General features: G+C 36.9%; 4 protein-coding genes across 4 annotated transcripts; 3 read left to right on the top strand and 1 right to left on the bottom strand.

Moving 5' to 3' along the window:
- Positions 1–20746: 20746 nt before the first annotated feature.
- Positions 20747–22177, bottom strand: LOC133031493 (uncharacterized). The gene is made up of 2 exons (XM_061105004.1): positions 21406–22177; positions 20747–21324 (listed from the first exon to the last, which is right to left on the bottom strand). The coding sequence occupies exons 1-2, from the start codon at positions 22175–22177 to the stop codon at positions 20747–20749; spliced, it is 1350 nt and encodes a 449-aa protein (XP_060960987.1).
- A 2599-nt stretch (positions 22178–24776) lies between these two features.
- LOC115723388 (E3 ubiquitin-protein ligase SIRP1-like) lies at positions 24777–25151 on the top strand. The gene has a single exon (XM_061105003.1). It carries the CDS (start codon positions 24777–24779, stop codon positions 25149–25151), a length of 375 nt encoding a protein of 124 aa, XP_060960986.1.
- A 1679-nt stretch (positions 25152–26830) lies between these two features.
- LOC133030996 (uncharacterized) lies at positions 26831–30915 on the top strand. Its single transcript, XM_061104172.1, has 3 exons — positions 26831–27921; positions 28374–28967; positions 29503–30915. Exons 1-2 carry the CDS (start codon positions 27787–27789, stop codon positions 28830–28832), a joined length of 594 nt encoding a protein of 197 aa, XP_060960155.1. The 5' UTR covers positions 26831–27786; the 3' UTR covers positions 28833–28967; positions 29503–30915.
- A 4955-nt stretch (positions 30916–35870) lies between these two features.
- Positions 35871–37496, top strand: LOC133031492 (uncharacterized). The gene has a single exon (XM_061105002.1). It carries the CDS (start codon positions 36522–36524, stop codon positions 37494–37496), a length of 975 nt encoding a protein of 324 aa, XP_060960985.1. The 5' UTR covers positions 35871–36521.
- The last annotated feature ends 23452 nt before the right edge of the window (positions 37497–60948 follow it).

The following is a 60948-nucleotide window of genomic DNA, read 5'->3' as shown; positions in this document are numbered from 1 at the left end:
ACTTGCTAAAGCCTTACTTCGGGAGGAAGTAAGCACTCACACTTCAAAGACGAAGGGAGTTCGGGCTTGAAGGTGTTTCAAGAAGTCAGATTCATAAAGTGGATTACAAAGGATTGCGGCAATACTTTAGAGGGAGTCTAAACTTGTTTAAGTCAATTGTCTTTGTAATTTTGATACTTTATTAATTGATTTCATTCTCTGGGCGTGGCCCCGTGGACTAGGAGTGTTCGTGAGAACACTGATACCACGTATAAATCTCTTGTGTCAAGTTATTTATTTTTTCTGCAAATATTTTATATTCTCGCCCGTTCGGTTTTCTGTAGCAATTACTTTCTCGCCGCAAACGCTTACGCTTTTATATTTTCGTATATACAACTGACATTTGCAAAAACTCGGTTTTTCAATTGGTATCAGAGCGGGACACTAAACTCTTAGTGTGGTCCTATAACGTTTTTGTTAGAATGTCATTTTTTGCAGAAGGAAGTTCTATTTCTAGACCACCATTGCTTAATGACTCTAACTATCCTTACTGGAAAGTTAGAATGAGAGCCTTCATCAAATCTCAAGATGAGAAGGCGTGGAGAATGGTTCTATCGGGTTGGTCTCCTCCGGTTGAGACGATTCTTCGGGTAATACTATTATAAAATCTGAACCGGAATGGTCTATTGAAGATGATAAACTATCCGCCTACAATAGCAAAGCCTTGCATGCTATCTTTAATGGTGTAGGTGAGGGTTACATTAAACTTATATCATCTTGTGTTTCGCTAAGGAAGCTTGGGAGATTCTTCAAACTCGGTTTGAAGGAACTTCGATGTGAAAAGATCTAGATTTATCATGCTTCAAACTAAATTTGATGAGCTTAGAATGTCCGATAATGAAACTTTAACTCGAATTCTATGAAAAATTATCTGACATTGCTAATGAATATTTTGCTCTTGGAGAAAAGCTTCGATGACTCGTTCTTGTGAGAAAAATTGTTAGAGTTCTTCCGCAGAGGTTTGATACGAAACTTTTGGCAATGGAGGAAGCTAAAGATTTTAGCACTAGGAACGTGGAAGAATTGATGGGTTCCTTACGTACTTTTGAATTAAATCAACGGATTAAACAAAAGGACAAACCCAAATCCATTGCCGATAAAGGTAAAAGTATTGCTTTGAAAGTTGCCGATAATGAAAATTCGATAGTGAATGTGATGATGAGATTGCTTTATTAACTAAGAATTTTCAGAAATATATGAAAAAGATGGGAAATAAAAAGAATATTTCGAAAGGTTCAAAAGGTAATACTTTCATTAAACCATCTGTCTCTAACAAAAAGGGAATTCAGTGCAGGGAATGTGAAGGTTTTGGGCATATTCAATCTGAGTGTGCAAACACTTTGAAAAAGAATAAGAAAAGTTTCAATGTCACTTGGAGTGATGATGAAACCGAAAGTGATGAAGATATTACTGAAAATGTTGCCCTAACCTCTGTTATGACTAATGTGTTGTGTGATTCACGGGTGAAAGATAGATTGGTATGTCCGAATAATACCACCAAACAAGAGGAATCGATTCGATGAGTCCGAAATCCGTGAAGAATCTCTTGCCGAATCATACAAAGTCATGTATGAAAAATGGATTCAAAGTTGCTTCTGAAAATAGAGAGTTGAATAAATTGAATAAAAAATTGTCTCATCAGATAGAAATGTGTGAGTTGAAAATAAAAGAATATGAGACAAGTGTTTGTGATAAAGATGAAAAAATCTCTCTATTGAAGAAGGAACTTGAAAACTTTAAGAAAAATGTTCAAATGCTTAATCTTGGATCTTCTATTTTTGAAAAAGCTCAGAATGCAGGTCAGAGAGGTTTTGCAGGCCTTGGTTCTAATGGAATGGAAAGTTAAGAGTCACGAAGTTTGTAAAATCAAGTGTTCCAACGAATCACCATGAGGCTACAAACTCGCCGTATCAATTTCACGGCTGTGGCAAGAACAATTTTCGATGCCGCAAAATCTCCAGGATTTTCGAAAAAGGTAAGATCTCGGTGTAAAAAGATTTGTTCCCATTTGTCATTTCGTGGTAGAAAAGGACATATCAGACCTAAATGTTTCACATTAAATAACCTTTTTAAAACAAATTATTTTGATAATTTGAAAAAATCTCAAAAGAATTATAAAGGTTTGAAACAAGTATGGGTGAAAAAGAAGTGTCTAGCTGGTTTTTCTGATAAAACTGCTGCATCTCAAATGTGGTATTTTGACAGTGGTTGCTCTAGACACATGACAGGTGACAAGGATTTTTTGACTAACATACGGCCTATGCAATGTGGAGAAGTCACTTTTGGTAATGGCTTATCAGGAAAAGTTGTTGGTATGGGAACTCTAAATTTTGAAGGGTTACCTAGACTGAAAAATGTGATGTTAGTTGAAGGACTGAGGGCTAATTTACTTTAGCATCAGTCAAATCTGTGATCAAGGGTTTATCGTTTCTTTTGATAGTGATCATTGTTATGTTATGAATGATGACAATGAATGTATCTTGCAAGGATTTCGATCCAATGATAAGCTGTTACACTCTAACCCCCGTGTTTACTTGTCACTCGGCTATCAACAACACCACGGATACGTGGCATGCCAAGCTTGGGCATATTAATTTTAAAAACCCGAAAAACCGTCAAATGCAGGTATTGTTCGAGGTCTTCCCAAGCTTGGTAAGGAAAGTGAAGGTAAGTGTGAACCGTGTCAACTTGGGAAGCAATTAAAAATCACTCACGAAGCTCGTGTTCGATATCAATACCTCGAAAGGTATTGGAATTGCTTCACATGGATCTTATGGGTCCAATCCAAGTTGAAAGTTTGAATGGTAAACTATATATCTTTGTGTGTGTTGATGATTTCTCTCGTTTTACTTGGGTAGATTTCTTAAGAGAAAAATCGACACTTTTGATGCCTTTAAAACTACGTGTCCGAGATTAAGAGTTGAGAAAGGTTGTAATATTGGGAAAATGGTTCGAATTCGAAGTGATCATGGTAAGGAGTTTGAAAATTTCGTGTATGATGATTTTTGCAAGTCTACAGTATAACTCATGAATTTTCAGCTCCCAAAACTCCTCAACAAAATGGAGTTGTTGAGAGGAAGAATCGAACTTTGCAGAAATGGCAAGAGTGATGTTAAATAGCAAGAAGTTGACAAAGCGATTATGGGCCGAAGCTATTAACACGACTTGCTACATAATAAACAGAGTGTTTATTCGTCCGTGTACCTCAAAAACATCTTATGAAATCTGGAAAGGTAAGCGCCCCAATGTAAGTCATTTTCATGTTTTTGGATGTGTGTGTTATGTCTATAGAGATCGTGAGCATATTGGTAAATTTGATGCTAAAAGTGATGTTGGTGTGTTTATTGGATATTCCTTAAACAGTAGAGCTTATCGTGTTTATAACATGAGAACTCAAATTGTTTTGGAATCAGCTAATGTGGTTGTTGATGATTTTAGAGATTTTTCAGAGTTTTCCACAGAAGCCAAGATAGATAGTCTCATGGATATTCCTCCAAAAGTTGTAACAACAGATCCTGATGCAGCAGAACCCATTGCCGATGCCGCAAATGACGAATCTGTCGTCGCAACCGAAACTCGGAGAACCGTAACCGTCTATCTTGACTCATCCAAACATCATCACTGACTCTATTCAGAAAGAACCAAGCACCAGAGTCAAACTGAATCATCCAAAAGATCTCATCCTTGGAAATCCTGAAGAAAGCATGGTAACTCGCAGAAGGTACATTAATTTAATCAGCTTTCTTTGCTTTGTTTCTCAATATGAACCGAAAAATGTGAAGGAAGCCATGACCTTTGAGGAATGGCTTAATGCAATGCAAGAGGAACTCAACCAATTTGTTCGCAACAAGGTATGGATTTTGGTCCGAAGACCAAAAGGTATAAATGTTATTGGAACAAAGTGGTTATTTAAAAATAAAAGTGATGAGTTCGGTACAATTGTGAGAAACAAGGCTCGTTTGGTGGCACAAGGGTACACTCAGGTAGAAGGTATTGATTTTGATGAAACTTTTGCTCCTGTTGCAAGATTAGAATCAATACGTTTACTTTTATGTATTGCTTGTATTCTCAATATTAAATTGTTTCAAATGGATGTGAAATCTGCCTTCCTTAATGGTATTTTGAATGAGGAAGTTTATGTTGAGCAACCAAAAGGATTCGAAGATCCTCAATTTCCAGACCATGTATACAAACTTGAAAAAGCATTGTATGGACTGAAACAAGCTCCTCGAGCTTGGTATGAAAGGTTGACTCAATTTTTACTTTCTCATGGCTATCACAGAGGTAGTGTGGATAAAACTCTTTTCATCAAACATATAAAATCTGATTTTATCATTGCTCAAATTTATGTTGATGATATAGTTTTTGGGTCTACATCTAACCATGAAGTGCAGGTATTTGTTGATCAAATGAAAAGTGAATTTGAAATGAGCATGGTTGGTGAGCTTAATTTCTTTCTTGGTCTTCAAGTGAGACAAATGGAAGGAGGTACATTTGTATCTCAAAGCAAGTATGCTAAGAACCTTGTCAAGAAATTTGGCCTTGAATCGGCCAAACAGGTAAGTACTCCTATGAGCACCACTCTGAAATTAACAAAAGATGAGAATGGAGTAAAGGTAGACACTACACTCTATCGTAGCATGATTGGAAGTCTCTTGTATTTAACTGCTAGTCGTCCTGATATATGTTACAGTGTGGGAGTGTGTGCTAGATATCAAAGTAATCCTATGGAATCTCATGTATCGACGTAAAAAGGATTATTAGATATGTTAATAGCACTCCTGATTATGGAATTTGGTACTCGAAAGATACCAATTCAAATCTTGCTTGTTTTAGTGATGCAGATTGGGCAGGAAATGCTGATGATCGAAAGAGCACAAGTGGAGGGTGCTTCTTTCTTGGGAATAACCTAGTTTCGTGGCATAGCAAGAAACAGAATTCCATCTCCTTATCCACTGCCGAAGCTGAGTACATAGTCGGCCGGTTATTGCTTGCACTCAACTATTGTGGTTGAAACAAATGTTGATTGATTATGGGTTTGATTTGGGTGTTTTGACTATTTTTTGTGACAATACTAGTGCCATAAATATTTCCAAAAATCCTGTTCAACACTCTAGAACAAAGCACATTGATATAAGACACCACTTTATTAGGGAACTTGTTGAAAATAAATCATTGCAATTAGAATATGTTGATACTGAAAAACAATTAGCTGATATTTTCACAAAGGCCCTAGATGCAAGTCGCTTTGACTCCCTCAGAAAGTCTTTGGGAGTTTGCATTGTTTAATTTTATCTGTTCATCATTCGTGTACAGTAGTGTTGTGTGATTCTTCTCTAGCTCTAAATCTTCTATCATTGTTTTTGACAAATCATGTTTATGCTTTTGGAATATAATTAGTTAGGATCTCTGTCTGATCATACTTTGTGATGTTGTGTTAAAAGATTCATGTTACTCTTTATTTGTGTCTGGGATTAAATAATGTTCTTATACAGAGTTGAGCAATTTTTGTTTCATGCTTGTCAGGCCCCTTGCTGGAATAGAGCTACCCATACTGAAGTGTGAAAGCCATCTGATGAGTAAGCTGGAACATTGTAATTAGCAACTATGATGAGGATGCACTACCATAGAAAAGGGCTACCTTCAGTATGGTGTGAAAGCATCCAGTTGCGGGATCAATTTGAAAAAGGCGAAAATGAAAAATCATGCCAAGGACAATGATCCTATTTTCACTGCACACACTTATGTCTGACAAGTGTGTTCAACTCTGTAAGTCTCCTCTATTAAAATTAAATTAATAATCCTGGCTCACAATTCTCAGTAACATGCATATCTTTTTCCTCAACATCAATTAAGTATGATCATCTCATGAGATTCTAATTAGTTATTTTCCTTGAAAGCATAACATGTAATCTACTTTGTCAATTGTCAATGATATTTGATTTCTCTGCTTGATTCGAATCACATATACTCACTGTACACATTATTTTTTTAGTTTCGGTTTTATGTTAAAAAAAAATTAAATAAATAAAAAAAAAAAAGGAGGCGTGTGACTTGCTTCATGGGTCAAGGAAAATCTTGTGCATAAATGGTAAGTATCAACATTCATTCTTTCTTTGATTTATTATGATATTTTTCCAAGTAAAGATTAATCTTTATATGGTAATGTGTCTTTATTCTTGAAAGATTGCTTTATTTTTGGAAAAATTTGTTGGCATTTCTAGTTTCCTTTTATTTTTTTTAAAAAAAAAAGGAAAGGGGAAAGGAGTTGAGAAGTGGGCGGTTTCCTCTTTTGGTTCATGGGCTGGCGGTTATCATTTGAATTTTCAAAATTGGTTTCCTTTTTCTTGTTTTGATTCCAAGGTTATATAAACCAAATTTTGTCACTTATTTCACCACCTACCCGAACCTCCTTCTTGTTTCTTTGTCAGACACTATTCATCTTCTCTTTCAGTTTCAAAATGGTGAGAACCAAGAATCTAGGGCACTCTAAAAAATTAGAAGAAACCGTCCCAACTCCTTCTAGTGCACCCCCTGCTGCCTCAGTTCCTCCTCCTGCTATTGCAAAGCCTGGAGATTCATCGCTTCCCCAGCGTGAATCTCAAGCCGAGAAGCCAAAACGTCCACCCAAGCAAGTTGCTCGCAAATCTGTAAGGCCCTATCGCACCTGGACGTCGTCGTCTGAATCCTCGAAGGAATCTCCTCCTCCATTGGCTGTTCCTCCTCCTGCTGCATCAATGGCTGGCACCACTCCAACAGGCCCTTCCACTCGAACTCGAGCCCAGCAAGCCTCGGCTGAGAAAGAACTTCAAGCCTCTCAATCTCGAGAGAAGTCTGCTCCTCCAGCCAAGAAGAAACTCAAGACCAATCCTCCCTCGGCCTCCTCGAGTTCCAGCTCAGAAGAAGAGGATCCAATGGAAGTCTCTTCAGACAAATCAGTTTCTCTGCATACTGAGAAGGACAGTGAGGACACAGAACTCGAGCCAGAGCCTCCTCGTTCAAAACCGCTTCGCAAAGAAGGCCTCTGTCGTCGCCAAAGGCAAGCAGCCCATGGAAGATCCTCCATCTGGTAATATCCCTTCCTCTATCTCTGGCTGTCCAACTTTTTACTACCGAGACAATGAGCGTGACTGGAATCTTTATGCAACTCGTAAGTTTGAAAGTGAGAGGAATTATGATTTGCATGCCCATCGTGTTTATGGTATTGTAAAGTTCATCCAATTTCATCAATGGGAACACACTCTTACTGGTTTTATTGGATTCATTGCTAACATTATTAAAGAATTTTATGCTAATCTTACTGATGATTTCCTTGATGAGAACTCTAGACTGTATAGAAGAGTGTATGTTAGGGGTCATTGGTTCTCATTTTCTGAAAAGGACATTGCTCAGGCCCTGCAATTGCCTGAGAATGTTTCCAATGCTGTGATGTCCATGGATCGTGACTTGATGCACTCTGAACTCACTGGTGCACGTTCAGAATTGAAACCAGGGGAGAGTCTTCGAATTACTCACCTCACCTTTGCTCATGCTTCCCTTATGCGGTTTGCACTAAGCAATTGGGTTCCAAATTCGAACAAGACCGTGGTGTCTCAAGAAGTGGCTACACTCCTATACCGCATCACCTCTGGAACTTCCATTGATCTAGCCTCTCATATTCTCAACCAGATTGTCTCCTTTCGAAGAGGTAAAAAGCCAACCTTCAAACTTGTGTTTCCAAATTTAATCTATAAGGTTTTATCCTCTCAGAAGAATGTGGCCCAAGCACATGAAACACTTGAGCCTCCCATCACTGGCCCTACATTCCAACCTTCTGAGTATTTTGATGGTGTGTTCCAAAAACGGCCAAAGGGTGGTGCTGCCGCTTCGCCGGTGCAAGTTCGAGCTCGCTGCCGCAGCTCCTGGAAGTCAAGTCAGAACTTCAGAATGTGTACGCTCGTCTTGAAGCAATGGCTGATGTCCAGCATGACATGTCCAGGCAACTGTCCACCTTAATTCAACTCTCCAAACATTAAAGTGTTATAGTTTGGTTCTTTTTACTTAAACTTTGGTTTATTTTTGTTCTTTGTTTACTTTGGCACTCCGATAAACAAAAAGGGGGAGAGATATTATATTTTTTGGTTTGTGTTGCCCAACTCTGGACCCTTTTTTCAGGGGGAGTTGTGGTTTGTTAGTACTCATGAACTTAATGTTTAAAGTTAGCATGTTCTTTGTGTTCATTGTGATATTCGATTGTGTTACTCAGGGGGAGTAGTATTGTTTGCTCTTGCTATCTTTGCATTGCAGGTACTTTATGGAAAAAATTATTTTGTTCATCTAAAGTGCCAAAGGGGGAGATTGTAAAGTCCTTTTTTGGCAAGTTAGGTGACAAAATAATTTTTCCTTTTTATGGTAAGATTGCTTTGCATTAATTTTCGAAATCTTACCTCTTTTATTCGGTTATAAGTTGCCATTTTCCTTGTTTGGAAAGTTGCACTTTCAGCTGAACTTTCCTTTGTTGAAAACTGCTCAAAAGAGAAGGAATTCTTTTTTGGAAAGTTGTCTTTTTTAGGGAAACCTTGTTTATTGCCTTTTCCTTATTGATTTCGATTGTATCTTGATACAATCAGAATATCTAATCTGTTTTTGGCAGGAATCAAGCATTGAAAGAAGATCGGACCCGATTTTAGTAAGTTTCCCGTTTCTCGCGTATCCGCTTCGTCGGCAACCGAATCCGATGTAGCGGATCGTGTTTCTTTTGGAAAGTTTTTTTGTACAAAATTGCTAATTCGAACTTGTGGTTGCCTCTTTGGTTTCTATGATCTATAAATAGAGCCTAGTGAGCAACCATTCGAATTACCTCTTCCAATATTCATTTTTTGCATTTATCTTTTGTGAGAAGAGAGTGTTTCTTTGTTTTGTGAGAGCCTAGTTGTTCACCTAGGTTCTAGTTGTTCTATTTCTGTTCTTACTCTATCTTAGAGGTTGTGAAGAACTACTTGACTGAACAAGAGATTGGTCTTCGGGAGAAGACTTGATTAAGCCTTACTTCGGGAGGAAGTAAGCACTTGGTCTTCGGGAGAAGACTTGCTAAAGCCTTACTTCGGGAGGAAGTAAGCACTCACACTTCAAAGACGAAGGGAGTTCGGGCTTGAAGGTGTTTCAAGAAGTCAGATTCATAAAGTGGATTACAAAGGATTGCGGCAATACTTTAGAGGGAGTCTAAACTTGTTTAAGTCAATTGTCTTTGTAATTTTGATACTTTATTAATTGATTTCATTCTCTGGGCGTGGCCCCGTGGACTAGGAGTGTTCGTGAGAACACTGATACCACGTATAAATCTCTTGTGTCAAGTTATTTATTTTTCTGCAAATATTTTATATTCTGCCTGTTCAGTTTTGCTGTAGCAGAATTACTTTCTGCTGCTGCAAACGCTTACAGTTTTTATATTTTCGTATATACAACTGATATTTGCAAAAACTCGGTTTTTCAATTTTGTTAAGCGCTAACAACACTACTCATTATCTTGCTCGTAGTGCTTGGATGAGTTTTTAAAAACTCTTAAAATCGCTCACTACACAAAACAATATTTGTTATATTTTTTCTTATATAATGATATTTATGTATGGTAACAAATTTTTTTGTCACAATTTTGAGGCGGTGAGCGTTCGGGGCCCGAGGCGCACGCTTGGCTCACCTACCTTCAAGGCCAGCCCTATTTTCTGTCAAACTCTACAATATTTACAGGCATACTAAATAACATTTATGTTGTTGATCTTATGTGTGGTACCACAAATTATTTTCCAAATTAAGGTTACAAGCTTCTCTTTGATGATACATAAAAGAGGAATTGTGTCATGTCATATTGATATTGTAAGGAAATAAAAATGACAGAGTTACAGGTCAAGTTATTTATTAACTAACATTACTATAAAATTATGTGATATTATTGTTCATTAACACAAATAAGGTATCAAACGAAAAAAATAAAACATGATGAGAAAACTAAGAGTACATAAAGTTGCAGGTTTTCAATCTTTGACATGCATTGTGTTATTGAGAATAATCTAGCTAATATAGACATGGATACTCTAGCTCGGTTTGCTTTATCGTTACATATGAATATAATCAATAAACAAGCCTAGATCTATGTCCACATTAATTCCACATATGAATCCAAATTTTAAATCTTTTTCCCCTCAACAAAATACTTAACAAATGAGAACATATATATCATGCTATCTCTACACACAAATAATAAATAAAATAAAAAAAAAAAGGAAAACACATAAGTTAAACCCAAAATTAATCATAATAAAATGAATTATACATTTTAAGAATGGAAACAAAAAGAACACACACCTAGACAACCTGGTTGGAATGTCACCATCCAAAACTACCTGAAAGGAATTACTACATACTTTTCACAACATAAGGCATTGTAAAGAAATCTATGTCGCCATGTTCATAAAATCCAAGCACAACCAACTAAGAAGGTAGCAACATATGAAATGATTCCACTGCTACCAATGCAAGATGATTCTTATTGTCACATATCAATGAATATTATATGCATTGCAAAACCCATTATCATCTTAGCAACAAGATGTTTGCAGTTGATAATTTTTAATAAAGAGTTATTTGTCATGTTTTTTTAACTTAATTTTTGTGTATTTTGTTTATTTTTTAGGTATTTTCTTTCCTTTCAGTGTTATTTTGTATTTTTGTGTTCTTTTGGGTAATTTATAGTTGTCAGTGATAATTATAAGTTTTATTTGAGTTTTGGTAAAGAAAAGAGTTTAATAGAGAAAATACAAGATTTTGCTAAAATTTTGCAAGGAATTTGCTGCAGCAAAAGTAGCAGTGACTGAATGTTGAAATTAATATAGAAAAAAGATGACGTGACAATTCATTAATTGATGTGGCAAAAATTAGCTGAGGTAGCATGAATACATATGAATTGTGGCTAATTTATGAGGAAATTTCTAGAAAATTCATAAGGTTTATGTGGAATTAATTTTATGAAATGTATTTCTATGGAAAAGAGGGATAATATTACCTAGCCTCCATTACACCATTTGGGGGAACACAGTTTCATAGCAGCCACCATTATTGAAAATACTAAGGAAATAAAGAAAAAAAAGAAGAATAAGAAGAAAATGAGTGCACAAGAAAGAAGGAAGAAGGAGGAGTCATCCACATTGTTTCTTCTACTGCTTTAATCCTTTGTATTTTATTTTTATACTTCTTTATTTCATTTGGGTATTGTTCTATATAATCTTCAGCATGAACTAATTTTCTTGTAGTTAGAACTTTTAATGAATCTTGGATTGTGAATTTTATTAATGTTTTATAAATATTTTTGGTAATAAGTTTTGTTCATTCAAGGATGCTTAATATTTGTCTACCTACTTTTGCTTGATCATCAATTGTAAGTTGTTAGCTAATCTTGATTTTTTTAAAAAATAAGATTAGTAGAAATGCTTGAATGATCCAAACCTTGGAAAAATGTGATGTGTAGATGGTTTAGAAATATTTTATTTACCTTGTATGACCCAAGGAAAATTGATGCTTAATTTGTACTCTCTAAATGGTCAAATAGCCCATACATCAAATGAGCTACTCTAAAGTTATTTTAAAAAATGGTATTGTAGCTTCTCTAAATGTAGCTACAACTATTCATTGAGTTATATTTATTTTATTATTATTTTACTCTCTCACTCCTCTCTCATACTATCTCTTTATTTATTTTAATGATTTTTCTCTATAATTTTATATAAATGTGTATTGAAAATAATAATATTTAAATGATATGAAGATAAAAATAGAGAAGCTGATGTATGATATAATGTAAAAGTTTGAGGTAAAATAATAATAAAAAAAAAAGAGTAGAGTTTTAGAAAGGTATTATAAAAGATAAAGTAGAAAATCTGTTGGGAGTGCTCTTATCACTTTATTTAATTTTAGCATACAATTCTAGTAAAAGTTAATTGCCAAATTTTTGACTTTCCCCTGAATTTTTTCATTTTTCTCATTCTCATTTCACCTAAATAATAATTAATTTTAGTCTAAACTAATTTGTTTTATTCAATTCAATAATTAACTATAAATTACACCAAAAATAGATCAAAGCAAATTAATATAGGGAATTTCACTTATTAAGTAAAATAATATGAAAAAAAACCAATCAAAACAATACGAACAAAGAATACACAATATAACTGACTTAACTGTCAAAAAGGACAGCAAGTATTATTAGGTCCTTTAGCCTATATAAAGAGACTACTCCTCTCATTTCATAAGAGAATAGAAACACAAGAATAAGTGCAAGAACAAGAAAGACACAACACAATAGAGAGAAGTTTGAGAGAGAAATGGAGAGAGATATCTGAGAGAGAGAGGGCTGGGATTGGGAAATTGTATTGAGCAACATTGACGATTATGTTCGCTCGAGTTAGTAAGTTAATGAGTATTGAGAGATTACACCATAAATCATATTTCCTTATAGCTTCTGAGAATGATATCTCTAATTCTTATTATCAAAAAACAACACTACCTCTGGGGACTCCCGTTTTGTATGAATTTTTTTACATTTTTTTTTCTTTAATTTATTATTATATAATTATTTTTTGAAAAATTATTTCTTTTGTTTTTATATTTAAATATCACAAAAACAGCCCATTTCATCAGTGGCTTTAAATGTGATCAGTGTAATAAATATGAACAATTACAATTCTTCATTCAAAAATGGACATTACAAAATCTGTGTAATCTGAAGATGAATGTCAGTATACATATATATATATCTATATTTTTGTTCATTGTTTTCACGAAGCTTCGGTCTCAAGAAACATATTTTCCTTCAAAAATGAAAATGGGTTAAGGTGGTAAAGAAATGATGATGGAAGGTGGGGAAACTTCAGATACGAGAATGCAAGATTTAGACTCTGCTGATGATGGCTTCACTCAGACTGTGTTTTCTTGGACTCTTGAAGACATTTCTAATGAAAATATTTATAAGGTTCTTTACTCTCACTCTGTAACTGTATATGTTGATTGTCGATGTTGGTCTTTTCTCTGCTTATTAATTAGTATCATCGTTCACACCTTTTTGTTTGCCCTTTTTGTAATATTTTATTCTATAATTCTTCATTTTGTTTGTTTTTATAATTTTAAATTGGGAAAATTACATGTGGACACGTTTTTTTCCATTTAATTCTAATAATAACATTTCTTTTTAAATTATTGAATATACCGTTAGTTTTACCGTTTTTCATTTTATGCCATTTCTTTATGTTTTGGCTTCTTGAGCACGCTTAGTGGATGAGGAGGTCATGTCAAAGTGGGCGCGCAGGCACGTTTTTCAGTTTTTGAATTTTTTTAAACTTTTACCCAAAAAGTGGGTTGTAAACCTCCCAAACCGCCTCTATTTCTATCAATATAAGTGTTATTTTATTTTTTTTTTCCTAATTTCATTTCTTCTCTCTAAATGTTTAGTAATGGTGAAAACACGTTCGTCTACTTCTCCATCCGCGTCCTCCAAGGCGATGAATCCGAAGAACAAATCAAAAGAAACAATGTCTGAGGGTAGTGATAGTGGAGAGTCTGATCTTTCTTCGAAGAGGAAGAGGAACAATGCTGGGTCTAAGAAGGGGAAATCTGCAGATCGTCTGTTGAAAAAGATGAAGCAGGTGGTTGAAGAAGACGATGTTGAATATGATAGTGACGATTTGGAGATTGGAGTTCCAGATAGTATTAAAGTATATATAATTTATATTTTATTGTAATTTGTTTGGTTTATTTTCTGATTTTTGGTTTGATGGATTTATGGTTTACAGATTTGTTTTTGGCTTTTTGTTTTTTTTTGTTTTTTTTTTTTTTTCAGTTTTCAACTTAAGTTTTTGCATGTGTTTTTTTTTTCTTTTGTTGATTTTTGGTTGTCTTAGGGTTTTCTATGGATTTTTTATTGTTTTTTGATTTTTCAATAAATTTTAGTATATACATTTCAAATATTAATTTGTTTTTGTAATTGTTATGTTTTCGGTTATTTAGTTTGTTTATTTTTGGTTTTCAATTTGCATATATAATTTTTATTTTATTGTAATTTTTTTGGTTTATTTTTTGATTTAATTTTTGTTTTGATGGATTTATGGGTTAAGATTTTTATTTAAAATGTATATAATCTATTTGCATGTGTTTTATTTTTTATTTTTGTTGATTTTGTTTGTGTTAGGCTTTTCTAGGGATATATATTGTTGTTTGTTTATGTATTAGGGATAAAGCTTAATTGTATAGTGATTGATAGGTAGTGGTGTGAGGTCTCTCGGGATTCCTAATCTAATAGTAGACAGTACACATTGACACTAGTAAATGAGTAAAATACAAGAAGAGATAAGACAATTTTTATAAATGGGTTAAATCTGTGTTGGTGTATTCACTTTATAAGTTTAATTTTCCCATTTTGCAAAAGCAAAATTATTTAATTAGTGTTTTAAATTTTTAGCATTTTCATAAGTTTTCACATTCGATTCAACTATAATTTTTAAATATGTATTGAATTTATTTTTTTTAGAGAGTGAAATGTTTGGTCTATTTGATTTTGTGGTTTAGTTTTGGTAAAATAAGTATACGTATTAGTTTATTATATATAATCAGAAAAGTGATTCTAGATTCTAACCGTTGTGTAGTAAGGCTTGTTAAGTTATACGTCTTTATTTTTGTTTTTCTTGACTTGTTTTTTTTTTTTTAGGTTGTTTTGTTTTTTTTTTTTGTTTATATAGTTGGGATGAAGCTTATTGAAGTTATTTTTTTTAGACAGTGAAATGTTTGGACTATTTTGTTTTTGTGTTTTAGTTTTGGTAAAATGTGTATACGTATTAGTTTATTATGTATAGTCAGAAAAGTGATTTTCTTATTATTTCTGTTTACATAATAGTTTACAGTATCTGTATGTTGATTTATGTGTTTATTTCTTTTGTAGGAGTGGGAGCAATATTTTAAACCTGAGAGTCAAGTTAAGGATTAGATGATTTTCTTCCCTAATACATTGGAGAACAAAGTGATTGCAAATATCAATGCTAAGTTGAGCCCTGAACAAATTAGGCTTTTTTGTAAATCATGTTTTGGTCATTTGTTAGACATGAAACCAATTTTATATCAGCCTCAGTTATTACATAATGCTCTACTTAGGGAGGTACATCAAAAAATGGGAAGGAGATGTGGTTTAAGTTTGGTTGTGAAAATTTTAGGTTTAGTTTGGCTGAGTTTGCGGTCATAACTGATTTACTGTGTAATGGTGATAACGATATGAAAAAGTATGCAAAAAGGGAGAATGCATTTGTCGATAAGTATTTTTTTGAGCAGCAAGTTACTCATGGTGCGGTTGAACAAAGATTTATGTTTAGTGGGTTCAAGAGTGATGAGTATGCTGTTAAAATGGCAATTTTGTACCTTCTTACAAATGGGTTGATTTGTAGTCCTGCAGTAAAAAAGGTTTTTGATGAGTTGATGAATATTGTGGGGCTTGGTGAATATGATAGTTTCCCTTGGGAGAAAATTGTTTTTGATCTTACATTGCACAATTTGATGATTGCTTTGAGGGGCAGAAAAAGAACAGATTTGTCTGATGATTCTTGTGGTAAGGGAAAAGCTAAGGTGAAACGCAAACAGACGAAAGAAAATAGTAAAACATACAAGTTACCTGGTTTCCCTTATGCGTTTATGGTCTGGTTATATGAAACCATTCCTTTATGTCTTAAGGCCTCTATATGCCAATATGATGCTTCGGAAGAGTATAGGATTTGTAGGTGGTCAAGTACTGGAAATCCTAACTGCAGGGAGCCTGAATAGGAAAATTTTCATGTCATCAAAGGTAAATAAATATTTATTAAAATCATGTTGTTGTTTCTGTTTATTGCTGTGATATATTTTTGTAAACTTATCTGCTTACTTTTCTCATTTTTTATTTGTAGCTGAAAGCTCAAGCTATTCTCCCCACTGATGTTGAAAGAAAGATGATGAAACTTGAAAGTTTTGATTTCCCCGTGGTAGAATCTTCTGAAGATGATTTTGATGATGAGCCATTAGAAAGGAAGCATTATGAGAAAGGTGACCCTTCTAGTATACAGAGAAGTTATGGTGTGGGGAAGTCTGATCTAGTAGAGTTAAGGAACAACGTGAAGATGCTTGTTGGTAATCAAACAAAATTTGATGAGTCTTTGAGTTTGTTGAAGAATGAGATGAAGTGTAGTGTTAAGGAATGTGAGTTGAATATAAAGTCTTATTGATGCAAAAATTGATGGAAGTTTGAAGTTTTATTTGGACATGAAGTTCAATGAGTTGAGAAATTGTTTTATAAGTGGAAATGATGGTGGAAATGTTGTAGTCAGTGATGAGGATACTTTTAATATGGTATGTTTTACATATTATTTTTATTTGATAGTGTCTATTATTATTGTTTGTTTGCTATTTTTATTTATTGAGTATGTGATTAGTTATAATGCTGAGTTTTTATTGTGTGTCTTGTATTTTATTTCAGAATGATGATGACCTTGTTTTGACAAATGAAGAGGAGCTAGTTGTGGAGGTAATATTAGTTAAAGAAGAAACTAATAAGTTTACTGTTTTTTAATTAGTTGTTAGATTAATTATTGGTTTTTATGTAAACTGTTTTTATTATTTTTTATAATTTTTTTTTCTAATGTTGTTTATTTTTTTTTGTGGTATCCTGTTTATGTGTAAACTTTTTTGATTATTTTTTATAATATTTGTAATCTAAAGTTAAACTTTTTTTAGGTTGAAAAAGTTGAAGATGAAATGTTGGTAGATAATAAGGTAACTTTTTTAAATTTTAATATTGATGTAAATTATTATGTAACTTATTAGGATTATTTTTATTATTTTGTAGTGTAATGTGAAATTATATACAGGTTGAGGAAGTTTTAGATGATACGATTGTAGAGAATAAGGTAACTTTTTTTTTTTTTTATGTTTTTATTGTAGTTTTAGTTTTGTAGTTTACTTGTTATATTTAAACATCAGTAACAATTTGGTTTACGATTTATTTTTTATTGCGAGAATGATGGTGGCGAATTGACCTACTTTTGATATAATGTGTTTTATTACATCACAACCTAGTGATGATAATGGGAACGATGATAAGAAAGAAGTGGTTGATGATGATCATGAGATGTTCAAAAACGGGTCTAACAAGTTAAGGGAAGATGATAATGATGGCGATGACAAGGTTATAGTTTGTGTTTTATTTATATATTTTGTTATGTGAGTTATATATATTGATAATTTATTTTTTTATATTTTATTTTGTTTTTTTGCAGGGTATTGGTGGTGATGAGGTTGGTGCCAAGGAAATTAAAGGTGGAGGTAATGTTGGTGCATCTAGTGGTGGAGTGAGTCTTTGGTGAGTCGGTCAAAGAAGGCAAGGAGGTAGTTGGTGGGGGTGTAAATGAGAAGGTTGCTGATGATAAGGTGATTTATGCTGAAACTAAAGAGTGTACTGTAGCTGTAACTAAAAAGTTGGGTGATAGTCAAGGTACGGAGGATAGTATAACACTATTTGCTTTAGAGAAGATCAATGATATTGAGGAAAAAATTGCTAAGGTATTTTTATGTTCGTGTTTGGTAATTGTTATGGATTATTAGAGTATTTTTTTTTTTTTGAGTTGTGTTTTATTATTTTTTTTTTAAAACTGTTTTTTTTTTGTAGGGTAAGGTGTTGCACAATGAAATAATGGCTCCTAATCAGAGGAATAATGCAAAGGTTCCATGTTATAAATGTTTAATTACGTCATTTTGTTTACGTACTTATTATTGAAACTTTTTAGTTTATTTTATTATTATGATTTTTATTTTTTAAATTTGTGTTTGTTGTGTTTGTTGGTAGGGTTTGACTGTGGATTTTACGTCTAAGGTTGTTAAAAGGCCTGCAAAGCCTGGATCTGTAATGAAGAGTCCTTACACAACAAATTTTGGTTCGGCCAGCAGTGGTAAACCAACGGGTGAAGTGTATGGATTGTTTCCGTTTTCAAATGGATTGATGGTCATGCCAGATGAACTTCAAGTTAAATCATTTGAGCAATGGTTTAATGTTGGTTTCAATGATAAAAACAAATTGAAGAAGTTCAAACAAGAGTATCGAGTATTGAAGGTGCTGTTAAATTTTGTTGTTGTGAAGGTTAACGATAAAATATGGTTTTACGATCTGAGAACCCGGGGAGGAATTTATCATGTTCGGTTAGTATTTTTCTTATGATATATTAATGGGATTTGTTTTTTCTGTTTGTTTTGAGTTTTTTTGTGTGTTTATAATTTATGTTTTTTTTTTATGTTCTACGTGGTGCAGCATATTGATGTGTGCTTTTATTACTTGAGGAAGCAAATTAAGTATGACAAAAGTGTGAGGGTTGCTGCCAGAATCTCTGATTGTTTTTTTGCAGCCCATATATTTGATTTGTACAATAAGTTTTGTGCAAATGATGAGGATATTAATGTTGTTCCTCAGGATACTAAGGCAGCTTCGTATATTGCGGGATTTGGTTTGTTGTGTGGTAAACCATGGTTCGTTTTAGATTTCATGCTATTTCCAGTCAATGTAATGGCTTTGGCACATTGGATTTTGTGCATCTTTGACATCAAGATGAGATGTCTTAAGGTGTGCAATTCTTTGAGGGGTGGAAAGTTTAAGGACAGTCGTAGTTTTGTGAATGCATTTGCTGTTATTTTGCCATTTTATTGTCTCATGTGGATTTCTATGGTCGGAGGTCGGATATTGACAAGAGCACTCAGTATTTTAAGGGAGTGAAGGATACAGATCCTTTAGAAATTGTTTTTATAGATAAATTGCCTCAACAAGATCAATGGTAACTATATTGTATACTTTATTATTTTTTTTTTATTAACATTTTAGTTTACGATCGTTCTGACTGTTATTCTTATTCTTTTTTTTTTTGTAGTGACTGTGGTGTATTCGTTATAAAGTATGCTAAATACTTTATACATGAAATGATCAACAATGTCCCCAAAACTTTGAATATGGATTTCGTTCGAAAGAAGATGTGCGTTGAGCTTTTCGTGCATGCTATGAAGAAGGAGTTGAATGGATATGAATCTGGTTCAGCGTTTACTAGAAAGATGCCCAAAGCTACTAGGGGAGCTTTGAAGATTGGATGATTAGTGTTACAATTACTATCTTTAGTTTGGACTATATTGTTTGTATTTTTCTAATGTTTGTAATTAGCACATGTAGTATTTTGCAAACTTTAACATGTAGCTTTTGGTTTTATGTAACTGTTGTGTGTGCAAGGTTTCTTTTGGTTTGGAACACTTAATTAGGTGGTGACATGTTTTTTTGGATGGTATATGAACCTTGTATGTTATGGAACATTATTTTGTGTAAATGAAATTTTTGTGTACTTAAGCAACTAATTAGTTTACGTTTTTCGATCGATGATCAATCTAATTAAAATTGATTTTTTTTTCAGGAAACAAATCACTATCATCAGATAATTTTCTTGTGTACATATCGATATGAGAGGGTAACAGGTACATATTTTTTTTTAATTGGTGTGAGGATACGAATAGGTAATAGATATATTAATTTTTTTTAAAAAAAAATGCACATTAATTTTCATTTGAAGATCATCATAACAAAATATAAAACCTAAAATAGATGGATATGGGTAACATGTTTGTTTATTTTTTTGACAAGTTTTTGTTTTTGTAAAATCAGAGGAACCATTATGTTCATAATAGTCTAAGACATAGTACTAATGTACTACTTATTACTGTAAGTATCAAATGTTGTGAAAAAAATGTTATTTTTTTTAAGTACTGATGTTCTTTCTCTTTCGTGTTGGCTTTGGAACTGGTGCAGTTTTGCACGATCTTTTGTTGTGTCCTTTTTGGTTGCATGCCCCACATTTGACCTGTGTTTTTGTTTCCAGCACACCTTTGTACCTTTCCCTGCTGGCCTCTTGTGTGTTGGGGGTAGAACAATCATATCTTTTATATGATCTGGTACATCCCAAGTTGTAGAATCTGCTAGTGGGAAGATATTATCTTCATATGTTGAGAAAAAAAGTTTTTTTCGTGTAGTAGTATGAGCAGTAGCTGTAGCATGATAGATTCTTTTTTGTTAACACAACCATTGCATGTGAGCAAGGCATTTCATCATATTCAAATTTTTGACAGCTGAAGGTTTTTTTTTCCAGGTTTACTATGTATGAGTCGGTACAATCATGTACTTTGTATACAACCAGATTTGATGTTTCCACCTGTGCAAGTAGTTATATTGATTGCATGTAAAAAAAAATTTAAGCATGTTTATTGGTATACAAACGGGTTTGATTTTGGATATGCAGCAATAGACTAATAAGTTTATTTAATAACTGTATGAGACAATAAAGTGATTTTTTTTCAGTAATGAGTGCAAAAATAAACCAGTACGTCTATTTCAAATAAATATGGAATAATTTTTATAAGGCAGATATGTTACCTTGTACTTTAAGCTCATATCTCGTTCTTTACGTAGACTTTTCTCTGGTTTTTGTGCCAAGTATGTGAATGTAGACAATGCTATATTCTTGTTGTCCCAATACCATTTTTGAACCAAAGAGTGAAGACATTATAGTAAAGTTGCTATTGGTAACTCTCTTACTTCTTTGAGTGCTGCATTCACAGATTCTGCGATGTTCGATGTCATTGTTTTGTATCACTTGTTTTGGCTGTATAACCTTGTCCACTTACTGTTTCCAACTTCGTTGACCAGATAGTCTCTTATGCCGCTATGAATATTGTCTAAATCTCTCATGTTTTTTTTTTCATATTCAGCAGCATTGTAAGCTTTGGAAGCTCCATTGAATGCATTCTTGAGTTCATCTCCACCATTTTTGAACTTGGTCTTGGTATTTTTTAGCAAGTGGTAGCAACAAACCCCATGCATGAGGTTTGAGAAGTTTGTATTTGCTGCTTTCGCAATACTTTCATGTCTGTCTGAAATAATGCACTGCCCTTCTCTTTCACTGTATGATTCTTTTAGCTTGCTGAAGAACCAGTTCCATGAAGTGTCATTCTTAGAGTCTACTATTGCAAATGCTAGTGGAAATATGTGTCTATTTGCATTTTGTGCACTAGCTATTAATAATGCTGCACCATGTTGATTTTTTAAGAAAGTACCATCCGTGACTATTATTGGATTGCAGTGTTGCCAACCTTTGATGGAAGCACCTATTGCGAAGTATAGGTATTTGAAGTGGCCATTTTCGTCTGTGACAAGGTCTGTGATTGTTCCTGTAATTCAATAAACCATTTAGTATATTATATTTTATAATTTTGTTTGGAAAACTTGGTTTTAGGGTTGTCAAGTAGTACCTGGGTTGCATTTTTCCATCATGTATAAGATTCTTGGTATTTCAGAGTACGATTCGTGTGGACAGCATCTTGCATCTACAATAGCTTTTTCTCTAGCCCTCCATGCTTTTTGGTAAGATATGGAGACACAATAGTCATCTGCCATGTCATCCACTATTTCATTTGGTGTGTAGTCTCTCTTTGGCTTTACAAATTTGGTTCTTATTACACTACCAATCAGGTTGCTTGTTGCATTAGGATGGTCTACAGATGTGACATCTATTGAGCATGTATGAGAATGCTGAATCTTTCTGATTTTGAACATGTTTGTTTTTCCATGTTTTGATGCCAAGAAACTCCATGTACAATTTTCATCGATGCAAACTAGCTTATAGTCAAGTTTGGAGGATCTCTTTACCTTGAAGGGTTGATTTCTTCTTATAGAGTATAGGCTGACAACATTTTGTAGAGTTTCTTTGTTTGAAAAAACTTGTCCAACAAATATGTTATCAACATGAGGATCTGAGATCACCTGACTTGTTGCTTGCTGGCTTGTTTCAATTGCATTTTCAACTTGATTGATTACGAAGTCTGCCATGTTTTGTGCATACTCTGTCCTTGAAAGTATAGCTTGGGTGATTTGCATTGTATGTTCAGAGTAGTCGTGATTGATGGAGTTGTTACCAATATTTTCTGTTGGAATGGCTGTCGAAAGGTTTACCATCATAGGGTATTTGGTCTCATCATCATCTTTTTTTTTTTTTTCTGATTTGTTCATAAAATTTGCAGCCATTGTCATCTATAATCTTCATGGGTGGTATTCCTAATTTAATTTGGAATTGAACATCAATGTTTTGTTTACTTCTGTCCAAACCCAAAGTAGAACATATTGTTTGTGCAAGTAGGTTGTAAGAACATTTTGATGGTATTAATATCCCTGTCACTTTAAAATGTTTGTGTAGTTTGTTTTGTCCACTCATTGTCCATTATAAAATATCATAACTGTTCTTGGATCTTCCATATCAAACTGTCATCAATCAATGCAAATGTAACTTTTGTTATAAACAGTTTTGAATATTCTAAGTATTTTTTTTTTTGTTGACAAATATACGTATAAAAATGATTTTCTCACATAATTATTGAAAGTATTTTTGTATAATAATCAGTTATGTATTTTTAATTTTTATAATTACCTATTTTGGTAGCTTTTGGTGGTGCGATTAGGAAAGGCAGAGGAAGACGATGAAGATGTACATGTCGTCGATTAAACTGCGGAAGGTAATTTTTGCTTAACCTTTGATTTTTGATCGCATTTGCTGTGTCGACTGTTTGGTTGATATGTCGTAATGTTGTCTGATTGCTTCGTTGGTTCTGAATTAATGTTGATCGGCTAGCTGTGACTTTTTGTAACTGAAGCTTTTTTTTTGTTCTTTAATGGAGATTTTTATTTTGAGAGAAGTTTTACAGCTGTGATATTGATTTGTATAATCGCAGGGAAGCGATTTTGAAAATCGTTATTGCAGTTTTCAAAATCGAAATTTGTTTTTAGGATGTTCGATCGGTTGTCGAACGAAACCTTTTTTTTTTTGTTCGTTAATGGTTTTTTTTTTCAAGATTTGATTTGAATTCTCAGATTTTGAATTATAGATTTATAGGTTTCCTTTTTTTTAATATAAATCACGCGCTGTTTAAGAAATTCAATCCCTTGATTTTCGGATGATTACAGCGCGTTAATGAAACGAGATTGCAGGCTGGGTTTATTTTGGATTTACGGTAGGGGTGATGACGTGTCACGTTATTAGGATTGCATTAGATTAATTAACGTCATTTATGTTAATAGATTGTAAATTACGTATATATACGAAAATTTCTCATTTAAATTTTCTTGAAATTCTAATGTGTGTATTCTTAATTGTGATGACAGAATTCTAGACGCATGGATTAGATTATGAAATAGGGGAAAATCCATTTCTAGTAATTGCTTACTTTTGATGCAAGTATGAGATTATGAGATTAATAGGTACAAATGTCGTTTATATAACTAAACTAATTTGTTTTGTTTGTCTATGTAGTTTGAATTTAGTCCTCATATTCTTTTTCCTGCTATGTAAGCAAATCATTTCTTATGTGTATATATTATTGGTACATTTCAAAATTTCTTATGCTTCCAAATCTCACTTACTATAATTTGTGAGTGTTGACTATAAAACTCTTAAAAACAAGCTCATTGAGCTTTTACCATTCATTTTGTTTTTGTGTAGAAGTTGCAAACTTCTTTACTTAACTAATAAACTTTGTTTCTTTGTAGGTGAAAAAAATTCCTGAATCATTTGAATCGGTTCAGAATTATTTGGGATCTTTTGTGTACCCTTTGTTGGAAGAAACTCGAGCGCAGTTATACTCAAGTATGGACACGCTGCATCATAGATTACCTTATGCCAAGGCAGTTGCTTTTGAGAAAAAGTTTATCAAGTTCAAGTTGATTACTGGAGGAACAGATTCAATGATAAAACTTTGCCTGGAGACATGATGCATGATTTTAGTGAATGCTAAACCAGAAACAGGAAGATTATGGGCCTTTATATCAGTCACTGAGGATGAGAAGGGGAATGATAGTAACTCTAATTGTACTACTAATTTCAAAGCCAAGTCTTCAAAGAAATTTGAACTAGATATGCAGATGAAGACATCATTGTTTGTTGTTTTCCTGGGGAATTTGACCACCAACAAAAGGGTTTGGATTGGAAGGCATTGCATATGTCATGCAATCTTGACATATGCATGCAATATGAATGAGTCTCAGACTAGTGCAGTTCTTGCTTGTCTTGTCTTCACATGATACACTGCAAGAGCAGAGATGGTTTTGAGCTTATATGGGGTCCACCTGGGACAGGAAAGACGAAAATCAATGCTACACTTCTTAAAGATCAACTACACAACTCTTATTTGTGCACCAACAAATGTTGCAATAACTGAAGTGGCTTCTCGAGTCTTGACTGACACCAACAAAATCACTTCAAAAGTACAACCTCATACATACTCACTCGTAGTAACTCCTAATGTCCCCCACTTGTTCTAACAGAACAGAACAAGTACATATCATCTTATAAAAATAGAAATAATTACATATACACTTGTGTGTACAAATGGATGTGATCTTCGATCCACCAAATGAAAAATCCTTCTCGATTGAATTGAAGTGGGTTTCTTTGATATAATCCTAGATTTTAATCAAGTAAAACGATAGAGAAGTACCACGCCATACCTATTTCAACCGAAACCCTTGTCTTGTCTTGTCGAAATCTTCCAAAACTCTCACATTATTGATTGCTGCGATCTATCTTCCTTCTCTCTCTTATATTGCCGATCGCATTATTGATTGCTGTAAAAATATGATAAACAACAACGATTATGATCATAATTTGAATGAAGAAGTCGGTGTTAATATTTCCGTTGAAGTTTTGGTTTATGAACTACCTCAACTTGATGACGACGACGACTACGACGACGACGACGACGATGATGACGACTTTGATATGAATGATGTTCCAATTTGCTTTGTGGCGGCAAGTGAAGAGTCAATCGAGAAATTAGAAAAAGTTTGGGTTAAAGATAATCCAATTTTTTGTTCGATTTGTTTGGAGGATGTTTCGGTTGGTTTGGAAGCTGCTAAGTTACCATGCACTCACGCGTATCATGAAGGATGTGTTGTTGAGTGGCTACAAGTTAGTAAATTTTGTCCAAATTGTAGAGTCGAGATAGTTTAATAATCATGTACTTAACAAATATTTACTCATATATAAGCTATGTTTGGACCATTTTAATTATTATATTATGAAGTTGTGTATTATATAAACATCTTGAAGGAGTTCATTAATAAAGTTTTATGATCCGTTTTGTTTAGTGAGTATATTATTATTTTTTATTTTAGTGGTTGCTTCAAAAACTAACGATATTCATGATTCTATAGTATTATGTTTAATGTAGTTGTTTTTTCTTGTAACATCATTTTGATCATTACTAAATGGATGAAAAATATAGGCTTTGTTCGCTAACAAAATGAAAACAAAATTTAAGCAACTAATTCAATTCTTACTATTTCAGGTTTTTTTTAATTAAAAATTTGAAAACAAAATGAAGAAGTGGATATTTGGTATCTTATTTTTTATTTTATTTTTTAATATTGTAGTTTATTATTTACCTCTTATAAAATACATAAAATACTAAAAGATATACAAATAGTAGTTACTCCATTGTTATTCTTGTCTCATTTATTTGTTGAACTATGCAATTAAATAAGTAAATTTTTAATTAGTTCTATTTTCAATATTGAATTTTATTTTGTTAAGCACTAACAGCACTGCTCATTATCTTGCTTGTAATGCTTGGATGAGTTTTTAAAAGCTCTTAAGATTGCTCACTACAGAAAACAATATTTGTTATATTTTTTCTTATTTAATATTTATGTATAGTAACAAATTTTTTTGTCACAATTTTGAGGCAGTGATCGTTCGGGGCCCGAGGCGCACGCTTGGCTCACCTACCCTCAAGGTCAGCCCTATTTTCTGTCAAACTCTACAATATTTACAGGCATACTAAATAACATTTATGTTGTTGATCTTATGTGTGGTACCACAAATTATTTTCGAAATTAAGGTTACAAGCTTCTCTTTGATGATACATAAAACAGGAATTGTGTCATGTCATATTGATATTGTAAGGAAAGAAAAAAGACAGAGTTACAGGTTAAGTAATTTGCGGCATAACCTCCTTAAGTGGTCAGGTTCTTGCAAGTAACTCCCAATTTTAAAATTTTGGTGGTAAAACCTCATAAATCCAAGTTCTGTTAGCACTTAGCTATTTCCATCTATTTTGTTAACTGCCATGGTGGAATGTATACGTGTACACAGTGTACATGTGGCACAATTTTATTGGTCCACATAAATAAATATTTAAAAAAATAAAATAAAAAATAATTATTTTAAAAATAAAAAATAAAAAAATATCTTTTAGTTTTATTTTATAATTAGAATTATAATTTTTTTATTAAATTTTGATATGTACTAAATAATATTTTTTAAATTTTTTATTTTGTTAAAAATTCACTTTAAACTATTAAAATTGTTCGATTTAAGGATTTTTGTCTAATTTCGTTCAATTTTGTTAATATAGTGATTGTCCACACACTAAATTGTGCCTCTAAATTTTGATATTTATTAAATTATGTCTTCTAAATTTTAATATGTACTAAATTGTACTTTCAAAATTTTTATTCACGTTAGATTTTTTTTTAGTAAAATTGAACAAAAATTTTTAAATGTAACAATCTTAGCGATGTCGAGGCCAATCTCTGATTGTTTTCATCCAATTAAAATGGATCTAAAGGAGAAGCGATCTACATTATTTCAAGAGCCTATACTCATAAAGAAATGACTTAACCCACCATCAGGACGCCTCAAATGTAGAATGGATGAAGCAATTGTGTTATCGATTTAAGTAATCGGTATTACGAGAGAAACTCTATGAGAGATATGGTGGATATTACATTCATCATTGTTCAGGGCTATATTCAACTACAAGAAATTGATGCTCTCACATCCTTTTATTTCTAAAGTGGCTGGATATGCAGTTTCTTTTGATTTCATTGATGTAAAATTTCTTAAAGTTGTTTGAGTTTCTTTTATTTTACAATCTTGTATCCAATTTTCTTAAGGCACAAATCATTCATGTTTTTTGATTTGTTAATGCTTTTTGGTGGATGTTGATTGAATTTGGTTGAAGTATATTTTCTTTCTCAATTCTGTTATCTATAATGATTTTATATCAATATAACAGTTTTTATCTCACAAAAAAAAAAAAAAAATTACTCACGTTAGATTTTTTTTAGTAAAATTGAACAAAATTTTTTAAATGTAACAATCTTAATAGTTTAAGAAAAAATTTTAATAATATCATTTAGTATATATGTTAAAATTTATAAAAATTTAAATTTTAGGATTAAATAGACTTAATTTATTTAATATTATATTTTTTTTATTGTTAGAGTGGAAAATCGAATGTGATCACTGTAATAAATATGAACAATTTATTCGAAAATGGACATTTGAAAAAAATTCTGTGTACTGTAGATGAATGTCTGTACTCGTACTCGTAAGCTTTCATATTTTTGAACAACTTCCAATCTATTGTAAGTATGTACTTACCTTTTCTCCCTTCACATTTCGTTTTCCTTCCATGGAAATCATACTATTCTCTGTTTTTTTATTTATATATATAAATATATAATAGACCCATATTTTTGCTACGAAGCTTCGGAGGCAAGAAACCTATTTTCCTTCAAAAAATGAAAATGGGTTAAGGTGGTAAAGGTTTGTTATAGAATAGAAAAGGACCTGTAAGGAGATGATGACGATGATGATGGAAAGTGGGGAAACTTCAGATACGAGAAAGGAAGACTTAGACTCTGCTAATGATGGCTTCACTCAGATTGTGCTTTCTTGGACTCTTGAAGACATTTCTAATGAAAATCTTTATAAGGTTCACTCTGTATATGTAACTCTGTTTATCCATCTTCATATTTTTGTTAGGGTTTTTTGGGTTTTGTTTTTGTTTTCTTTTTTAATATGCATGTTGGTCTTTTTTCCCTGCTTGTGAATTAGTTTTCAACTTTTTGGATACTTGAAGCTTTGTTGTTTGACCTTTTGGTAACTTTTAATTGTGTAATATAGAGCTTGAATGAAATAGGGGAAAATATATTTTTGATCATGTGAATGTGATATGGGATCTTCATGTTTTACATTTGATGTGAACAAATCCTTTGATTGTGCTTTTTTTTTATGCTTCCAATCTCACTTACTATGATTTGTTGGTGTTAACTGAATGTTGACTAAAAAACTCTTAAAACACAAAAACTAGTTTAGCTTTTTACCATTCATTTTGTGTAGACTTTGCAAGCTTCCTTACTTAACTAGACCTTTGTTCCTTTCTAGGTGGAAAAGATTCCTGAATCATTTCAATCGGTTGAGCATTTTTTGGGATCTTTTGTCTACCCTTTGTTGGAAGAAACTCGAGCGCAGTTATACTCAAGTATGGACATGCTGCATAGATTACCTTATGCCAAGGCAGTTGCTTTTGATGAAACTAAGCCTCATGGAGAAAAAGTTTATCAAGTTCAAGTTGATTACTGGAGGAACAGGTTCAATGATAAGAGCAAACAGCCTTACAAAACTTTTCCTGGTGACATCATGATTTTAGTCAATGCTAAACCAGAAACTTTCTCTGACTTAGAGAGGACAGGCAGATCATGGTCCTTTTTATCAGTCTCTTGTATCGCAGAGAATGAGAAGATGGATGATAGTAGTTCTACCACAGAGGATGGGAACGGGAATGATAGTAACTCTAAGTCTTCTACTAATTTCAAAGCCAAATCTTCAAAGGATTTGAACTAGATATGCAGATGAAGACATCATTGTTTGTTGTTTTCCTGGGGAATTTGACCACCAATAAAAAGGATTTGGAAGACATTGCATATGTCATGCTGCAATCTTGATATGTTTGAATATGTTCTAACTAATCGTTCATGGGTAAGCCTTTTACTTTTGCCGATCCTGTTCAGTTAATATCATTCACGAGGAAGAGATCATTATAGTTAGGCCATGTTTAGAGTATGAATATTTGTAGGGAAAAGGAAAAAAAAAGTTGGGGAAATTTATTATTTAATGTTTGGAGTTTCAGATAATGGGACGGAAATTTCATAAAAGGAAAAGTGAGGGAGACTTTAAACAAAAGTTATTTTATTTTTCTCATATTTTGTGTGGAAATCTGAGACTTTTGGCTCTCTTTGTTGTATTTCTCAATCTAATTTAGTTTTCACATTCCATTCACGACTAGAGCGTATTTATGTATGTTTTTGTTATATAGTAAAGAGATTTTGGAGTAGTATAATGTGTGCTTGTATATATATATATATATATATATATATATATATAGTTGATTGCTGCTGGTATATATGTGAAAATAAATTTTAGAGTATAATAGAAGTTCAGGTGTTAATCTTCTGGCTTTTGTGCTGATGGTTTCCATAAATCATGCTTCATCTGTTTCATTTCATTTAAACAGGTTAAGGGAAATTGTATTACCTGTCCTGAGGAGAATTGTTGCAGATCTGATGAGAAGTTAGTGAAGAGTCTATCTTCCAATATGAATGAGTCTCAGACTAGTGCAGTTGTTGCCTGTCTTCACATGATGCTACTCTTCTTGTTTCCCTCTTAAAGATGAACTACAGAACTCTTGTTTGTGCACCAACAAATGTTGCAATAACTGAAGTGGCTTCTCAAGTCCTGAAGATAGTTACAGAGTCTAAATCCATGTTCTGCTCATTAGGAGATATTCTTCTGTTTGGCAATACGGAGGAACTCAAAGTTGGCTCAGATGTTAAAGATGTATTTTTGGAATATCGAGTTCAAAGGCTTGCGGAGTGTTTAGGTCCGGATGGTTGGAACCATTGCTTTCCTTCCATGATAAGCTTACTTGAACGTTGGGTTTCTCAGTACCGTGTTTTCCTGGAATCTGAATTGATAAGAGAACAACAAGAACAGAGCTGTGGAACTAATATTAAAGAAGAAATCATAGAAAAGTTCAAACCATTTCTTGATTACATGAGACAAAGGTTTGCTTCCACTGTCAAGCAGTTGAGAAAATGCATTTGGATCTTTTGTACGCATTTACCTCAAAGTTTCATTTTGGATCAAAATTTTCTAAACATGACAACCCTTACTGTGTTACTTGATAGTTTTGAAGCACTTCTGTTACAAGCAAGGTATGTATATACTTTTACTTCTCTTTTGCTTTTCTTAATAACTACACTTTCATCCTGATTTTGTAATATATGATTCCTTATCTACAATGCTTTTTTCTGAACAGATTTCTTAGGAAGCTAGTTTTGGAAGAAGTTTGTTTCAGAGGTTGAGCGCACTGAACCATTCAAGACATATCCTAAATATTCAGTACAGAATGCATCCATCAATCAGTTCTTTCCCAAATGCAAACTTCTATCATAACCAGATTCTGGATGCGTCTAATGTTAAAAGGAAAAGCTATGAAAATCGTTACCTTCCAGCATCAATGTTTGGCAGTTATTCTTTTATAAATGTTGTTGGTGGAAGAGAGGAGAAAGATGATGATGGGCATAGTCTAAAAAATATGGTTGAGGTTGCTCTTGTCGTCAAAATACTGCAAAATCTCTACAAAGGTATTCATTCTTGTATGCATGTTTAATATTCTCATGTATTAGTTTATCTAAATATTGATTAACTAATGGACAAAAGTAATCTCAGCTTATTTATTACTATCATTGTTACTGATTTGTACTAATGCCAATTTGCAGGGAAGCTGTATATCATTGTACACATTGTTATGCCAATTTTAAAATTTCTTGTCATGCCATATTGTTTATAAACTGATAATATATATATATATATATATATGTATTCATATATATCCTACTATTTAAATTTTAAAAAATTATTGACAATGGAGTTTTTTTTTTCTAATAAGAGCATAAATCATAAATTTTTAGTTGTATAATTGTGATTTCGTCACATTTGGTTTTTTACACATCATGGCATGAGACCAAAGCTAAACTTAGTATTGGTGTGGTGTCTCCCTATTCTGCTCAAGTTGTTGCAATTCAAGAGAAGGTTGGAAAGAAGTATGACTATATTAATGGCTTTCGAGTGAAAGTGAAAACAATTGACGGGTTCCAGGGTGGGGACAAAGACATTATACTAATGTCAACCGTAAGATCTGATATAGGCCAGACATTATACTAATGTCAACCGTAAGATCTGAGCTAGGTATGCCACTGATGTTTTTCCCCAAGCATGTTGTTGCCTGGTTTTCATAAGTGTGAGTAAAAAATGTCTGTTCTATTGATGTGTCCAGGCATTGCTTGTGGATACTTGGTAATGAAAGAATCCTTGCTAATAGTCAATCTATTTGGGAAGCTCTAGTCATTGATGCAAAAAAGCGTCTCTGTTCTGTTTCTATAATGCTGATGAAGATGTGAGTTTGGTGAAGGCTATGTTAGAGATAAAGAAAGAGCTTGATCAATTCGATGATCTTCTTACTGCTGATAGCATGCTTTTTAGTAATTCGAAGTGGAAGGTAATTTTTAGTGCTCAGTGCTACGAGTATAGGATAACTTAGATGCCCTGTTCTGTCTTTAGCTGCATTATGTCCATTCCCTGTTGTCCCTTGAATTTCGGTTGTATTGTTACAACAATTATGGTTGTTACAGTAGTTATGTTAGTTATAGTCAGTGGGCAGTTTGGTCAATTCAGTAAGTGTCTGTACCTATATATAATCTGTACTCTTTCCTTTATTTCAATGTATGAGAAACTATTTTAGATAATTCATTTCTTTTAACATGGTATCAGAGCACATGTGTTTCTCTACCCCTTCTTGAACTTCGTTGATACTTGATTCTCTTCTTCCATATCGTTGATCGTTCATGGAATCCTCTCCGACTCTCTCTTCAGCAACCGGCCGAACGCAGGTACTAGTTCTGGTGGTGCACCGTTCACACCCGTTGTCTTCTCACACAAATTGGCTACCAAACTTGATCATGATAATTACCTGTTATGGAGGCCTCAAGTTCTTTCCGCCATTAGAGGCCACAAACTCCAGCAATACATCTCTGAGAAATTTACTCCTCCACCTCAATTCCTTTCTGAACAAGATCGAATTACAGATAACTTCAACCCGGCATTCTTGGACTGGGATCAACAAGATCAACTCTTGTATTCTTGGCTGCTGTCTTCTATGACAGAACCAATTCTTACTCGAGTCATTAGCTGTGAAACATCTGCAAGATTATGGTCAGTTCTGTCCACATACTTTGCTTCACAAACGGAGGCAAAAATCGATCAATTCACCACTGAACTTCCGTATCTCAAGAAAGGTGCTCATACTCTCAATGAGTATTTTTTAAAGGTGCGTTTTCTAATCGACAAACTCAATTCTGTTGGACATAAAACTTCACCAAAAGAACATATAGCTGCTATTTTTCGTGGTTTGCCTTCTCCAGATTACGACACATTTGTCATCTCCGTAAATTCAAGAGCTGAACCACTTGATGTTACTGCCCTTGAAGCCCTTCTTCTAGCTCAAAAACATAGAATCGAAAGAAAGAATAGAGATCTTGATTCAGCTTCTGTCAACATCGCAAACTCCAATTTTCGATCTCGAAGCAACTTTGGACAATCAGGAAATAATCACTGGAATTCTGGACACTCAGGAAATAATTAGTGGAATCCTTATGCAAACAATCGATCAAATGGAAACTCAAATGTCCCTCCTTATAGACCACCAATACCAGGAGGGAGAGGCAATACCTTCAATTCTTTTGGTTCTGCAGGAAACACCAATAATTCGAACCGTGGCCCAAATCAAAACAACAGCAAGATCATCTGTCAGATATGCTCACGAACTGGACACTATGCTTCAAAATGTTACCAAAGATTCAACACCTCTTTCCCAGGATTTGGATCACAAGGTCAAGGGCATCCCTCGGCTATGTTAGCCACTGCAGAAACCGTGAGTGATGAATCTTGTTATCCAGATTCTGGTGCAACTCATCATTGCATTTCCAATGAAGATCATCTTGCACAAAAGAATGAATGTCAAGGAAATGAGCAAGTGTACATGGGAAATGGAAATGGTCTGCCAGTACAAAATATAGGTAAAACTCAGATTCTGAGTTCAGATAAGTCTACTGTTCTCACTTTAAATAACTTGTTGCATGTACCTCAAATTACCAAGAATTTAATAAGTGTTTCTCAATTTTCTGCTGACAATGGTGTTTACTTTGAGTTTCACCCAAATTTCTGTCTTGTAAAGGATCAGATGACACAGAAGGTGCTGCTGCAGGGTTCACTTGAAGCTGGTTTGTGTGTGTTTAATTCCCTGAATCTACCCACTGTTCCCAACAGAAACCAAGCCTGCAATCTCCATGTTCCACTAAAAGCCACCTGCAACAACATTCAGATTTTACCCACTTCCAATTCATGTAACAGTGTTCAAACTGTAACAACTTCAAACAATGATCCATTGTTTCATCTATGGCATTCTAGGCTAGGCCACCCTGCTGCCAAGACTGTCAAGCATGTGTTGAACAGTTATAACATTCACAATATAAATAAAACTCTATCTGATTTTTGTTCTGCCTGTTGTTTGGGAAAAATCCATAAATTCCCCTTTCCTAATTCTGAAACTATATATACTCAACCATTGCAATTAATCCACACAGATTTGTGGGGACCTTCTCCCATGATTTCTTCCAATGGTTATTATTATTATGTTCACTTCACTGATGCATTCTCACGATTCACTTGGGTATATTTACTTAAAAATAAATCTGATGCTATTCAGACTTTCATAAACTTCAAGACTCAAGTTGAAAAAGAATTAGGCTTACCTATTAAAAATCTCCAATCTGACTGGGGAGGAGAATTTCAAGCCTTTACTTCATATCTGGTTGAACATGGCATTCACCATCGTCTTTCATGCCCAACCACTCATGAACAGAATGGCGTGGCTGAAAGAAAGCATAGACATCTTATAGAAACAGCCTTGACTCTTCTTGCTCATGCCTCTCTCCCATTAAAATTTTGGGATGAAGCTGTAAGAGCCTCAGCCTTCCTAATTAATCGGCTTCCATCACCAGTCCTCAAAGGTGATACACCTTTACACAAATTACACAATTTGGAACCCGATTACAGTCTTTTAAGAGTCTTTGGTTGTTCTTGTTTCCCAAACACTAGACCATATAATAAACACAAGCTCAGTTTTAGGTCTGAAGAGTGCACTTTCCTTGGGTATAGCATCAAACACAAGGGCTATAAATGCCTCTCTCCAAGTGGCAGAATATACATCTCAAGAGATGTAATATTCAATGAACATCACTTTCCCTTCTCTGTCCACACTCACACTAGCAACTCCACACCAGCTTCCTCCCAATACAATTCCCCATATGTACCTGTACCTGTTGTTCAACCCCATCACACAACTAATAACCAACCACAGCCAGCCAATACCACCAGCCCCGTTTCTAATCCATCACCTATTACTCATCCTGGCACCAATTCTTCACATACAGAACCAGCAGCACCACAGTGAATCCACCAGCAACATCTCAACTTTCAAGCAACACTCACCCTATGGTCACACGTGCAAAAGCAGGTGTACAAACCAAAAGTTTACATCAGTTCTAAAACACCATTGACACTGCAAGAAGCCATGAAAGACCCGAAATGGAATGGAGCCATGAATGTGGAAATAGTGGCGCTCAAGAAAAATGGTACCTACACAGTTGTTCCTCTGCCACCTGGGAAAAGAGCTATAGGGTGCAAATGGGTATACAAAATAAAAGAAAATGCTGATGGTAGTGTTTCCAAACTCAAAGCACGCTTGGTAGCAAAAGGATTTCATCAAGAGTATGGTTTTGATTTTTTTGAAACATTTAGCCCTGTCGTAAAATCTCCAACTATAAGAATTATCATCACCATTGCTCTCTATAATCATTGGGACATCAAACAACTAGATGTGAATAACGCATTCTTGAATGGCGACTTGATTGAAGAAGTCTACATGCAACAACCGCCTGGGTTCGAAGAGCAAGGTCCCAACTTGGTATGTAAACTTCACAAGGCCATTTACGGGTTAAAATAAGCTCCCCGTGCCTGGTTTGACAAATTGAAAACCTCTCTCCTACACTACGGGTTTCACAGTTCCAAAGCAGATGCCTCACTCTTTATCAGGTTTACAACCAATCACACCACCTACATACTCGTCTATGTTGACGACATTCAAATGAAATATCCTTGCTTATTACTCAACTGAATAATCAGTTTTCCCTCAAGGACCTTGGTGACATCAATTACTGTCTAGGCATTCAAGTTACACCCACTGAACATGGACTCCATCTCTCACAGACCAAATACATAACAGATATTATTTGCAAGGCTAAACTGGAATGTGCCAACAGCTTGCCAACACCCATGACAGGTGGAGAAAAACTATCTCGCGTTGGAAGTGATCCTATCAAAGATCCACAACAATATAGGAGTTTAGTTGGTGCACTGCAATATGCAACTCTCACCAGACCAGAAATCGCCTATGAAGTCAACAAGGTCAGCCAATTTATGCATTCTCCTCTCGAGTCCCACTGGAAAACAGTCAAGCGGATACTAAGGTACTTGAAAGGTACTCTTGACTATGGTCTTGACGTGTCTCACTCCTCATCTCTGGATCTGGTAGGGTTCTGTGATGCGGATTGGGCGTCTGACATTGATGACAGACGGTCCACAACTGGCTTTTGCGTGTATCTTGGCTTGAATCTCATCTGCTGGTCATCTAAGAAACAACATACAGTGTCTCGTTCCAGCACAGAGGCCGAATATAGGAGCCTTGCTAGCTTAACTGCTGAACTTACATGGATACAGGCCTTACTCAGTGAATTGAGGATCCAAATACCACGAACTCCAACTATTTGGTGCGATAATCTCAGCACGGTCCTCATGTCTGCAAATCCCATCCTTCACGCACGCACAAAACACATTGAACTCGATCTATACTTCGTTCGAGAAAAGGTCCTGGCCAAAGCACTAATTGTCAAACACACCCCTGCCTATGATCAAACAGCAGATGTATTGACCAAAGCTCTTTCCAACACACGGTTCCTTCTTCTTCGAGACAAACTTAGGATTGTTTCACTCTCTACCCTAAGTTTGAGGGGGGATGTTAAGAGTATAGGATAACTTAGATGCCCTGTTCTGTCTTTAGCTGCATTATGTCCATTCCCTGTTGTCCCTTGAATTTCGGTTGTATTGTTACAACAGTTATGGTTGTTACAGTAGTTATGTTAGTTATAGTCAGTGGGCAGTTTGGTCAATTCATTAGGTGTCTGTACCTATATATAATCTGTACTCTTTCCTTTATTTCAATGTATGAGAAACTATTTTAGATAATTCATTTCTTTTAACACTCAGTTGCTCTTGTCAGACATAAATCTACAGACATGCACTGAGGCTGATATCATTGCAAATGAAGAGAGTGAATTGATAACAGTCGCGAATCAGATGATTACTTCTCAGAGGCACAATAGTGTTACTGGCGAGATTCTATCGGCTAGAAAAATTCTGGACATGCACCTTTCTTTAAGAACCAAGTACTATTGGAAAGAGGAACTGGTTACTGATGTTATGAAGCATTCAGAAGACATGATTTTTAAGAACGTGTCAATAGAATCACTTGTGTACTTTTGGAATATTTGGAAGGACAAGATTGTTGGTGTATTTGAATCTCTTAGATGTCTTGAGACCCCAAAAGTTAATAAGTTCAAAAATTATGGAGAGTTCTGCTTGAACTATTTAGGTGTTTGGAGGGATTTCAGTAATTCGAATCCAATATTTAGTCTCCTATACCCTGAGGCTGAGTGGGCTCAGAATATTGATAAAAGATCATATACTGATCCTGACAGAAAAAATAGAAGAAGATCAGATAGTGGCAAGTTGGCATCTATTGAATTACACCAGTTTGTTTCTGCAGCTCAGAGATATTGGTGTTCAGAGATGCTTTCGGTTGGAGTCATGGTTTTGGACAGACTCCATGGTCTTTATGACTTTCCAATCCAGAATTGTGATGTAATTTTCTACAAAAGCAGGGCTCTTACTCTGATCTATGAGGTTGCAACATTTCTTTTGGATGAAAAACTTCTGAAGCTGAGGCATCATGAGTCTGAGAGTCTGTTAAAGTACATTAGATTTTCTACTGAGAACATAGTTGGTTACATATTCCCGGAGTTGTGGAAACCATTGAGTAAAAACATGATTGTGCTCAGAGGAACTGGCACTACTGAGAGTATGTTGAATCTTGTGATAGCTGAATCTATTAATCTAAGTAATAAGCTCTCTTTTAGACAAATTGGAAGGATTACCATACAACAAATGAGTGCAGTATTGCAGAGAGAAGCGAAGAAATTGACAGAATTGAACAAATGTTTTTGGAGAAATGTGCTTTTCATTATTGTGAGATCAATGATAAGAGGTCCATGATGGAATTTGTTAAAGAGTTTATTTCCATGGATTCAATTCGGAACTTCTTAACTTCATTGTGTTGCTTGGATGAACTATTGCTGTTGGAAGAAGAAAACAAAAATTTCATGGAAGCTGCAAATATTGCCAAGCTAATAGGTGATACGTTACGCAGCGTGGATCTGCTGGAAAAAGCTGGAAAATTTAAAGACTCGGCTAAGCTTATTCTTTACTCGTCAATGTAATGAAGAAGAGCAACATAACTGAACAACTACCACCCTCTTTCTGTGCTGCCCTTAAGAGAGTAAGGAAAAACAACAGTCGAACTATCAAGGTGAATTTGATTGTTGAAGCTTTTAAGAAGATCGACAATCCTATGTTGATCGTGAATTTAATGGAATGTTGTCCGTTCAAGTCATGTCCAGATGCTGCGTACATAAGTGTGAGTTTGAGTAGCTCCAAGAAGGAAATATTAGCAACATTGTTTCCAGATAAAGTTGAGGCCTCAAAGAGCTATGTTGGAGTTGAAGCTGTTATGGAAGCTTGTTCCGAGGGTGAGTTACCATCGTCGAAGGCTTGTCAATCTAGGGAAGTAACAAGTTCCAGTCAAAATTCTGAAATAAAAAATAAGGGAAGTAACAAGTTCAAGGCCTCTAAGGACGAGGTGATGTTTTCGCCAAAGGCTTCTGAGGATGAGGGTCTGTCTTTGTCTAAGGTTTGTGAAGTAGCTACTGAAGCAGCACCAAGTAGCAGTCAAAATGTGGAAAGCAAAAAGCAGAGAGGTAACAAGTCCAAGAAAAACAAGAAGAAATCAAAAGGAAAGAAGAGATAGGCTAAGTAAGTATCTAAAGCAATGAGAGTTCCAAATTCTTATGATGAAACTCGATTTTGTATTTTGTACTACATACCTTTTGAATATGAATACTATTGTGAAACATTTTCTCATTGCAAATGAAAGAAGACTTGTACCTTGTTATCTTAGGAAATCGATATAATTAATTTGGTTTCAGTATATTATATTATGTAAAAACTTGGCCAAATTAATAAGTAATTTGTATGCTGTTTATATAATTGACAATAGAATAAATATACTTCAATTTAAAAATATCATTACATTAATATTTGGTTTTAATATATTATTGTTTATTATGATTAAAAAAAAATTGCATGGTAAAATAAACATGATATATAAGAGTAACTAGTTACTTGGTAATTCATACGATTTGAAAACCATGACGAACATGGAAAATACCAGTTAGTTTGATTAATCCAAGTTTAACTATTCATCTCATTTGAGAATTGATGGATTCTAGTTCTAGTGCATGCCAAAACATAGATTCTTCAAGTTCAACTATAGCAACTAAGCCAGAGTACATTTACATTGGCAACTACATTTACATTCTCTTATTAACAAATGAACAAATGCATATGTCAATAGTGGCTCCCACATGACATGACCCACCTGAAATGAGTTGCCAAAATGTTATAAGCTATTCATATTTGAGGTACAAAAATCCAATATGAGAATAGGATCAACTTGACTCATACATACTCATAGTAACTCCTAATGTCCCACTTGTTCAATGACACCATTAACAGACAGAACAAGTTCTTATGATTCGTTTTTTTTAGTACTAATTAAGTTTATAATAGAAATTGTACAAATGAAAAATCCTTCTCGATTGAAGTGGGTTTCTTTGATATAATCCTAGAAATTAATCAAGTAAAAGATAGAGAAGTACCACGCCATACCTATTTCAACCGAAACCCTTGTCTTGAATAATAATCGCCAAGTTCGAAATCTTCCAAAACTCTCACATCTTATAAAATACTATTTTTTTAATATTGTAGTTTATTATTTACCTCTTATAAAATACTTAAAATACTAAAAGATATTCAAATAGTAGTTACTATATTGTTATTCTTGTCTCATTTATTTGTTGAACTATGCAATTAAATAAGTAATAAATTTTTAATTAGTTCTATTTTCAATAATGAATTTTATTTTGTTAAGCGCTAACAACACTGCTCATTATCTTGCTCGTAGTGCTTGGATGAGTTTTTAAAAACTCTTAAGATCGCTCACTACACAAAACAATATTTGTTATATTTTTTCTTATTTAATATTTATGTATGGTAACAAATTTTTTTGTCACAATTTTGAGGCGGTGAGGGTTTGGGGCCCGAGGCGCACGCTTGGCTCACCTACCCTCAAGGCCAGCCCTATTTTCTGTCAAACTCTACAATATTTACAGACATACTAAATAACATTTATGTTGTTGATCTTATGTGTGGTACCACAAATTATTTTCCAAATTAAGGTTACAAGCTTCTCTTTGATGATACATAAAAGAGGAATTGTGTCATGTCATATTGATATTGTAAGGAAATAAAAATGACAGAGTTACAGGTCAAGTTATTTATTAACTAACATTACTATAAAATTATGTGATATTATTGTTCATTAACACAAATAAGGTATCAAACGAAAAAAATAAAACATGATGAGAAAACTAAGAGTACATAAAGTTGCAGGTTTTCAATCTTTGACATTCATTGTGTTATTGAGAATAATCTAGTTAATATAGACATGGATACTCTAGCTCGGTTTGCTTTATCGTTACATATGAATATAATCAATAAACATGCCTAGATCTATGTCGACATTAATTCCACATATAAATCCAAATTTTGAATCTTTTTCCCCTCAACAAAATACTTAACAAATGAGAACATATATATCATGCTATCTCTACACACACATAATAAATAAAATAAAAAAAAAAAAGGAAAACACATAAGTTAAACCCAAAATTAATCATAATAAAATGAAATACATTTTAAGAATGGTAACAAAAAGAACGCACACCTAGACAACCCAGTTGGAATGTCACCATCCAAAACTACTTGAAAGGAATTACTACATACTTCTCACAACATAAGGCATTGTAGAGAAATCTATGTCGCCATGTTCATAAAATCTAAGCACGACCAACTAAGAAGGTAGCAACATACGAAATGACTCCACTGCTACCAATGCAAGATGATTCTTATTGTCACATATCAATGAATATTATATGCATTGCAAAACCCATTATCATCTTAGCAACAAGATGTTTGCAGTTGATAATTCTTGAATAAAGAGTTATTTGTCATGTTTTTTTTAACTTAATTTGTGTGTATTTTGTTTATTTTTTAGGTCTTTTCTTTCCTTTCAGTGTTATTTTGTATTTTTGTGTTCTTTTGGATAATTTAGAGTTGTTAGTGATAATTATAAGTTTTATTTGAGTTTTGGTATTTTTTAGGTCTTTTCTTTCCTTTTAGTATTATTTTATATGTTTGTGTTCTTTTGGGTAATTTAGATTTGTTAGTGATAATTACAAGTTTTATTTGAGTTTTAGTGAAGAAAAGAGTTTAATAGAGAAAATAAAAGATTTTGCTAAAATTTTGCAGGAATTTTGCTGTAGCAAAAGTAGCAGTGAATGTTGAAATTAATGTAGAAAAAAGATGACGTGACAATTCATTAATTGATGTGGCGAAAATTAGCTGAGGTAGCATGAATACATGTGGATTGTGGCTAATTTATGAAGAAATTTCTAGAAAATTCATAAGGCACGTGTGGAATTAATTTTATGAAATATATTTTTGTGAAAAAAGAGGGATAATGTTACCTAGCCTCCATTACACCATTTGGGGGAACACAGTTTCTTAGCAGTCACCATTATTGAAACTAGTAAGGGAATGAAGAAAAAGAAAAAGAATAAGAAGAAAATGAGTGCACAAGAAAGAAGGAAGAAGGAGGAGCCATCCATATTGTTTCTTCTACTGCTTTAATTCTTGGGAATTTTTTAGTTTTATACGAAAATGATAAAATAATTCTACAAATACTATTAGCTAAAATAATACACAATTATTGAGGCATTTATACCGAAATCATAAAAATAAAGCCATCAAATCATGAAAACACCCTGCCATTCTAGTTTCAAGTTTCTTTTTTTTTTTTGCTGATTTGTTTTTTTTTTTGGTTATCTCCTCTGTTGTCTTTTTGTTTATTATATATATATTTTTTCTTTCCTATTAATCTTTCTAAAAAAAATATTAGTTTCACTAAATAAAAAAATACCAATTATTTTATTTTAGCTCATATTATTACAATTTATTTTTCGAGACAATTATTTTAATATGTGAAAAATATAAATATTTGCTATCACAAAAAATAATGATCCAAATAAAAAGTATAATTTGTTTTATATATATTCATATATTTGAGCATTAACATTAGGCACCAGTAACTGTAGTGCTAATACCACCATGAGGTAACTTTTTTTATTAATGATTAGTGATATTTCACAAAAATTATTAAATTAAAATCTTTAAGGCCCAATTTTTAATTGCAATAACATATCACACCTTATACGTAATAGTTAGACATCACTACCATTTCCTTTTATATTATGTTAACTAAAGAATAATTAAACTGTTAATTTAAGTAAAAATTAATTAATTATACCAACTAACTTCACAAAATATTATATTTTATTATTATTATTTTCATATTTAAAAGTAACCATGTATTGTTGTTTAAGATAGCTTCACATTCTTTCAGTAACTTTTGTTACCTTTAAACATGTGTGATAAAATTACAGAGTTAGGATAAAGTACACTTAATATCAAAATTAATAAAGTCAATTTTTTTAATATTAACGATTCTAATATTAAGATACTATTTGGTTTCTTTATAAATTTTTTTAGGAATTTATCAGAACTGTTTCAATAATATAAACTCATTTAAAATACTATTATGTAACTTTTAAATATCAAATTAGAAAAAAAAAATTGTAATCTATTAAAGTTCGTTAAATTTTATAGTTTGATTACTTTTTTGTTAACAAAATATAAAATAAACTAAAAGTTTACTTTTTATTTCAATCATTTTTCTAGATTCAGCAAAGAAATATATGATTTTCATATATTAAAATGATCATCTTAAGAAAGTAGGTCGTGATGATATTGAGCTCAACCAACTAACGATGTGATGTAAAAAAAAGAGATAAGTGGATATACTTTTATAAAAATTTATTGAAATTGCTATATAAAAGAAGTGTATGTAAATTACAATATAAAGGTTACTCTTGTTATGAAATATTAGTATTATGTAATATTATAATTTAGAGAAAGAAAATAGAGAAGAGATGAGAATTTTCTGAGTGTTTTATTCCAATAGGTGATCTCCTATTTATACACATACAAGAGTCAAATATTAAGAAACTAAGAGAAAGGGAAACTAAGAAAAAGGGAATGTTGATTACATTAATGGTAATAAATAAAAGATTTGGACATCCACATAATTAATACTATTTATAACACTCCCCCTTGGATGTCCATAATAACTGCCTCATTAAAAACCTCGCCGAGAAAACCCAGTGGGACAAAACTCGGTCAAGGAAAAAAGAGTGCAGTATGAAATTACTCCCCCTCATTTTGGCATTCGTGGAGATCCTTTAATCGACGCATTCCAATCTTGTGAACCATCTTCTCAAAAGTTGATGTTGGTAATGACTTCGTGAATAAGTCTGCAAGATTATCGCTTGATCGAATTTGTTGAACATCGATATCACCATTTTCTTGAAGATTGTGTGTAAAGAAGAATTTTGGTGAAATATGTTTAGTTCTGTCTCCTTTAATGTACCCTCCTTTAAGTTGAGCGATGCAAGCAGCATTATCTTCATAGAGAATTGTTGGTACTTCTTTATTAGATGTTAATCCACATGTTCCTCGAATATGTTGTGTCATTGATCTTAACCAAACACATTCTCGACTTGCCTCGTGAATTGCAAGTATCTCAGCATGATTTGAGGAAGTAGCCACCAAAGTTTGCTTTGTTGATCGCCAGGATATAGCAGTGTCACCGCAAGTGAACAAATAGCCAGTTTGAGATCTGGCTTTATGTGGATCAGATAAATATCCTGCATCTGCGTAGCCAATAAGTTGTGACCCACAATTATTAGAATAGAATAATCCTTTATCAATAGTACCCTGGAGATAACGGAGTATGTGCTTAATCCCTTTCCAATGTCTATATGTTGGAGCAACTAAATCTTGCTAATAAATTGACGGAGAAAGCTATATCAGTCTTGTACAATTAGCAAGATACATCAATGCTCCTATTGCACTAAGATATGGTACTTCTGGACCAAGGAGCTCTTCATGTTCTTCTCTAGGTCGAAAAGGATCTTTTTCTACATCAAGTGACCTAACTACCATTGGGCTACTCAATGGGTGTGATTTATCCATATAAAATCGTCTCAAAATCTTTTCAGTATAAGTTGACTGATGAATGAAAATTCCACATTTTAAATGCTCAATTTGTAGACCAAGACAAAATTTTGTTTTTCCTAAATCTTTCATTTCGAACTCTTTCTTTAGATATTCCACAGCTTCTGAAAGTTTTTCAGGTGTTCCAATAATATTCAAATCATCAACATATACAGCAATGATAACAAACTCAGGACTTGAACTTTTTATAAAAACACATGGGCAAATAGGATCATTTTTATATCCTTCTTTTAATAAATATTCACTAAGTCGATTGTACCACATGCGTCCTGATTGTTTTAATCCATACAATGATCTTTGTAATTTAATTGAGCACATTTCTCGATTGCTTGAATTATATGCATCAGGCATCTTAAATCCTTCAGGGATCTTCATGTAAATATCACTATCTAGTGATCCATATAAATAAGCTGTGACTACATCCATTAATCGCATATCGAGTTTTTCACTCACAGCCAAGCTAACCAAGTATCTTAATGTTATTGCATCCACCACAGGAGAATATGTCTCCTCATAATCAATACCTGGCCTTTGAGAAAAACCTTGAGCTACAAGTCTTGCTTTGTATCTCACAACTTCATTTTTCTCATTTCTTTTACGTAAACATACCCATTTGTATCCAACGGGTTTCACACCTTCAGGTGTTTGGACTATAGGTCCAAATACTTTGCGTTTAGCAAGTGAATTCAATTCTGCTTGAATTGCTTCTTTCCATTTTGGCCAATCTTTTCTATTTTGACATTCTTTGATAGATTTAGGTTCAAGATCCTCGTTTTCATTCATAATTTCTAGCGCTACATTATAAGCAAAAATATTGTCGACAATTACTTCGAGTCGGTTCCATTCTTTTCTTGTATTGACATAATTTATTGAGATCTCATTATTGCTAATATTTTCAGGTACCTGAATCTCTTCAAGAGATTTGTTTATGTCAACATCTTCCTCGAAATTTTCAGCCTCTTCATTAGGGCCATCTTGATTATTTGCTCCCTTTCTTTTTCGAGGATTTTTATCTTTGGAACCGACTGGTCTACCACGTTTCAAACGTGCTTTAGAATCATTAATTAATTGTCCTTCTGGGACTTCAATTCGAATTGGAGCATTTTCAGCTGGAATATGTGATTTTGTAATTTTCTTTGGGTCAGTGAATGCATTTGGTAATTGATTTGCAATATTTTGCAAATAAATTATTCTTTGAACTTCAAGTTCACATTGATTTGTACGAGGATCAAATTGAGATAATGATTGTGCATTCCATATAATTTCTTTTTCCAGCTGTTTCTTTTCCCCTCCCCCTAAAGCTGGGAAACTTGTCTCATCAAAATGACAATCAGCAAAACGTGCTGTAAATACATCTCCAGTTGTGGGTTCGAGATATTTAATGATAGATGGAGATTCATACCCAACATATATTCCCAGCCTCCTTTGAGGACCCATCTTTGTTCGTTGTGGTGGAGCAATCGGAACATATACTGTACAACCAAAGATTCTTAGATGGGAAATATTTGGCTCCTGACCAAAAGCCAATTGTACTGGGGAGAATTTGTGATATGATGTTGGCCTAATGCGTACAAGTGCCGCAGCATGTAAAATAGCATGTCCCCAAGCTATAATTGGGAGTTTTGTTCTCATAAGTAATGGTCTTGCGATTAATTGGAGGCGCTTAATAAATGATTCTGCTAGACCATTTTGTGTATGTACATGAGCAACAGGATGTTCAACATTTATCCCTATTGACATACAATAATCATTAAAAGCCTGTGATGTAAATTCACCAGCATTATCAAGGCGGATTGTCTTGATTGCATAGTCTGGGAATTGTGCTCGTAATCGGATTATTTGAGCAAGCAATCTTGCAAATGCTACATTACGAGTAGATAATAAGCAAACATGTGACCATCTAGTTGATGCATCTATCAATACCATAAAATATCTGAATGGTCCACATGGTGGGCAAATAGGCCCACATATGTCGCCCTGAATTCGTTCAAGAAATCCAGGGGATTCAATTCCAACCTTTACCGGTGAGGGCTTAATGATTAACTTTCCTTGAGAACAAGCAGCACATGAGAACTCACTGGATAAAAGAATCTTTTGGTTCTTCAATGGATGACCATGTGAGTTCTCTATTATTCTACGCATCATAATTGAACCGGGATGGCCTAACCGGTCATGCCAAATAACAAATAAATTTTTCTGGTTTGCGAACTTCTCGTTCACAATAACATGAGTTTCTATTGTACTTATACGTGTAACGTACAAACCTGAAGACAAACCAGGTAATTTTTCTATTATGCATTTTTTTCTTGAAACAATAGATGTAATGCAAAGATATTCAAAATTATTTTCATCTATTGTCTCAATATGATATCCATTACGACGTATATCTTTGAAACTCAACAGATTCCTTTTTGATTTGGTGGATAATAAGGCATCATCTATAATAATTTTTGTTCCTCTAGGCATCAATATAATGGCTCTTCCAGAGCCTTCAATTAAATTTGCAGTGCCTGATATTGTATTAACATTTGCCTTCATTCTTGATAAATTTGAAAAATATTTATCACTTCTGAGTATTGTATGAGTGGTTGCGCTATCCACCAAACACATATCATCACCATTATTTGTAGAATCATGTATAGAATGACAAATGTCCATTACTTCATTAACAAAAAAAACATAATAAGTTCAAAATATAAATGCTTAAATAATAAAAGTTCATTACATAAATATGCCAAATAAAATAAACACCTTAAAGTAAATAAATGATAATAATAAAAAAAAACATAACAAAGAAAAGTGACTAATTGTGGACATTCCCATCTCCATTATCGATATTCATGTTGTTATTAATGAGATCTTCATTAAAAAAATCTGCAACATCTAAGTGCGTAATATCCAAAGGCTCTTTGAGAAAACCATCATCTTGATAGGCAAAATTTGCTTCTATTTTCTCCTTTCCTTTCACAGATGCTTGATAAAGATCAGCAAGGTGTTTTGCCGTACGACAAGCACGTGCCCAGTGTCCTTTTATTCCACATCTGGAACATAAATTTTCAGAATTTCTATGATTATTATTTTGAGGACCTTTTCGCTTGTTCTCAGTAGTTGTGCTTTTCATTGGAGTATATGAATTTTTATTTTGACCATTACGATGCCAAACATTGCTTCGACCGCGATCGCGACCTCGACCGCGACTTTGATTATGGTCACGACTACGTCTATTACTTCGATTATGATCGAGACTACGACTATGATTATGATTGTCAGCAATTGTAGCATTCACTTCAGGGAATGGAGCAGACCCAGTTGGGCGAGATTCATGATTTTTCATCAAAAGTTCATTATTCTGCTCAGCTACTAGAAGGCATGAAATCAATTCTGAATATTTTTTAAAATTTCGCTCTCTATATTGCTGCTGCAGGAGCACATTAGAGGCATGAAAAGTAGTATATGTTTTTTCTAACATTTCATAGTCAGTAACTTTTTCTCCACACAACATTAATTTAGAAGTGATATTAAACATTGCAGAGTTATAATCACTTACTGATTTAAAATCTTGCAACCTCGGGTGCAACCAATCATTCTTAGCCTTTGGCAATATGACAGTTTTTTGATGGTCATATCTTTCTTTCAAATTTTGCCAAAGCACAAGAGGATCTTTTACGGTTAAATATTCAGATTTTAACCCCTCATGGAGATGATGGCGAAGGAAAATCATAGCCTTGGCCTTATTTTGTTTTGTTTCAGTATTTTGATCTTTGATGGTGTCTCCAAGACCCATAGCATCTAAATGGATTTCAGCATCAAGAATCCATGACAAATAGTTTTTTCCAGAAATATCAAGTGCCACAAAATCAAGTTTTGCAAGGTTTGCCATGGATAAAACTATATCAATATAAAGTGTAAATTATTAGACATATACATAAACTTTGAAAAAATACAACAAAATATAGTACAATATAGAATAAGATAATAAGATTAAACAATATAATATGATAAACAAATCAACACACATATATAATATATAAGCATCTATATAGATATATATAAGCATAGACATATATTGTATAAATATTAATTCATTAAAAAAAATAGCTAACTCGAATGTGTTTCAGTCAGATGAGTATATATATACATATATATATTTAGTGTATCATGACTTTGAAGCAATTCGAGATCACATAACAAAAATATTGTTATACCTTGGTTAGAGGCTCGTGCTGATAACGTGTTATGAAATATTAGTATTATGTAATATTATTGTTGCTCCTAAAATCGCCCAATGTACGTGGACCAATCAGGAAGGGACACGTGGATCAAATTACTTGGGAAGAACTGCTAAGTCTTTGTATGACACCAGGAAGCATTATTCGCATGGGTCCCGGATGATGCACCCGGAGTACAAGGTACTCCCGGAAGAGAGCATAGCTTAAAGGCACTCCGGGATGCGTCAGGTCTCTCCCGAGACATCAAGTCGCATTTAATGCTGCATGGGAGGAAGCGTGTTGGGACTGTAACACGCAATAAAGTCTGACGGCACATCCCCCAAACAGCAGCGCTACAGTAATGATCATTTAAGTCTAGCGACGGCTACTCTGCGAAGAGTCACGTCAATCATAAGACAAAAAGGACATTCTCCATAAAAACCCTACAGCACCTAGGGATTTGACCATGCATCACCCATGGTATATTCATCGGAAATGCCCAACTTTATGGATACTTACAGACACATGTGTAAGTAAAATTCTAGGGATTACCCCACCAAAACACTATAAATACCCCCTCAAAGCTCATTTAATGGGGTCGGAGAATCTTGGCTGCTTAAGAGCAAACAGAGAAAAAACTCACCAAGAACATTCTTTGTATTAAAGAGAGAAACATTCTCCCAAGTGTAGAATCTGTATTAAAGATATCCATAAATATCAGTGGCTCGTGGACTAAGGCTCATTAACGCCCCAACCACGTAAAAAGTCTTCATCTCGCTTTCTTACAGCTCATTATTATATTCATATTTTATTAGTTGCCGAAAACCTCGGTCAACATTTTGGTGCTTTCATTGAGAGCTGAGGAAAGCTGCTTCACAACAAGCATTTAACTTCACAACAATGGTGGAGACAAGAGCTACACGTCACCCTCGCCCTCTAGAAGACGCTCAAGATCCCAATGAAGAGGATGTAGCCTCAAGGGCAGCAGAGGAGTCCGAGGAAGAAGTTCCAGATGAAAACCACGAGGAACACCTCGACGAATACGCTTACGATGATGGAAGCTACCAAGAGCTGGTGCTCCTCAGACAAAAAGCCATCGATCACGAAGCTGAGATCGAAGCTCAGAAAGCGCAAAATCAAAAGATGCACGAGGTGATGCTGGCCATGCAAAAAGCCATGGAGGCAGCTGGCATTCACGTGCATCCCAAGGCAATGGCCGCTGGACTCGATGGGGAGCCAGCTACGTCTTCGCCCAATTCCCAGCAGCAAAGGCCTAGGGAACCTAGCCCTATAAGGCACCCTGCTGAGGAAAACCAAACAAAAAACCCTACTTCTGCCCCTGGTCGAAAGAAAAAGGCGCAGGATCCGCGTAAGGTCCGCTCAGATTTCCCTAAAGGGAAAGGTCCGCAGAGGGGCAAGCCCCAAAGAGGGAGTCTTGGCCCTCAGGATCGAGGGGACCGAAAAGCGTTTCCGTGCACCGAGGAACCGGGGTAGAGGCGCAGGAGGACAGAGATGTCCACCCGTCGATTTGAGAAATCAAATCAATGGAAATCAAGGTGACCTCCGGATCACCTTGATCAAAAAAGATACGGACCCGAAGTCTCCTCGGGTGCGTAAACGAAGGGATTATGGCGAGCTTGCCATCCTTCGAAAAGATATTGCCCGAGTCTCCGGAGGCGAAGGGAGATGACTCCGACTCGGATAGTGAGGACCGGAGCCCCGTGCCAAGCATATCCCTGGAGGCGGAGCTCCCTAAAAACTTCAAAATGGCCGAAATGGCGGCGTATACTGGGAACTCCGACCCCAGTGATCACCTGTCACGATTCAACCGAGTCATGACAGTCATGCGGGTCAGCAATGACGCCAAATGCCTATGCTTCCCCCTCACTCTGAGCGGTTCGGCGGAGGAGTGGTTCAAGAAACTAGAACCAGGATCGGTGGGATGTTGGAACAAACTCCAAACCAACTTCCGGAGACAATTTGTCGCCGCCAGGAAGGTCAATTTGGAGGTTAGTGCCTTGACTAACATCAAGCAACTACCCACCGAGACCTTGAAGAATTACATCAAGAGGTTCCGAGAGGAGGCCTAGAAGACCAAGAAGGTTGACGACGGACAACAGCTTGCGCTTCTCCAAGCGAATCCGTCTTGGGACTCCCTTCTGGAACGAATTACAGCAAGAAGGCGCTGCTAGCCTTCAGGACTTCCAGAAGCGAGTGCAAAAATATATTAACCTCGAAGAAGCCCAGATCGTGGCTTACGGAGGCTATTATCCCACCGGGATAGCAGGGTACATGCCAGGAGTATCGCCCTCGGGTACTGTCCCGACCGCGACCCCTCCGGTTAGTGGCATACAGTTTTCTGCCACTCCCGGGTACAACCAAGGCCAAGCTCTGCCCCCGGCATCTTCCCATTACGGCAATCCGTCCGGGGTGAATGGACGGGCTCCTTCACAGGCTGCCCCAACCGCTAGCTTAACAGGCCCTACTCAAGGGTCTAGAAGCAAGAGGTCTTCCAAGGGCAGCACCCGAACGGGAGAGAAGCGCCAAAAGAAGGGGTACACACCCCAATACACCCAGTACACAGAGCTCACGGACTCTCAGGAACGTGTCTATTTTGCCACAAGGCAGAATACGCATTACCGGAGACCCCAGCCATTGTACAGGGACAGCTCCCGGAGAGATCCGAGCAAAAGGTGCGAATATCACAACGACATCGGCCACAGCACCAACGAGTGTAAAAATCTCAAAGATGAGATTGAGAATCTGATCCGGTTGGGCCACCTCTATGAGTGGATCAAGAATAGGTTACCCCACCTTAACCCGGGGCAGGTGGCCGGGGGCATGCCTTCGGGAACACCAGGGGGTACAGCAGGAGTATTGCCTCCAGCTGCTCCCGCAGGTGACACCCAGCATATACCCGGACTACCGCCTCGGCCTAATGGACGGGTAGCCATGATCTCCGGAGGTCCCCATATCGGAGGAAACACTCGAAAGGAGCGAAAGAGATATGCCGAGGCCGCAAGGCACAGTGAGGTGTGGGAGGTCACTCAACTCCCAGCTCAAAGGCCTCGGCTAATGGACCAACCCATAACGTTCACGGAAGAAGACGCCAAGACGGTGCGTTTTCCTCATCACGACCCGCTGGTCATAGAGACCCCCATTGCAAATAAAGTGGTGGCCAGGGTCCTGATTGATAATGGAAGTTCCGTGAACTTGCTCTTCAAAGAGGCCTTCACTGCGATAGGGTTGACCGACCGGGACCTCTCTCCTAGCGGATCGCAGCTCACAGGGTTTAACGGGACAACTCTAATCCCGATGGGAAAAGTCAGGCTCCCAGTTACCCTGTGCCCGGACACTCCACAGAGCACGTTTAAGTATTGCACCTTCGTGGTGGTAGACTGTCCAACAGCCTACAACGCAATCTTAGGCCGACCGGCCCTCGTCGACTTTGGTGCAATAACTTCTATCCGACACCTATGCCTAAAATTTCCTACCCAGGAAGCCGGAGTCGGAACGGTGAGGGGAAACCAAGGAGAGGCCAGGCAATGTTACAACGTTGCCACCCACTTGCCAGTGCTCATGGTCCGGGGGCCCCCGAGTAGAGAAGGCCGAAGAAGACGAGTTGGATCCTCGTATAGGATCCGAAAGGGTCGTAGAACCAATGGAGGACGTCGAAGAGATACCAGTGTGCGACGACGACTCCACCAAAGTACTCCGGATAGGGAGAGGCCTAGATCCGGAGGAAAAGGATAAAATAATAAAAACACTGAAGGGCGCCATTGATGTTTTTGCATGGCGCCAAGAGGACATGACCGGCATCAGCCCTCATGTCATCACCCATGTCCTCAACGTCAACCCGGACATGCCTCCTATACAACAAAAGAGACGCCCGCTCGACTCGGCGAAAGCCGAGGCCTTAGAGAAAGAGGTGGATAAACTTTTGTCCAATAGCATGATCCGCGACGTATACTATCCGGAATGGCTAGCCAATCCGGTCCTGGTGCCCAAGCCAAACGGGACTTGGCGGGTTTGCATAGATTTCACAGATCTAAACAAAGCCTGCCCAAAGGACTGCTTTCCGCTGCCCAGGATTGACCAGATGGTGGACGCCACCTCCGGATTCAAACTGCTATCTTTCATGGATGCCTATGCTGGGTACAATCAAATAAAGATGCATACGGCAGACCAGGAGTGCACTAGCTTCAGGACCGATAAGGGGGTATACTGTTACCTAGTCATGCCTTTCGGACTGAAAAACGCCGGAGCAACCTATCAAAGAATGGTTAACCGGATGTTTAAAAGCCTCCTGGGACGAAACATGGAAGTATATGTAGACGACATGCTCGTCAAATCCAAAGCATGCAATAGCCATGCAAACGACTTAGAAGAATGTTTCGAAGTCGTCCGGAGATACGGCATGAAGCTCAATCCGAAGAAGTGTACCTTCGGAGTCAAGTCGGGAAAATTCCTGGGCTTCATAGTCAGCCAAAGGGGGATTGAGGCGAACCCGGAGAAAATCCAAGCTCTCTTGGACATGCCGTCCCCCAAGAAACATAAGGACGTGCAAAGTTTGACCGGAAAGGTGGCCGCGTTGAGCCGTTTTATCTCACGATCCACGGACAAGTGCATACCCTTCTTCAACATACTGAAGAAATGCCAAAAGTTCGAATGGACGGACGAATGCGAAGAGGCATTCAAAAGGCTAAAAGACCATATGGCCAAACCTCCTATCCTATCAAAGCCCGTCCTTGGAGAAGACTTGTTCCTTTACTTGGCGGTCTCCGAACATGCGGTCAGTGCTGCATTGGTCCGGGAGGAAGAAAAGATCCAGCATCCCGTGTACTATGTTAGTAAACGCATGATAGGGGCCGAGACAAGGTACCCGGTCATTGAAAAGCTAGTATTCTGCCTCCTGATGGCATCGCGGAAGTTGAGACCATACTTCCAAGCCCATCCAATCAGAGTTTTGACCAATCATCCACTCCGGCAAGTCCTCCAGAAACCTGAAGCCTCCGGAAGACTCCTCAAATGGGCAATGGAACTGAGTCAGTTTGACTTGCATTACGTGCCCCGGATTTCTGTAAAAGGCCAAGCCTTGGCAGACTTCATCACCGAATGTAATGAAGCCGAGGCAACAGCCAATACTCCGGAGCCACCCATCCCCACTTGGAGAGTATTCGTGGATGGAGCTTCAAACGAAAACGGTTCGGGAGCCGGAGTGGCTATGATATCACCCACTGGGTTGCGGCTCCAGGCAGCACTCCGATTCAACTTCACAGCTTCGAATAATGAAGCCGAGTATGAGGCCCTGATAGCAGGACTAAAATTGGCTAAAGCTGTAGGAGCCAAGAGGGTGGAAATCTACAGTGATTCCCAGCTGGTCGTAAACCAAGTATCCGGAGAATACCAAACCCGCGGCGAAAGAATGGCCGCATACGTAACAATAGTCCGAGAACTGCTCCACGAGTTCACGGACTATAAAATAGAAAGAATCCCCCGAGAAAAGAACGCTCATGCGGACTGTCTGGCTAAGTTAGCCTCGGATAGTGAGATCGAAGAGCTGGGGGTAGTACCCGTGGAACGCTTGGCAGAGCCAAGCATCAAAGTAAAAGAGACCACACAAACGGTTGGGCAAGAACCCAGCTGGATGGTCCCCATCATAAAATACATAACCACAGGTGAGTTGCCCCAAGAGAGGGCACTGTCTCGAAAGATTCGATGTCGGGCTCATCGTTATGTAATGATGGATCAAATTCTCTACCGAAGAGGACTCAGCATGCCTTATTTAAGGTGTGTATCGGACCATGAAGCTAGACAAATCATGCTGGAGGTCCACGAAGGGTTCTGTGGAGATCATACGGGAGGACCCAGCCTCTCAAAGAAAATATTGAGGCAGGGATACTTCTGGCCAACAATGAAAAAAGATTGTATAGACTATGTCCAAAAGTGTGACTCGTGCCAAAGGTACGCGAACATACCGAGAGCTCCTCCAAATGAGATCACGCTGATGACAAGCCCCTGGCCCTTCGCGGTCTGGGGCATAGATCTCATCGGGTCTCTACCTACGGGAAAAGGAGGAGTAAAGTATGCAATAGTAGCAGTAGACTACTTCACCAAATGGACAGAGGCTGAGCCTATGAAGACAATAACCGCTAAGAAGGCGTTGGACTTTGTTGTCAAAAACATAGTGTGTCGATACGGCTTACCTCACAAAATAGTCTCAGACAATGGAAAGCAATTTGATTGCGAGGAATTTACTGACTTTTGCAACCGACACGGAGTAGTGAAAAGCTTCTCCGCGGTAGCCCGGCCTCAAACAAACGGCCAGGCGGAGGCAGTCAATAAAATCCTAAAGGTCACCTTGAAAAAGAAGCTGCTGGCTTGTAAAAATAACTGGCCTGAAGAATTGCCAAGGGTATTGTGGGCCTACCGGACGACCCCCAGAACCACAACCGGTCATTCGCCGTTCTCAATGGCATACGGTTGTGAAGCAATGGTCCCGGTGGAAACATTATTCCCATCCCACAGGAGAACGACTTATGATCCGGCCACCAATCAGGCCCTGCTCCAAGAAGCTCTGGATCAAGTCGAAGAACTCCGGGATGAGTCCCAAATACGGATGGCCGCTTATCAAAAGAAGGTGACCAAGTATTTTAACTCCAAGGTTAAAAACAGAAAATTCGCTATCGGTGACATGGTCCTAAGAAGGGTCTTCCCAGCCACCCAAGAACCCGGAGTGGGGGTACTTGGACCAAATTGGGAAGGACCATATGAAATCGAGGACGAAATCGGCTCTGGCACTTACAAACTGAAAAGAATGGACGGAACTACTGTCCCAAGAGCCTGGAATGCCGATCACCTCAGAAAATACTACCAGTAGCGAATTAAACTTAGCTTTTGTTCAAAGGGTTTGTACCGTCCAAATGTATGCCTCCTCTATATTAAATAAAACTGAGTGCCTTAAAAACAAAGTTTCTATGCCACTCAGAGGGGTACTAGGGTATACCGCACGGACAAACAAAAACAAGCTAAGTAAAATATCCTGACCCAAAGGGCAGGTCAAGCTAAGTAAAACATCCTGACCCAAAGGGCGAGGGTTAAGCTAAGTAAAATATCCTGACCCAAAGGGCAGGTCAAAAACATGCGCAAAAATAAAAGGCGTAAGTATGAAATCCTGAGCCAAAGGACAGGTTGAAATATATAAAGTGTGGAAAAAAGATCGCACATATATATAAATAAAAAAAAAATAAAATAAAATATCCTAGCCCGAAGGTTAGGTCACTAAGTAAAATATCCTGACCCAAAGGGCAGGTCAAGCTAAGTAAAACATCCTGACCCAAAGGGCAGGTTAAGCTAAGTAAAATATCCTGACCCAAAGGGCAGGTCAAAAACATGCGCAAAAATAAAAGGCGTAAGTATGAAATCCTGAGCCAAAGGACAGGTTGAAATATATAAAGTGTGGAAAAAAGATCGCACATATATATAAATAAAAAAAAATAATATAAAATATCCTAGCCCGAAGGTTAGGTCATACACATATAAATGGCCCGGGGACAGGCCTTAAATTGTCTCCCCTTCAAATAAAAGCTGCCGCCTGTAAGTAAATTGTTCTAAGGCAGCAGCAAGTATGTACAAAGAAAAAAAAAGAGTTATGAAAAGAACGGGTACAATCTGGGTCAGTAATATGGCAGCTCAGTCAGCCCGCGGCGGAAGACGAGGTCCGATCCGTGCCTCAAGCTCAGCATCAAGTCTCTTCTTCTTCTCCCGAAATTTGGCAATCATGTCCTCGGGTTTGGGATAGAAGGAAAGCTTGATACTCTGATCGTTGGTGGCCCAAGCCATGTAGACACCATCATCAAAGCGCTTCGGGCACCGGGCACAGGAGACGGGAGAAAGGAGCTCGGCCCTCTTGGCCTTCCTGATAGACTGATCTTTGTAGTCCCGAAGCTCCTTCAACTCCGCAGCCAGAGCGGCCTTGGATTCGATATCCGACTGGTGAGTCTCCTCTAGAGACCTCACCTTGGCGGCCATTTCGTCCAAAGCCTCCCTGGCCTCCCGAAGGTCTCGCCTAGCCTTCTCGGCAGCCTCAGTCTGAGCCCTTAGCTCCTCCTGATGGTGGGCCTCCATCCTGCCTCTCCGCTGGGCCTCGGCCTGGATCATGTCCTCCGCCTGAGCCTCCCTCCGGATGGCCTCCTCCTCCCTGGCCTTGGCCCTCTCTTCCTTAGCCTTGGCCGCTGCTTCCTGGCGCTCGACAGCCTCCTGGTAGATCTGCCTCTCCGCTGTAAGGTCTTGGAGGACCTTCTTGACGTCGTTCATGTCCCCAAAATCGGACAGAGCGAAGCCATGGCTTATGATGTTCTTGGAGAAGCGACCAAATTTCACCGCAAGCTGAACCATAACGGGATGTAAGGAAAAATTTCTCAAAGGAAGAAAACAAAATACAAACGCCAAAAAGAAAACGCAAGAAGTTGCAAAGTACTTACCACTGTGAGGGAATGGCTGAGGTCCTGGACTTGGAAGATGGAGTTCAGGGAAGCGCAAGTGGCAAACCGCTTGGGCGCACAGCGTGTAAGCTGAGAAGCGAACTCACCGGTCATTTCCGCGGCGAAGGGAGCCAGAGTGGGCCCTAGGAGGGGACGGAACCAGTCTGCCAAAGGATCCAGGTTGAGGTTCCACGGATCATGATAGTCCGGATGGTTAATACTCGCCTCAACCTCCGCTCGCAAAATCCTCCTAAGGGCCTCCACATCGGCATATCCCCGGGAGTACTCGTCCATAGCGTAGTTGTGTTTGGCTATGCGAAGCTCCTGCCTTGCCTCATCCCCCGGAATCGGGGTAAGCTCAATGCGAGGAGGAGCAGGATTTTCCTCCATCGGAGAAACCCCGCCGTCTAGGCCATGGGCGGGAGTGTCGACCCTCCGAGGCCTCTTCGGCTCGTCCTGGGCGATCATCTTGCCCTTACGCTTGCGAATCAGAGCCACTTCAGACTCCTCCTCGTCCTCCTCTGCTACCACTGGAAGAGCTTGAGGTTCTCCAGCACCCTCGGCGGCTTCCTCCGAGAAGTCCCACCCTTTCCCCTGGCCTTCTCCCGGAAGCACCTCCTCGTCATCCACCAAGTCAATGGTTTCGGGAGGAACGCCGGAAGAAACCTTCAAGGAAGGGGCCGGGGGAGAGGGGGTGAAAGCCGGAGGAGCCACCGGAGTATGGACCCCAGCCAGCTGTTCCAGGATGGCATCCATGGAGGTACCTGTTCCAATAAAACAAGCAAGTGTTAAAAGTCCGTGAGAAACTACTTACAAAAAGGTGCAGCAAATAAACTACTCCTACCCGGACTCCCTAGTTCGGCCCTAGCAAAGTCCCGAACTTTAATGCTGGCAGCATCATCTCCAAGATAACTGTCCGAGGGCCGAAACCAGCTGGACGCTATGTAAGCCGACGGACCTAAGGGAATAGGTTCCGGAGGGCCGGGGCCCATCCGGGACCGACCTAGGTAATCTCCTAAGTTTGTAAAATAAAATTCCTTCAAATGATCCCCCCACCGGGTCGACGGCATCTTAAACCTACGGAGACGCTCGTCGAACCCTATGGGCCTACGACTTGTATATTCATCAACGGAAGGGACATATTGAATTATCAAAGGAGACTTACCACCAGCACCAGAAGTGCTAGCACCGGGAGCGCCCGAATTTGGTTCGGGGACTGAAGGCTGAGGCCGGGAAGTCTGGTTCTCAGAAGAACCTTCAAGACGAAGGGGTCCCCCGATGGAAGGACCTCCAATCTCTTCTTGAAGTATCTTGTCAAAAAATTTAGCTTCGGACTTCCCGCCAATGGCTTGGCTCCTCCGCACCACCGGGCTCCCCACGCGAAGCCCTCTCCCAGAGGTAGCCTGGGCACTAGAATATGCCTTCTCCTGGGCCTTCCGGTAGAGATAATCTTGGTACTTCTTCTCTGCCGTAGCAATAAGCTCATCCCGGAAGGCCTTCTCCGCGACTGGCGCCCTCACGTTAGGGCAGATAACCTTGGAAAGGTTGGAGTCATCCACGGATTGGTGAGAAAGGATAAGTTTGGCCTTTCTACAATTCTCCGTGGTGACCAGGCCCCCGACGTCAAGATCGGCATTGTCATAGGAGGCGAAGGCTTGGGCCCTTCGAAGGAAAGCCTGAGTGGTAAGCGTCCGCTGGTAAGGTGGGATCCGCACCCACTCCGTGAGAAGCTCCGGATGGTCCACGGCCCTAAAACCGGAGGAGAAGAAAAATCGGTGGCGGTACTCCTTAACATGAGTCTGCCTGTTATACGGAACCTTCCCTTCGTTAGCAGGGTGGATCCGGAACCCATAAAAACCGTCCTTAAATTTGTCCCCTTTCTTGGGGACGGATACAAGTTCGTAAAAATACAAAATCTCCGCCGGGCTGGGAGACCCCCAGCCGCGTGCGGCGTAAAAAATAAATAAGCCTGAAAGCAGGCGGTAAGCTTGAGGAATAAGTTGGTATGGCGCAAGGCCGACAAATACAAGGAAATTAACAAAATAATCCTGGAGCGGGAGCATTGCACCGGCCATCAGATGGGTCTGACTCCAGGCCCCGAAGCCATCATAGTTGAAGTTGGGCGTCTCCGAGTCACGGGGAGGCCGGTGGAAGGTCCCTGAAGTAGAGGGTTTGATTCCAGCTACGTTAATGATGTTCTCCAGCTGGTGAGGGCAGGTCAGGGTCGATCGAAGCTCGGCCGCCTCCCAGCCAGTGGCACGGGACTTGTACCCTTCCTGGGCAACAGGTCCCAGAGAAACCTCCTCCAGGGTGGCAATATTCTTCCCTTTCTTCTTTGAAGACTTCGAGCCAGAAGCAGACATGTTATGCTCTGAGAAAAACAAAAAGAAAAAACCCAGCAGTTAGGCCCCGTATCAAACCCTAAACCAGAAAAAAGGGAGTGGGGGTCCCCTAACCGCTGGAAAGAGGCCCCCTCCGGACACGTGTCACCTGGGAAACTCGAAAGAGAATCCCTGAACAAGTGTCGGGTGCAGTAAAGTCGCAGTAACAGTGGTTTTGCAAAAAGGAAAAGAAAAGTCTTCCTATGCCCTAAGCAATCGCTAAACGAAGAATACACGGCCTTCTTCAAACGAAACTGTACGCCTACAACTAATACAGTAAAACGTAAAAGCAGAACTCAAAGAACTCAAACACTCACACCTGCAAATCTCTAAGTACGAACCCAGAAAACAGACAAAATAAATGTAAGCATGTTAGTGTCTAAAGATGCGAAAAACTTACAGTTGATTGTTGAACTGGGGGTACTGGGTATGGTTGAGCGAGAGTTAAGAAGAACTGGCGAAATCGAACACTGGAAGATTACAGAAAGTGTTTAAGTGTTAAGACGGTTTGTGCTACTTTGAGGAATTTTTCTCTCTGAGAAATTCGAGCAAAGATGGTAAGGAATGGAAAGTAACCGAAATGAAGGAAAGGTGGTGGCTTTTATAGGCAAAAATGCATGAGGAACAGGCGTCTTCACCTACCAATCGTACGGTAGGGGAAACGCACGATTCGAATTCCCAACAGATCAACGGGCCAGATCAATCCGCCATTAAGGCGGTGCAAACGTTTGAGTATCCGCCTGACACCATCAATGCGCCGCATCAATCATGGGGCGTGAAACGAATCGACCTCTGCAAAAGTGAATCACTGCATTTAATGCCATTATTAGACACATCTTCACGCGCCCCCAAGTCGTATCATAAGACCGAGGAGGCGGCTGGAAACATTCCTGCGAACAAGCATATTGTCGCATTAAATAACATCATTTAATGTGCCCCCACGCGCTCAAGACTCGAGCTGGGGAAACGAGGAGTCAACTGGAGACACTTGAACAAGCCTTGGTTTATTTTTACTAAGTAAACAAGGCTTGGGGGGTAAATGTTGCTCCTAAAATCGCCCAATGTACGTGGACCAATCAGGAAGGGACACGTGGATCAAATTACTTGGGAAGAACTGCTAAGTCTTTGTATGACACCAGGAAGCATTATTCGCATGGGTCCCGGATGATGCACCCGGAGTACAAGGTACTCCCGGAAGAGAGCATAGCTTAAAGGCACTCCGGGATGCGTCAGGTCTCTCCCGAGACATCAAGTCGCATTTAATGCTGCATGGGAGGAAGCGTGTTGGGACTGTAACACGCAATAAAGTCTGACGGCACATCCCCCAAACAGCAGCGCTACAGTAATGATCATTTAAGTCTAGCGACGGCTACTCTGCGAAGAGTCACGTCAATCATAAGACAAAAAGGACATTCTCCATAAAAACCCTACAGCACCTAGGGATTTGACCATGCATCACCCATGGTATATTCATCGGAAATGCCCAACTTTATGGATACTTACAGACACATGTGTAAGTAAAATTCTAGGGATTACCCCACCAAAACACTATAAATACCCCCTCAAAGCTCATTTAATGGGGTCGGAGAATCTTGGCTGCTTAAGAGCAAACAGAGAAAAAACTCACCAAGAACATTCTTTGTATTAAAGAGAGAAACATTCTCCCAAGTGTAGAATCTGTATTAAAGATATCCATAAATATCAGTGGCTCGTGGACTAAGGCTCATTAACGCCCCAACCACGTAAAAAGTCTTCATCTCGCTTTCTTACAGCTCATTATTATATTCATATTTTATTAGTTGCCGAAAACCTCGGTCAACAATTATAATTTAGAGAAAGAAAATAGAGAAGAGATGAGAATTTTCTGAGTGTTTTATTCCAATAGGTGATCTCCTATTTATACACATACAAGAGTCAAATATTAAGAAACTAAGAGAAAGGGAAACTAAGAAAAAGGGAATGTTGATTACATTAATGGTAATAAATAAAAGATTTGGACATCCACATAATTACTACTATTTATAACAACTCTTTTTTTTTTAGACATTTACTAAAATTGTTCTAT

Source organism: Cannabis sativa, chromosome 9 (assembly GCF_029168945.1).
Source record: "Cannabis sativa cultivar Pink pepper isolate KNU-18-1 chromosome 9, ASM2916894v1, whole genome shotgun sequence".
Classification (NCBI taxonomy): domain Eukaryota; kingdom Viridiplantae; phylum Streptophyta; class Magnoliopsida; order Rosales; family Cannabaceae; genus Cannabis; species Cannabis sativa.
The sequence above is the reverse complement of the archived record's forward strand: the minus strand, read 5'-3'. Positions and strand labels throughout refer to the sequence as shown.

Bases quoted from the DNA above. Each gene is read 5' to 3' on its own strand.
- LOC133031493 (XM_061105004.1), bottom strand. From the start codon at position 22,177: ATGGCTGCAAATTTTATGAACAAATCAGAAAAAAAAAAAAAAGATGAT. The intron at 21,325-21,405 runs GTACTACTTGAC...ATTGAATTACAG, and splicing joins GATGGAAAAATGCAACCCAG to GAACAATCACAGACCTTGTC.
- LOC115723388 (XM_061105003.1), top strand. From the start codon at position 24,777: ATGATAAACAACAACGATTATGATCATAATTTGAATGAAGAAGTCGGT.
- LOC133030996 (XM_061104172.1), top strand. From the start codon at position 27,787: ATGATGACGATGATGATGGAAAGTGGGGAAACTTCAGATACGAGAAAG. The intron at 27,922-28,373 runs GTTCACTCTGTA...GTTCCTTTCTAG, and splicing joins CTAATGAAAATCTTTATAAG to GTGGAAAAGATTCCTGAATC.
- LOC133031492 (XM_061105002.1), top strand. From the start codon at position 36,522: ATGATTACTTCTCAGAGGCACAATAGTGTTACTGGCGAGATTCTATCG.